At 64.9% G+C, this 69,271-nt stretch overlaps 1 protein-coding gene across 1 annotated transcript; it reads right to left on the bottom strand.

The window, feature by feature from the left end:
- Positions 1–10,669: 10,669 nt before the first annotated feature.
- On the bottom strand, positions 10,670–63,558 carry ZNF516 (zinc finger protein 516). The gene is given in 5 exon segments (XM_054693987.1): positions 10,670–11,191; positions 16,787–17,548; positions 17,551–18,174; positions 35,428–37,359; positions 63,505–63,558. Coding segments are annotated over 4 exon segments (3,162 nt in total). The 5' UTR covers positions 37,187–37,359; positions 63,505–63,558; the 3' UTR covers positions 10,670–11,174.
- Positions 63,559–69,271: the final 5,713 nt, after the last annotated feature.

Genomic DNA, 69,271 nt, shown 5'->3' with positions numbered 1-69,271 from the left:
CGGGAAGAAGTTGCTGGCCCGAGTAACGGCCCAGAAAGAAGAAAGAAGGAAACAGCAGCAGAGCAGGCAGGGCGGGGGCGGCCCTCGGGCACCGGAGCCCAGCAGTGGCCCCCAGGCGGCCGTGAGGACCTGGAAGGCAGCTCAGGGCCCCGGCTCCGCGCAGCCCGGGCCAGCTTGGCTCAGCCGCGATGCGGGACCCAGCCCCGCCGCCACCACGGGGCCTTCCGGAGCCTTCCCCCGGCGCACGTGAAAGGGGAGGGTGGCTGGGGGTGCGGGACACGGGACCTGGACACGTCCCTGGGGTGGGGCCGCCCACCGCCTGGGGCTCTGCACCTGCGCGGGCCAGGGCAAGGGGCGGTGGGGCTCAGGGCCCGCCTGGAAGACCCCCGAGGCCGGGTGGGGGCAGGCGCGCTGGGAGGCAGGCAGGGCCCAGCTCCGGGCGGCTCCAGACCCCGCGTGGCTCATCAGATTGAGGCCATTTCCATGTCACGTCCCGAGTGAAGAGTGTCGCTTTCATTAACCTCGTCTCTGTGCCCAAGTCAAGTCAATTGAGAGCAGGCAGGAGTGATGGCGCTTTCTCCAGACCAGATTACTGGAAGTTCCCACTTTTTTCCCACATCATTTGCCGGTGTTGGTGTTGCTGCCAAGACCGACCTATAAAAGGGTCATTTTTCAAACGCGCGAGGGTGGGACGGCGCGACAGAGGCCTCGGTCTTCCTGCCGCGCTGGCCAAGACGGGCGGGAGATCACGCACAAGCGGGCACGGCGTGGGGGTGACCTCGGGCCCCAAGCCGAGGCACCACTGGGTGGCGCTCCTGGCTGCCGTGGAGTCCAGGGGAGAGCACCCAGCACCCCCATGTCCCGTCCCGGGCAGGGCAGGCTGGAGAGACACCACCGGGCAGCACAGGCGTCTCCAGCCTCGTGCCCAGGGGTCGGCGCGGAGCCGCTGGGCACTCGGTCAGCATGGTCGGGGCAGGTCCCCGAAGAGCACCCGGGGCCCTCAGCTGTGACAGCAGGAAAGGAGAAAGCTGTGTCCTGGAGGTGCCCTGGGGGGCTCTGGGAGCCCAGGGGTTTTGGGGGGCCTTGGGGGCCCTGGAGTTGCAGGTGCAGTGCAGCCCAGTGGAGGAGAAGGGCTGTGGTCGTGGAAGACACCAAAGAGGCGGAGGCTTGAGGCTCCGTGCACCTGCCACCAAGCAGGCCTCTTCACCCCACGCTCAGGGCTGCCCGGAAAGCCCTCAGGAGCAGGAGGGCTGTTCAGAGGGTGCCTGTGACTGGCTGGAGGTCAGGGGGTCGGGCTGGAGGTCAGGGGCCGGGCTGGGGAGCCAAGTGGAGCTGCTATGGCGGTGACTGCATCAGCGCATAGGTCAGCGAGCCGAAGCCACTCTCAGTATTCTGGGCATGACGTGGGTCATCACTGAGGCCCACACAGTGTCGGGGGCTGGTGGGTAAACTCTGGGGCAGGACTGGGTGTTCCTTGGGATGCCCTCGAAGCCATGGCAGCACGGCATCTCGCGGGAAGGGGTGGCTCTCTCAGGCGCACTGAGCTGAGCACGCCCAGCGTCCACCTCTACCCCTGCCTCTGCGGGCCCCTCCTCCGAGGACGCGGGGCCCTGAGCCCTCAGGATGCCTGTCCCTGCCATTGAGTACCTGGAGGACGCAGGTGGGGGCAGGGCGCTGTCTCCTGTGGGCCCTGGGAGGGAGCAGCGCCCGTGGGGCTGACAACAGAAAGCCCAGCCCAGCCCAGCGGCCAGGGAAGGAGGCGCATTGGCCAAGCCCCAGCGCCTGCCTGTGCCCCAGCTCACGCCAGCGCACACGCTGGCTGCAGGTGGTACAAGGGTCGGCGCAGGGGCCGCCCGGAGGGAAGCAAACTCTCTAACATGGCGCAGGGCTGAAGACCGACAGGAACCCCACGGGTGACTTGCCGCTGCGGGGCCTGGGCAGTATGAATTCATATTCCTTGCATCCCTTTTGAATGAGCAGATAGAGCGCCCAGGAGGATGCCTCTCCCCTCTCCTGTGCTAATGTTCACCTCCTGTTTTCCCTTTTTCTGTGAAAATGGCTGCCCAACACCCTGAGCACTGCAGAGACATCATTTCTCTCTTACATTCTCATTTACTGATTTTTTGAGTTTTCAAAGCGTGAAAGGCAGTTAGACTCACGCACTTGTTGCAGGGATGTTGCTGTATTCCACAGGCATGTCCAGGACAGCAGTCGCACGTGAGCACTGGGCTGGCGGTGAGGCCGGCTGCCCACTCACTCTGTCCTGAGTGACTGCTGTCTCCCCGGATGCCCTTGGGCCCTCTCTTTACCGCCGTCTTCCGGAAGGCTGCTCGGGACACTGCGTTCACCGTGCACATCTACCGTCTTCTTATTTTTGAAAACCAAGGTGACATTTATTTATTTCTTGGCACGTCCTCACTTTCCAATCCTGCTAAGGTCACCCACAGCGATCTCATCTGCAACTGGTTTCCACGTCTGCACACAGCACTCATGCGATACAGGACATTGCGATGAATTTCAAAATCTTGGAAACACCGCCACAATTTCATGTCCCCACCTCCCTCCTCCCACCTTCCCTCTCTCCCCCGGCTCACCTTCCCTCTCACCCTTCCTCAGAATGCCAGTCACATGAGGCATGCGGTCCAGGCACGCGCCCCGCCCTTGAGAAGCAGCCCCAGTTCACAGCTCCTGGCAACACAATCTAGAAGCTACCGAGAAACAGCGTGTGGTGCCAGGCCCCAGAGGTGCTGGCCACGCATCCCTCTGCCAGGCTGGTGTCCAGTGAGAAGCCATGGAGTGACCTTATGAGCTCATCATCACACTGGCTCACGCAGAGAGTTCACAGGTCTCTGCTCTGCGGCCTTGCACCAAGCAGAGGCATCTCTGTTCCCTAAAGTAGGACCTGGAAACCCCCAAGGACAGCTCTGCCGAGAGCTGGCTGACATGGCCTCTATCAGCGAATGCTTCCTAATAATAGTGCAGGTTTAAATTCGTGTTCCCCAAGCAAACCTGTCTGAAGGGGCTCCTTAATTTGGTTAATTACAAGTCAGTGGAGACCCAGCCGAGGGCCTCACTTCTGTGGGCTGCTGGGAAGCAAAGGCAGCGGAGCCTGAGCTCCATCTCCCCACTGCACCCGAGCCCCGCCCCCCATGGGCCCAGGCAGGTCTCCATAAAGGCGCAAGGTCCCATCTGGACTGTGTGCCTTGATCTCCTGGCAGCATTTAATGCATTCGAAGCTCCCCCCACCCCGCAGCTCCCTGCCCCCTCCTGTACCCCGCCGGTGCACTCTTCACCCCAGGAGCTCCAGCGCCTCTGGATCCTGGGAACTCCTTTATTTTGATTTTTCCCTTAGAGAGCTCCTGTCTTTTCCTGACTTTAGCCATGAATAACTAACCACACACAAGTCTTTCCTTTCCATCATACCCCTCCCCAAATCTTAAATCTCTGTTTCTGTTTTGTTTATTTTTGGAAGCTTTGATCTACACGTGAAGAGGATGATGGTGATGGTGATAAGGGGGTGGTGATGATGGTGATAAGGGGGTGGTGATGGCAGGACACTGCTGCCGGTGGAGGGAGTCACGACGGTACCAGGGACTGATGGCAGAAACGGCGTGGCTCAGGTGAGGTGATAATGGTGGTGGTGACTGTCAGCAGGTGAGACACAGGTGTAAACTACTCGAGAGGAGATGGTCACTCTTGAGGTAATTTGAAGAGAGAAGGAGACGCGCCCACTCTAAGAAACGTGCAGGTCCCTGAAAGATGAAAACTAAACAATGAGCCTCCATTTTAACCGGACACTTGAATTCCAAGAGCTGGGGAGGCGCAGCGAGGCCGGCTGTGCCCAGGCCGATCCCCCGGACGCGGCGGCGCCTGCGGGAAACCCGCTCTGCAGCCCGGGCCAGGCCGGCCGCCCGCGGCGCCAGGCGGGTGCGGGTTTCGGGGCGGCACCGCGCGGGGAGCCGGGCAGTGAGGGGAGGGCCCCCCGTGGGCCGCGAGGGGTCCCCCGTGGGCGGCGTGGGCGCCCCGGGGCGCGGAGGCCCTCAGGGGCGCAGGGCGCGGAGCCGGCGAGGACGCCCCGGGGCGCAGCGCCTCGAGAGCTGCTGACCGGAGCCGGAAACGGAGGTTCAGACGCGTCAGAGGAGCCGTTTTCCAGTGAGACACGGCGGGGCGCCCGCGAAGTCGCCTGCGCGGGGCGGCCGCCCGCTCCTCGGGAGGGCGGGGCGCGGGCGGGGTCGGGCGGGGTCGGGCGGGGCGCGGCCCCCGCCCCCTTCGCCGCCCCGCACCGGGAAGGCCTCCCGCTCCGCGCCGGGGGCGGCCCCAGCGCCTCTTCGCGGGCGGGCGGGTGTGTCCGCTGGCCGCGGCCTGGCCCCCCGGAGGCCGGCCCGGGGGACCCCCAGGATGCCCCCGCCTGGACGAGCAGGGCAGCGGCCCCGGGCGGACGCAGACCGCGCGCGCCGCCCCGCACCCCTCCCGCGCCCCGGCGGCCGGGCGCCCCCGCGGGGATCCCCAGGAGCCGCCGCCGCCCGCCCGAGCCTCGTGCGCGGCCCCGCGCTGCCACCTAGCGGCGGAGGGCGGGGGGCGCGGGGCGGGGGGCGCGGGGCGCGGGGCGGGGCCCCGCTCCAGGGGCGCTGTGGGTGACGGGAGGGGCCCCGCCCCGCGCCAGGGGAGCCCCGACCGTCCCGGAGCCGCGTCGGGGGGCGGGGGGCGCGGGGGGCGCCGAGCCAGGCCGCGGGGCTGCTGAGACCCCCGACGCCCCGGGCTGCCCGGCGCCCCGCTCGGGCGCAGCCCCGCCTGGCCCGGCCCGTTTCTGCGCGCGGGCCCGGGACGGGCGCCGGCCCTGGAGGCGAATCCCGGCCCCGAGCCTGGAAGGGCGGCCCGGCCGCGCCCGCCGCGCCCCGAGCCGCCCTCCCTGCGCCCGCTCGCCTCCAGGAAGGTGCTCGGGGTCGCGCCCCTGCGGACCCCGAGACCCGAGCCGCCCCGCTGGCTGCTCCGGTGCGGGCCGGGGGCTGAGCGGCCGCGCCCCGCCGCCCCCCAGGCCGGGCACAGGCCGAATGGAACAGGGAAAGCTCGTGCTTTCCTGTCAACTGAGTCATGGAAAGTTCCCGATTCACGAATGCGGTGCAGTTAAAAGGAAGCCGGGGCCGCCCCGGGGGCGCAGGCGGGTGAGCGCAGGCTGTGAGGCTGCCGCAGCCTCTGCAGCGCCGGTTCGATCCCCGCCGGCCCTGGAGCTACCCACATGGCGCGCAGACCTCTCCTGCCGCCCGCTGCTCCCCTCAGCAGTGTACCTCGGTCCTTCTGCCTGCTCTGCCCCCCGCTCTGGCTCTGGTGAATCCTCTCACCCTCCCGCGCTTCTGACTGTACCCCAGTTCTTGTATAAATAAATCTTTAAAAAAAAAAAAAAAGGCAAGCCGGTGCCTGAGACGCGGCTCCCACCTTTCCTGGCAGTGCAGGGAGTAGACGGCGCCTGCACTGGACGAGACCGCGGCCCCATGTGCGTGGGACCCTTGGGTTCACAAAATGCAGCCCCTTCCTTTGCACACTGACGCCAGGAGGAGACAGGAGAGTCAGGGGTGCACAGGAGCCGTGTCCACTCAAGCAGTAAACCCCAGGCCCAGGGGCGGGGGTGCTCGGAGTGGGGCTCTCCATGTCCTCCTTAGTAAAAACTGGGGGCAGGCATGGTAACCTCAGGCTCGCTCTTCTCCGTGCCCCCCAGGCGCTGAGCTGCGCTGGCCTGCTGCCAGGTTCCTGCAGACGCCCAACCCGAGGGCCCCCTGGCCATGGGCATTGCTGGCGGTCAGGAGGCCAGACCCCTGTTGGGCAGCAAAGAACAGGCTCCCCCGGCTGCTCCCACCAACTCTGCTGAGCTCCTGAAGATCCGCCCTCTAACGTGACCTCGGGAGCCCCGAGGGTCCAGGGGGCCTGCACTTCAGCTGTTTGCCTACAGTGGGATGGGGGGGGGGGCGGAGTAGGTCCTGACGCAGTGAGTCCTCAGTGCCTCACAGGGCACCTCTAAGACCCCGCGGGGGGGGGGGCACCCCCTGAAGCGAAGCGAGACTGGTGTCCAGCCCCTCCAGTGATGCTGGGGTCCCAGGGCACGCCCCCTTATACCGCAGGAGTGGAGCGGCATCCTGTCTAAACAGCGGCTTGCCACCTTCATTTAAAAATACTTTAGGGGCCTCCCTGGTGACGCAAGGGGTTGAGGTGCAGCCTATGAGGCTGTCGGCAGCCTCTGCAGCACAAGTTTGATCCCCAGCCAGGGAGCTACCCACACGGCCCGGCAGACCTCTCCTGTCTCCCCGCTGCTCCCCTCAGCAGTGGATTTCAGTCACTCCGCCTGTTCTGCTCCCCACTCTGTCTCTGGTGAATCTTCTCACCCCCTGCACCTCTGGCCTGTGCCCAGTCTTGTGTGCATAAATAAATAAATCTTATAAATACATACATACACAAATACATCAACAAATAAAAAGACTTTATTGCTACAAAATGCCGATCGTCCTGGGGCCCAGCGACGGCCCGGGCTGGCTGGCGGGGCTGTGCACACGGAGCGCCCGTCGCGCGGCCCGGCCCGGCGTGCGCCGCGGGGCGCGGCCTGCGGTGCCGGCCAGACCCGAGACCCGAGCGCGACGCGTCGGCCTCCGGCCCGGCCCGGCTCCCAGCGCTGCCCGGCCGCCCGCACGCGCGCAGCGGCGACTCGGGAGGGTCAGCGCGGGTCGGGACGGCTGGGCCGGGCTCGGGGTCCGTCCACGCGTCAGCTGCGGGCCGCGGCCTCGAGTGCGCCCCTTCCCGGCAGGCGCCTCCCGCCAGAAGCGCCCCAGGAGGAAACGGAGCCCCGGCCCACCTCCCTCCCGCCGCCCCCCGGCCTGGCCTGCAGCCGGCCCAGTGAGGACCTCGGGCCTGTCTCCTGGGGGGCGCCCGGCCGGGCGGGGGCTCCAGGCCCACCCCGGCTCCCCCTCTGCGCCGCGAGCCGCATCCAGCGCGCCCCCCGCCCCGTCCTGCGGCCAGCCGAGCTGCGTTTTACTGGAAAACACCCGGACGTGGCGCTGTTAGGGCGCGCCCGTCCCCCGCGCGTCGGCGCCCACGCCCCCCGGCCTGCCCAGGGGTGTGCGCGTCCCTCGGCACAGGCCGCGCCCGGCCTGGCTGCCACCCGGGAGGGCGGCGCTGGGCCCGCGGGTGCAGGGGGGGGTCACCTTCCAATTTAGAGCGTCCTGGGCCCCACAAGGACTGGAAAGGGGTTCAGAGCCCCGGCACCCCCTCAGATGGGCGGCTCCGGCCTCACCCAAAACGCCCTGCGGGAGCGAGAGCCGGCGGGCTGCTCGCACTCAGCCAGCGAGGAGGACAGGCCCGGCCGGCGGGGCAGCCACCTTCCCACGCGGGAAAAAGCTCGGACAAATGTCAAGAACGGCAAGATGTCCTTTATTGATTTCAAGTCCAATAGAATATGTTTTATCTAAATATTTTTATCACACAGCTGAAACATTGAATTCTTTTTCAGAAATAGTTAAATACATCAATCTAGTTACAAATTCTAATATAAAGAGTACAAAATATAATGTTATAAATTGTATTTTTAAAAAAGAAATACAAATTCTATGGTCTTTTTGCATTTTACGGCCTCAGAGTATAATTAGCAAAGTTGGTGAAGAATGAACGTCCGGCCTCGGCGGCTCCGGCTCCGGCACCGCCCATGTCCCGCCCAGGAGGTTTCTCTCTCTTTTCTTGTTTTGCGCGGTGAGTAAAACATTCAGTGACGAGATTTCCCCAAAGTCAGAAGCAGTGCAACCACCGCCGCCTCTGCAGACTCGTGAGTGTTTTGCAAGCAGAAGTTCTACAAACGGAGCCTTCCTTGTTGTCCATCGCAAAACCTTTGGGGTGGGGGCGAGCGCGGGGGTCATTTGTCTTGTTTCAGGGCAGGAGTGGTGCGGAGGGTTATCTGCCCGTGGAAACCCTGCGGGACCCTGCCGTCAGGACCCTGCTGGACAGGCACCCATGGCGCCCCCCTTCTGGAGATGGCACCCCCTACAGCCAGCTCCCCTGGAGTAGGACGGACCCCTTCCTGCTTACGGGGAAAGGGACCCACCTGAGTCACTGAGAGGTTTGCTCCAGGCTCCACCCCAAAGGCAGCGAGTCACCACATGGCGCTGGCCGAGCCTTAGGCCGAGGCCTGCAGAGCCCTTCCAGTGACGGCAGCGGGGCCGGAGGGCTGGCCCTGAGCAAGCCAAGGGCCGGGGTGCAGCCCCTGGGCCTGCCGACGCCTTTGCAGTAAACCAGCGTTGTTCTTGGTTTAAAGAGGAAATAAGCCAATGTGAGGGAGCCGCTCAAAGCATTCAGCACTTTTCCAAAGCACAGAAGGCAAAGCCCAGCGGGCTGGGCCATGAGCCCTGCCAGCTGCCCGGTGCCTCCTGGGCCTCCTGGGGACCCGGTGGGGGCCGGGGCGGCCGCCGCCCAGACAAGGTGCTGCAGACCGCTCCAAGCTACTACACGTTCATTCTTCAAGTTAAGGAATATGAGTGAATAACCTGAAAGATCCGTATAAGCTCATTACCTGTGTGTTATGTGAATCCAACAAGGAGAAAGAGCCGCGAGCGGGAGGAGGGGCGGGGCGGAGGGGCAGATGCTGGGGTTGGGGGGCAGCAGGGCGGGGACCGAGAAGCTGCGGTGCAGACGACCGAACCCTTTATTGTCTGAGCTACATGAGACAGCAACACTGCAGGACTCCGGTCAGGACACAGGGACAGCAGGGCGGTAGAGGTAGTAGAGACTGCGCGACGGCCAGAGGCGACGTACAGGACAGATCACGTGGAGATTATCCGAAATTATATGGAAAAAAGCAAATCAAAACATACTGGCTAAATAAATAAGAAAATACAAATCATATTAAATACTATGGTCGAACTGACATAAATGCATTAACAAACCAATACAATACTGATGCTCCGTGGAGCGGCCACAGCGGGGGGGGGTCTCGGGGGGCCCCGGTCTGCTCACTGAGCACCCTGACCCTTCAGCACTTCCTCCTCTAACCTGACTGGGGGCAGGCCCTGCCGGGCCGGCGCACCCCGACCAGAAACACCTCGCGGCTGGAGTGCCCGCGGGCTGCGGGAGGCGCCCCGGCCGGGAAGAAGGGACACGCCACCTCTGTGTCACTTTGGGTACAGAATTGCTTTTAATAACTAAAACGCAGAGCGACGGAAGGGACGGGATCGCCAGCCCCTCTGTGACCCTGAACTGTGCGTTCACTTTCGGCCAAGAAAATAAAAGTCAGGAAATGCAGAAATGAGGACGAGGGGACACCCGCGAAACGCTCGCACGCGAGTCCGCCAGGCGTCCTGGTGTCGTGGGAAGCAGAGGACTGTGTGTCTGTGCCGGCGCCAGACGACGCCACAGAAGACTCAAGTGCACCCATGAACAGGATCTGGGGGACATCGAGTCACACCCAGGACGGGCCATCCTGCCACAAATCCAGTGCAAGAGTATCGGGGAAACAAGTCAGAAGTGATACGTAGACACACATGCACGTGCACACGTGTACAGACGCGGATAGGTGCGGGTACGTATGAGCCGGCAAGTTACACTGCCTCGTCCGGGGGCTGCAAGGGCCTGTGCACCGTCAAGTAATTCCCACTCAGTAACAACCAGACATCAACTAACAACAATGATAATAATATAATTCAACAAATCATTAGAACAGGGGAACCAGCTGTAGGGGTGGGGGGTGTTTAAACAAGTCTTTGTATCAGAAGCCCGTTTTCTACAAAAACTGCACTATTCCAATTCTATATTAAGTAAACTGTCGCTCTCACCGGTATTAAAGGTTAGGATAATTTCTGTACATGTAAAATTATTGCTTTTTTTGAAAAATATATTTCGCATGCTCGTTGAATCCATTTCCTGCCTTTACAAAATTTCACAATTAAAAAAAAAAAAACCTAGTAAAGCTTTTGCAAAAAATTTCACAGAAGGTTTTCATTCAAGGCAGCAGTAACTTTCGATAATGCATAAAATCATATGTGCAAAACTCTGAAACTCTCAGAAAGACCAGCCCACAGGTCACGGCACCGGGAGAAGCAGGCTTCCGGCTGCGGAACCGTCTCCACACGAGACCGTGCGGTGTCCAGCCCCGGCGCCGGCCCTCCACCCCACCGCAGACTTGCATTTGCGTGACCGAGGAAGAGGTATATCGAGCCCCCGCCCACGGCCTGGTGGCCACCGGCTCTGGGGACAGAGGCCCCGCGGAGGGCACCAGCCCGGGCAGAGGAGAGACTGCTCGCGGGGGCCCGGGGGCGATGGAGCAAGGGCAGGGCGCGCGACTGTGCCAGAGCACCGGCGTCGGGTGTCTAGGCCCGCGCGCCTGCTCCGGGACTCTTCTGCGTGGCTACCACGCCCGTTGGGGTGGGCTAGTGACCTGCTAGGACGCGCGTCTCCCGGGGTGGGCAGTTCGCGGGATGCCCCGGAGCTCCCTGCCGCAGAGAGGCCCTGAGAGTAAACAAGGAGGCCGCTTGCGAGTGCTCGGCCGGCGCATCCCGTGTGTCCTCTGCGGCGCTTCAGCACCCACGCCAGCGCAAGGGGTGCGTGGGCCGCGCGGCGGCCCCAAGGGCGCACCAGGGAGGCCAGGGCCGGGCCCTCCGAGCCGCGCCCGGGGCCGCCCTCCTCCCCTGCATCGCTGCGCTACATGCCCAGGAGCCCCGGGAGGCCGCGGCTGCACCCACCCCGCTGCCCCGTCTGTCCCGGCGTGGCGCCGTCCGGCCAGGGCGGCCGCTACAGTGCTTAGCTTCTCCACTCCGCCCTTCCACACACGTGGCTTTTTCCAGTGTCTCAAACTCTTCTTGAACAAAGCAGATGCCTCGTGCCCGTCCTGTGCCAGAACCGCTGTTTATTATGGAAAACACAGGCCGCGGGCGAGCACGGCCACGCGCACAGACTCTCTGTGCGACTCCAGAGAGAAGCGTCTTCGTGAGTTTAAACGCGTGCCCAGGAGAGGCTCCTCCCTCCGGCTCCCACCCCCGCCCGGCTCGGAGTGCAGGGCGGGCGGGAGTGCTCCCCGCGGCGGTCCTCCTCGGGTCGGGTCCGGCGGGGGCGGAGGGATGGCGTGAGGGGCCGGCTGCCCGGGCGCTGGGGTCCGGTGGAGACGACTTCAGGGTCCCTTTCTGAGAGGCACTGTCTGGACGGCGTCCGCGTTAGAACGGTCTCTCCCCTGGACGAGAAAGGGAGAGAAGCACAGAGAAGCTCATTTCTGCCTTTCGGTTTCCAAAGACGCTTTCGTGTTTTCTCACCCACCCCCAAGAGCACAGGCAGCGGCCTCGGGAGCGGGCCCTGGGCCGGCCCAGGCTTGGGGCTCTGGGCCCGCAGGGACTCGGGCCCTGCCTGCACCAGCGCCACCGCCCCCCACCCCCGAGCAGGCCGGTGTCGCGCTGGAGAAGACGCTAAGCTGGCGAGCTGGGGGGAGGCTGAGAAAGGCAAGTCCCTGGGGCAGAGCCACGTACAAGAGGACGCCAGCTCCACAGCAAGGCTGCGCCCAGCGCCTTGCCGACAACAAGGGGCACTGCCCTCGCGGCCAGTCAGAGCTGCACTGGCCTCGCCTGGATTCTGAGCGCGCGGGGCAGGGGCGGGCAGGTGCAGCGGAGGGAGAGTGAACGTGGGCGAGAGTGAACGTGGGCCTGCGGCCGCGCCTTCCCGGGGACGCGTTGGAAGCGTCGCTGTCTGACTACAAGGCTTGTAATCTGGAGACAAAATGGGCGAGACTCATCTTAGCTGTGCCGACCTGCAGCTGCCGTCCCGGCGGGCCGACGGAGCGGACGTGCTTGTGCAGACGCAGCCCCTCTGTGCCCCAGATTCCAGCCCAGCCACTGGGAGCCGGAGGAGGACGGGCCGGGATGTGGGGATCGCGTCCTCCCCCCACCCCGCTCACGTTTCAGGAAAGGCCCTATGTGGCTGACCGTGCCGCGGACACCTGCGGCATCAGAGCCCGGGCAGTGGCGGCGCGGGCCGCGGGCAGGCAGACCAAGCGCCATCCAGACGGCGAGTCTCAGGCAGCAAATCAGGGCAGACATTTTGCATTTTGCACAGGATTTGGGGCTCAGGTTCCTGGGGAGCAGGTTTTAGAGACGCTGGAGGAAGGGTCAGGGCCTCTGTCCATGAAGAGAGAAGCAGGCGCTCCCCGCCTGGTGCTGGCGCTGCGGAGGGCATCGGGACGGCGACTCCTCAGACCCCGTCCCAGGTATTTCCCCGGGGGCCCTCCCTGGGGACCCGCCTCGGGACTGGACAGAGCACACCCCCAGCCAGAGCAGCAGGAGGTGGCCGCTCCCACCAAAAGCCTAAAGTTCTAAACTGCAGGAGTCAAAAAGCCTGTGACTCTCGGAAAGACAACAAAACCCGAGTAGCCGGGTCGGCCTCCCCCGCAGGGCCTGCAGCTGAGGTCAGCGGGTTCACGTGAGTCGCGCCTGTCTTGTCCTCAGCCCGTAAACCCGGCAGGTCAGACAGCGACGCCTCATCCATAAAGCCAGAGCACAGCCGCCCGGCATCTTGTTACCACCGCAAGGACATGTCCCCAGCGCCGCTCTAGGACAGCGGCTTCTCTTCCCGACTCACGGGCCAGCGGATTATCAGGCTTCACGGCCGCCCCACGGGATTTCAAGGAACGAGTGAAGCGTCCAAGAAGGCAGGCGAGGGGGGTGCGGCTACGAGGAAGGGCTCGCGGCCACAGAGGAGGTGGACGTGAAATGTGGAGCGGACAAGTTGTTTTCTTGCTCTACAGAGAAAGCGTCGTCAGGAAGAGCAGAGCCGCTAGAAAACGTGCCTTTTCTTTCCTGCAGCTGTGGGAACCCAGGGCTGGCAGCGCTGCGTGAAGAAGTATTTTCTTCATTTTGCATTTCCGCGTCCCGGGGTCACTGCCCTCTGGGCCCTCTGCGTTTACGCCGCCCCTTTCTCCTCTGTGAGGAGGGGGTGTCGTCCCCGGGGCTCGAGGGCACCCACGCCGAGGCCTCCATCCCCGGGGAGACCCCAGTCTCAAGTGGGCGCCCGCCCCGGGAGTTCACACACGCCCACGACTCACACGCCCCCCGCCAGCCGCAGCAGGCCCGGCCCGCGGCCATGCCGGGACGTCACCAGGGGCCGCCGGGCCGCCGCGCCATGAGTTGCACTTGGAGAAACAGGTAATGCATTTTAAGATGTTTGCTTTCAAGAACAAGAGACTGCTGAGAGACGAGCTGGATTTTGAGGTCTGATCTGTGATGCTGAGGGCGGAAAAATGCAGCGTGAGGGGTGCACCCGCGCGCCCCAGCACCGACCCGTCGCCTGCACAGACACCCAGAGCCACGGACAAGACAGCGAGGCTGCCTCCGTCTTCCCGGGTCCTGCCACTCTCATCCATGGCACGGCGTCTCCAGCTCGACTATTTTAAAATAACACTTTGAATAACAGAAAATAAACTATTCATCGTGGCCTTTACGTTTGGGCTAGGAATCCAAACAAATCACGACACCAGGTTTCAAATTTCAGCAAAAGTTGGTCCCGTCTTTTAGATTCGGGGGGGCGGGGGTCCTCTGGTTCTAACTTCTTTCCTAACGTTTAACCAGTTAACAGAAGAAACGGAGCCCCACACACCCCTGCCAGCTCCCCTCTAGCCAGCATGGTCAGAACGCCCCTATTTCAGCGTGTTATTTTCAAACGAATTTCTTCTAACGATGCACGACACCGACGCAGAGCAAATGGAGCTAACCCACGACAAAGGGTGTCCGGCGGCAGGCGCCCTCGACTCCCGCGCCTCCGCTCCTTCGGGCGCCGAGTCACCGCCCCGCCGACAGGCGTGACCGACAAGCAGCCCCGAGGCTGGACACCCTCGCCAGGGAAGAGGCGCCCCGGGAGGACGCCGCCCTACCTCCGGGCCAAACCCCACCGGACAGCAGGTCCCGCGGACACGAGCACCAGCCCCCGCGGAAACCCTCAGCCAGCCGGGCCTCTGAGGCCAGCCACTCCTTGAGGCGCTCGGCCCTGGCAGGCAGAGCCTGTGTCAGTCTAGAAAGAGCCACTCTGGGGCTCGCACGGAGGCCAGCGGCCACCCGTACCCTGCAGCTGAGGGAGACCCGCGGGGCGCGGCGTTGCGGAGGGGCCGTTAGACGCACGCGGTGTGTGGCGGGGCGATCGCGGGCGAGGCTCTGGGCTCGTGCTGGTCAGCCGCTGCTGACTCCTGCGGAGGAGGCGCCAGCACCCAGCGTGCGCCGAGAAACCCCGACAGAGACCGCAGCACGGCCCCGCGCACGGCCCTTCCCAGCGCAGCCCCTGCAGGGCGGGCGGTCGCACGGGCGACCTGCAGAGCCGCCCCCCGCCCCCAACAGAGCTGGTCACCGGCCTCTGGCCTCTGGCATCTGCCCACGGAGGATGCGCCCCTCACGCGTCTGCTGGCGCGCCTGCCCTCCCCCGCTGGGGTCTCCAGCTAGCCCCAAACCGACAAACCGAGCGCCCACACCAGCCCAAGCCAAGCACCATGTGGCAGACCTGGGGTTACTATCGTCTTGCTTTCTGACAAGCAGCGAGACTCAGAGGCCCTGCCCATCCCCTGTCCCGTCACAGTGGACACAGCCCCATCAACCACAGCTGTGGCGTCTCCCCTGGGGCACCCCTGCAGCTCTGCCTCCCTGCCAACCTCAGGCCCCACCGGCTCCCAGGGCTGCAGGTGACACCTCCAGAGGTCACCCAGCCAGCGGGTCCCATCCAAACAGGCCCCTTCCTACGAGCCAGAGAGGCCTGTCTGGGCAGAAGGAACCCTGTGAGGCTCAGGTCTGCACCCACCACGGAGCCGGGAGCAGCGGTGCATGGCGGGCACACAATGACCAGCACAGCCACGGCGGCCAGCGATGGTCAGCACCCGATGAGAAGGGGGCCAGGGGCAGCAGAGGATGCCTCGGCTTGCTCGGGGGCCCCAAAGTCAGGACCAGCAGGCAAATGGTGGACATGCATTAGAGAGAGGGGGTGAGGGCCAGGGCAGCCTTCCCCACCCAAGCCCCAAGCTGCGTTGCCATCGAGGCTGGAGACAGGCTCTTCCCTAGCTCAGGAGTGTGGTCCTAAAATGCATGCACATGCGGGTGTGGCCCAGAGCCCCGGGACTGCCCCAGAGCCCGTCAGGGCAGCACACCCAGGCCTGCCACAGGCGGCCGCCAAGCCTGTCAGCAGCTGTGGGGAGCAGCCACACCATGTGTGTCATGGTGGCCGAGACGGTTCACATTTGACCTCGCTCCGAAAAACAAAATCCTGAGGCCCATTTAAAAGCAAGGGAAGGATCCTTAAGTTGAAGGCCACTGTGCCCCTCCAGTACTGCGACCCGCAGCTCCAGGACCTTAACTCAAACACTCCTGCTCTTCGGGGGAGAAAAGCCCTGGCAGCGCAGGCCGCGGGCAGCGCCAGGGCCTCTGAGGCGTGGCCTCAGCACCCCTGTGGGCCGGCAGGTGGGGTGTGTCCTGCAGGCCAAGGGTCACTCAACACCAACATGGACAGGAGCCCCAGGCCCAGCACAGCCTGGCCTCCAGGGCAAGGGGTGCAGGGGCACTGACTGCTGACCAGGCACCTCTGTCCTCAGCTGCTCTGCTTTCAGGCCCAAGGAAACACAAGGTGAAGGAGTTTCATGAAACATGAAGGGCCCACAGGCTCCGGCCACTCCCCAGCACATCCTCTGCCCGGCAGGCAACAGCCACCTGGCTGCATGGTTCCCAGGGCTGCCACCGGAGGCGCGGCGGCTCCGGAGCCTGCAGCAGCATGCCCACCATGTCCCCTGTGCCCGGCAGGACGCCTCTGCCTCCCAGAGAACAAGAGGGTTAATACGTGAGCTCTTACCAGTACTCGAGCACAAAGCTCGCAAAACCCTCAGGGCGCCCAGGCACCGTCACCCCAAGATCACAAGGCCAAGAGGCAGGACGCAGGGGTCAGGAAGGGGCCCGGAGGCAAGAGTGCCGGGTGGCAGCACACCTGGTCATCCTGTTTGGCATCATCTGTCCATCCTGAACTGAGCATGCGCCCAGGCCCAGGCAGTTCCCGAACGCCCCAGAGCCACAGGAGAAAACCAGGCACCCGGCATGACCCACCAGCCCGCGTGGCCCACGTAGCCCGGCCTCCCCACGGAGGACTCAGGGGTCTCCCGGGCGATGGGAGTTTCTGCCACACCCCCAGAAGTGCCCCGACTTCCTCAGAATTTTAGGGGCTGGAGCTCCAGCGTTATCTTAAAGGGACACCTGCTTCCGGCATGCGCGTCTCTCCGGAGGGTAGGGCCCCCAGCCAGCGCCCCGTCGCTGTTTGTCTGCTCTCTCGATAGGAGAAACGTCGCTTCCCGGGACACCTGGGGTCAAGGGAAAGCCTCCCGCGTCTCTACTCCAGAGCAAGCTGCCCGGGACGCCGCCGGCACCTGCGGGCACCGCAGGCGCTGCAACCCCGCCCGCGAGCAGCAGGAGGGCGGGCGCCGGGAAGGCCCTGGCCCCCGCACACCCCCTCCACGAGGCTCTGCCCCCTCTCGCTGGCACACGGCAGGTCTTTTCAGTGCTGGGTGTAGGCATAAGCCCATCACCTCCGGCGAACACCCTTGTCCTTCCAGAGACAAGGCTCGACGATCAGGGTTCTCTAGAGGCACCACGAGGCACCTGCTCTCTGCTCGCGGTGCAGGGGCAGGTGCGAGGCCCTGGCCCAGCGCCCCCAGGCGGTCACAGGGAGCGGTTAGGGGCGGCTGCCCAGACACGCGGCGCACGGCGGCAGCGACCGGTGAGCAGCGGTCCCGCGGGGCCCGCCAGGGCCTGCACGCGCGGCTTACCTCTGTGCTCCAGGGCAGGGCCGCTGGCCCCCCAGCTCTGGTAGAGGGTGGCAAAGTCCTTTGGAATGTAAGTCTTAAAGATATTGAGGATGTCCAGGCGCTTCTCGTGGCCCTCGGCCGCCGGCTCCTGCGCGGCGGTGTGCAGCACCGGCTGGGGCTGCGCGGAGCCCTTCCCCCGGGAGCCCGCCCCGCAGCTGGCCGGCGGCCGCAGCTCCTGGCCCGTCTTAGAGGGGGGCTCCCGGGGAGGTAGAGGGGGACCCCCGTTGCCTTTTACATGTGGCTGACCCTGAGGCTGAGGGCTGAATTTGGCTTTCAGGGGGTCCGGGGCACTGTGCTTATGCGAGGGCCCGTGGCCGGCCCCTGCAGGGGCGACGATGTACTTCTCCCCCGGCCTGCTGCTGGCCGGGGGCTGGGAGCCAGCCCGCGCGATGACAGTGGGCGTGGGGGCCGCACCTCTGCCGAAGCTGCCACCCGCCACGGACCCCGGCCTGGGGCTGGCCTCGGGCTTGGGTTTGGAGGGGGGCAGCTCGGGGCCAGGGCTGGGTCTGGTCTGCCGGGGACCGTCAGGGCCGGCCACCCAGAGTGCACAGGCCGCCCCAAGTTGGCCCTCCTTGCTCTTAGGCATGCCAGCGGCCTTCGTGGTCACGGCCGGGGCCGAGGCGCTGCCCTTGGGCCCCGGCGCCCCGCCCGGCACCTGCGTGCGGGTGAACCGGGCGATGGGCAGGGGCTGGCACTCTTTGCCCCCGAGGGCCGGTGGGGGCCAGTGCGCCCGCTCCGAGCGAGGAAAACCAAGCTGTTCCTGATGCTCCTGTGGCCGTCGGGCAGGGTCCACGGCGGGGCCGCCGAGGCACAGCTGACCCGGTGCCACACGCGCTCGTGCATCCAGAGCACCTCGGGGTAGCGGGTCTTGTGGCTGCAGTAAGGGCATGGGTGGACGGCCAGGGCAGCCTGCAGCGAGGAGGCCAGCTCCTTGTGGCTGGGCGCGTCCCGGGTGGACCTCTCGCTCAGGTCCAGCGGGGTCAGATCTGGGGCAGGCACCTTTCTTCCTCCCCCAGGAGGATCCTTATTGTGCAAATCAGACGATTTCTCTTTCAGGGGGGTGGCCTGGCCCTCTGAGGAGAGTTGCAGGCCAGCTCCTTCCAGAAAAGTCTGATGGGACCTGGCAGGGGCGTCAGCGGGGGCCTCTGGCCTGGGGGGCAGCACGGGCGTCCTCGGGTCTTTAGGGAACCTGGGCAGCTCGGGTCTCCGGGAGGCGTCTCTGCCGCCGCTCTCCAGTGCGGGCGCCGTCTCGGGCAGGGTGCCTCCCGGCGTGGGGCACGAGTCTCCGTTGCAGAGCGCAGCCGGCGCCCCCTCTTCCGAAACACGGTGGTGGCAGAGTGGCTGTCCCCCTGGAGGATGCAAAAGGCGAGACGTGAAGTTATCATTTCTCGTCAGAACAACAGACAGGACAGAGCACGACCAAGCGGCCGCGCCGGCACTCGGCAGGGACAGGGTGCGGGCAGCCCCAGCCGCTCTCAAAGCCCGTGGAGCGCGGCCAGGCCAAGGGCAGCGGCGGACATGGCCCTGGCGGACTGGCCACCCTGGTGTGAGTGGCGCGGGCCAGCAGGAGTGCCCACACAGGACCCCATGCAGGCCGCCTGCCGCAGGCCAGACCCTGCCCGCCGAGCCCCTCTGACTCTGAGCCAGATTCCAAGCCCCAACCTGACCCAGAGCCGCCTGGGAGGACGGGCTGGCACGCGCCCCTTCCAGGAAGGCTGCACAGAGGCTCTGGAGCACCCTCAGCGAGAACCTGACCCGGCCTCAGGCAGGACCCCCAGAGCAGGCCAGCCCCAGCCCAGCACGGCCCGGGCTCTGCAGAACCTCTTTGGAGTCAGAGTCGGACCAGACCACACTCGGACTCGACAAGGCTCAAAGGAACCCAGCACAGTCCACACCACGGCCTGGGGTTTACTTCCATCTCCAAGTCACAGGGTAGGGTTTGGTGAGAGTCCCCGGACACCTCACACCCTCCGACGTGGAACAGGCCAGCCGCCGCCACCCAACACCCCCGCAGGCATCCCCGCGGCTCGGACCGAGCGCTCTGGACAAAGGCCGGGCGGGTCTCGGGGAGGCGGCCTCACGGTCGGGCGTCCCGGGGAATGCCGGCCTCTGTCTGCACGGCTGCGCCAGCGCGTCCGGGTGCAGCCTGGGGCATGAGGCTTCGGGATTCTGCTCAGGACGAGGAGCGTCGTAAGGAGCTTTGGATGTGAAGCCGCAAACTTCGGAAAATCACAGCCACAGCAGCTGCAGCTACACAAGCTCTGAGTGTCTGCGCGGAGCCAAGGAGCTGCTGGGACAGCGGGGCGGGCGCGACCTGCCAGCCGCCTTCCCGGGAAGAGGGAACAGAGCAGGGACGAGGGGACAAGCCTGGCTTCCAGAGAAGGACGCCGGTGACCCGCGGCTGCAGGAGGGAGGGGACCGCCCCACGGCGCCGGGCAGAGCGGGGAGCCCCTCTCACTTCCCGGTCACCTGGGGTCAGACATGGCTTCCCCAGAGCCAAGGCAGACGGGCCGGGAGAGGCTGGGAGCGCCAGGCCCACGGCCGGAGAGGGGGCTCGCGCCCACGGCAGCAGGCGGCCTGAGAGCCGCACCACGAGGAGGATCAGGACGTCTGGGTGACGAGGAACCGGCAGCACGAACGACGCGTTTGCAGATCCTCACACACGAGCGCGACTCTCCTCGCGGCCCGCGCTCGGCCTCCGCGCTGGACAGAGCCTCGGCTCTGATGCGGGTAGCTGGGCTGCTAGGACGAGTGACTGGCAAAACGGCGACTTACTTTTGTTAAAAGAAAAATAAGTAAATATCCTACACGAGAGGCGACGTCTTGACTGCTGCAGAAGCACTTCCAAGTTAAACGCGGGGTTTCTACCTGAACAAACGAGCCACCTACAGGAGAAAAAGCGTCAGGTTTAAGCACCGGAGGAACATTTTTCAAAAAACTCTTTACTGCTCAAGGGCAAAGTCAACATCTTAAAGGCTCGCCTGACGCCTCCGTCACCGGGGGTTCGGGGAAAGGCGGTCTGCCCCCCTCGAGAACTCACCCCCGGCGGTCCCGGGGCTCAGCCGTGACCACCGCCCCGGGCGGTGTTTCTGGACCGAGTCCCGCCTGCCTCGGGGACGGGGCGGGCAGCGGCGGCCGCCCCGGCCCTGCCCGAGCCCGAGAGCGCGCGTCGCGTCTCCGTGGGGAAACCCGGGCGAGGCAGAAATTGGAAAACTCGTTCAAGGGGACCACGCGGCCCGGCCTGAGGGAGGCGGGACGCCCGTCGCACCGGGGCAGCGGCCACCGCGGGGCAGGGCCTCGCGCGCCTGGGGGGGGCGCGGGGGGCGCGGGGGCGGCGCCTCGGCCCGGGGCGGCGGGGGCGGCCGCGACCACGCACAGCCGGGCTCTCGCGTGTCTGGAAACACGAGCCCCAGTCCCGTGTGTTCACACAAACACGCCGCTCGCGAAGAGCGAACCAAGAAGCCGGGGCGGAGCCGGCCCAGCCCGCGCGGTCACTCGCGTCCGGCCGGAGGAGGGAGGCCCGGGGTCGGGCGCCGCGCGCCGCGCCGCCACCAGGTGGCGCCCGCCCCGCCTCGGCCGCGAGGGCCGCCCGCCCGCCCGCCCGCCCGGCGGAGCCCAGGGGAGCCCAGGGGAGCCCGGCGGAGCCCAGGGGAGCCCAGGGGAGCCCGGCGGAGCCCAGGGGAGCCCAGGGGAGCCCGGCGGAGCCCAGGGGAGCCCGGCGGAGCCCAGGCGCGGCCCGCGGACCCCGGAGCACCCGCCTGGCTTCGAGCCCCGGCGGCGCCCGCGTCCCTGAGGCGCCCCGCGGGGCGGGCACCGCCGCTGAAGCGCCCCCAGGTCTGGGCTCGTGGACGCCCGGGGGCGCGGGGGCGCGGCGGGGAACAGCACCCGGGCGCGGCGGCTCTGCTCCTGGACGCTGGGGGCCCCCCCGCGCCGCAGCGCCCCGAACCCCCCGCCTGCCGGTCCCGTGTCCGGCGCTGTCCGCGAGGCTCCGGGAGTCCTCGGGCGCGGCGCCCGTCCAGGCTGCAGCCCCGCCGGCTCTGCGCGCCCGGCTGACCGGCTGCCGGCGGCGACACCCGTGGGGCACAGGGGCCGGGCGCGGGGGCCGGGGCAGCGCGCTGGGCGCTGGGGAGCCCGGCTGCCCCCGCTCGCCGGCCCCGGAGGCCGCCGCACCCTGGCGGGCACCCGGCCGGCACCTGCCCTCCGAGCCCCGGGCGCGGGCGGCAGCCGAGGGCACCGACGGCAGCAGGGAGCGGACGCCGCGCGGGACCGGCCAGCAGGGGACACGCCCGCCGCGGGTGCCCGCCACGGCCTCCACAAGCAGCAGCGCCCGCTCCCCGCGGAGGAGGGTCCTGGGGGCCGGCGGGGCCCGGGCTCCGCGCCCCGAGACGCCACGTCCACGCAGCCGGGGCCGCGCCGGCCACGAGGCGCGGGGGCGGAGGCCGGAGGCTCCCCCCGCCCGCAAGAGCAAGAACGCGCCAAACGGCGCCTCAAGGCTGCCCGGGGGCCCGGGGGCGCCCCGCACGAGGCGTGGCCACTGGCGCCCCCCAACTCCCCCCTACTCCCCCCCCCCCCGCCTCCACCTGCCGGGGAGCCCGCGGCTCCTCCCAGGCGCGCAGTGGGCGGGACGCGCCTTCACAGGCAGGGGGCGTCTCCGGAAAGGGGGTGTCACGGGCAGGGGGCGTCCGGGGCAGGGGGCGTCACGGGGGGTGTCACGGGGCAGGGGGCGTCCCGGGACAGGGGGCGTCATGGGGGGTGTCACGGGGAAGGGGGCGTCCCGGGCAGCGGCGTCCGGGGCAGGGGGAGCTCGGAGCCCCCGGGGCGCCCTCACTGCTCGGCTGTGGACTCCCCGGCCGCGGCCTCGAGGAGAGTCCGCGCGCTCAGCTTCGCCCCTCGCCTCCGCCCGGGTGCCAGCGCGGCACGGGAAGCCTCGCCCGCCCGCCCGGGGCTCCCCGGAAAGCCTGTGGCTCCCCGTCTCGGCGCCACGCGCGCCCCGTGACCGCCGGCCCCTGAGCCCGCGGGGGAGAAGCTGTCGGCGGCGTCAGGGGCGGCCATCAGGCTCCGCTGCGGGACTCGGGGGGCAGGCTCCGGGGCGCAGGCCCGCGGGGGGCGCCCCCCCAGCCCCAGGAAGGCGCCTCCCCGCGCAGGTGGGCGCAGGGGCGAGGGCGCACGGGGCAGCTGGTCCGGGGGCGCCCGCCCTGGGCGGACCCGCGAGGGCGACCTGGCCCCGGGGCCTCTGGGCAGTGACCGGCCGGCGAGTCCCGGGGGCGCGCGGAGCCGCGGGCGAGGCGCGCACACGCGCGCACTGGGGGGGGGGGGCGCGAGCCGGCGGGGAGGGCGGGGCCCCCAGGGCCGGGGCCGCCTTGTGCCCACGGCCCCCGCCCGCGCCGTCAGCGCCCCCGGTTCAAACGAGGGCCTCGTGGCCCGGCCGGCCGCGGGACGGGAGAGCAGCGCACGGGCGCCCAGCGGCCATCGCCCCGCGCGGGGACCAGGGCCCGGGGGGCTCCGCGCTCTGCGAAGCCTAGTCCAGGGGGCCCGTCGCCCCCCCGCCACCTCGGGGGTTCCCGGGGACCCCAAGTTACCCTTGGCAACGAGACTGACGGCGAAACCGGAAGTGACGCAGCCCGGCGGCCCCGTCGGCCCCGACGGCACCGCGTCAAGGTTCGGAAGAGCAGCGCCCCGGCGGCCGGCGCCGTCTGTCCTGCGGCCCCGTCTGTCCTGCGGCCCGCGGTCACCTCCTCGCCGGCCACTCAGCGCCGCGGCCCCGACCCCGCGCCCTGACCCGGGAGGGCAGCCGGGCCGCGGCGGCGCGCGCCAGACGGCCACTCCCGGCGCCCGCGGGGCCCCTCGCCCGCACGCACGCGGCACACGCAGCCACACTCACGCCCGTCCCCGAGAGGCGGGCTGCTTGGGGTGGCGGGACCGCGGGGCCCCGCGGCCGAGCAGTGCTGACCCCGCGCCCGGGCGCGCTCCTGCCCACGGCCACTGCGGAGTCCAGGCTGCAGCACACGGAGGGCACCGTCCTCTGGGAGGAGACCGCGTGCGTGCGCCTGTGCGTGTGCGCCGTGTGTGTGTGTGTGTGCGCGCGCGCGCGCGCAGGCCCACCTGGAACAGCTAAACGCAACTCACACCCTCGGAGGGCCCGGCAGCAGGTCTGAGGCGCTGAGCAAGGCCGTGGAAACACAGGCCCGCGCCTCCCCTGCCTGCGCACGGCCTCCTGCACATCCCGGCACAGGCACCACGAAGAAAAGGTGACTGCAGGAATCGCAACGCTGCTCACTCAGAGCCTGGGAAATGCAAGAGTCATCCAGGAGTCCCCAGGAGTCCCCAGGACACCCCCAAACCCAGCACAGAAGACCCCCAGAGAGCAGAGTCCAGACCTGGGGGCCTCGCCTCACGCACGTGGGGGGTCACATCACACAGCACAGCTGTCTCCAGGATAAAGGGGCCCGCTGGCTAACAGGACACCCGGCCGTGTCCGTGCAAGCTCACCCATACCCCAAGACACGGCGTCTGCGCTGCAGCGGTCCACATGGACCCCGTCGGCACCAGCTGCGGGGTCAGCACCCGGCCCAGGCAGTCTGGGGCTTGCCGCTGTGACCTCCCGGCAACACCCCGCTTCTGTCTCGGCTGTTGATGGCAATTCTGCCCCAGGGGATGGCGGCAACGTGTGGAGACAGCGTGGGGCAGCTGCTGGGCCTGGGGACAGCTGCTGTCCCGAGGGAGAGCAGGGGCACGGGGACGCGGCCGGCGCCGACACACAGGCTGAGGCTGGTCCGGGCACAGCTCGCTCCAACTCAGCTGCAGCCCCAGCACACGGCAGACAGGACCAGGAGGGGCCGGGGAGGCAGCCCCGGGAGCCTGGGAGCAGGAGGAGGAGCTGAGGCCTCCACGAGCAAGACCAGGCAGAGAAGGGTCGCAGGTGGGGGCCCCTGGCCGCTGCACCCGCCTACCTCCCGACGCCCCCCTGCTGTGCGCCTACAGTGGTTCTGCTCACAGCCGGCTTAAGGCCACAGTGAAGCATTCATGAGCCCAGACACCCCCAGACATCAGCCCGCAGGGCTCTGATGAAACGCCCCGTGTTCACTGGAGACTCAGAAGGCAGCTCAGGGCGAATGTGAGGGTGCCCAGGGTACGCCCTGCCAGGCGCCCGCGGATGACAGCCTGTCACAAACGCAGACAACCCCAGCGTCTGGAATCCCATCCAGCGGCCCCCCCAGACACGCTGGGGACGGGCAGGTCCTCGGGATAAGCAGCTTCCAGCCCACGGGACAGCGCCCACGTCCCAGTGCAGCCCCTCGCCGTTGCACCCGCAGACCAGCACCTGCTCCCACCCGCGTCCCTGGCCATGCGTCCACCGCACAAGGCCCACCCTCCCTCATAGCCCCGGGCTGAGGGAGGACACCAGGCCACGCTGTTCTTGGTCTCAGGGGGCCAGAGGGTGGGACGGGCACGCGCTGCCAGGAACACGTGTCCTCGCCTGTGACTCAGAGGCCGACCTCCGTGCTGCCCCCAGGGACGCGCGCCTGCCAGACCCTCCTGCGCTCCTCGTGCTGCGTCCACACGGGGATGAGCCCTGGACCGGGGACACGGCAGCCCGCAGACAGCCCAGGGACCCGAGAAAGTAAGTGCTGCGCCCTCAGCCAGCCCGAAAGCACCAGCGTCTGTGCTCCGGGGTCGCGCGTGTAAGGCGCCCACGGCCCATGCGGGAGCTGGGAACCTACACAGGTGTGTGACCCACAGGTGACCTGCCCTCGCCCATGACATTGTCTCCTGGATAAAAACCACTGGCTTCCATCTGGCAGCTCTTTGCTGCACACAGCGGCCTCTTCTGACGTGTGGCGCAGCACCCCGTGGAGGGAAACGCCTCCCCCACGCCGCTGTCCTGCTGCTCCCAGACGCAAGAGGAGAGGCCCCGGCGGGTGGCCACTGTCACCCTGGCTCTGCAGGAGGCGCCGACGCCTGGCAATGCGGCTCACCTCGGCCTCTGAAGAGGAGCTGTTCCAATAGTCGGGGCAGAAGAGCGGGCACCTGCTAGCCTGAAGGCCGCCAGTCCGAGTTACTAAGGAGCAAAGTCTCTGGGCCGGTGGGATAAATGATGCATCGTTAAATTACAAACCACCTGTTGGTAAACGGAATGTCTCGATAAAACACATTTTTAATTTTTTGTTTCCCAACATACTGTTTCACCAGCAGGAGAGCTCCCGCGGACCGCTCTCCCGATCGCGGGCAGAGCAGACTGAACTGAGGCGTGAAAAGCAGGAAAAGGAAACTGTCTCTCGGATTCGCCCTACAAATGAGGAAAGCACTAAGGTGGAGGGGAACATGCTTCAGAAGTAACTGCGTTGTAGACATAATTTCTCTTTCCTCTTCGGAAATCTCCAACACGGCAAGGGGGGCGCGCCGAGGCGATCTCAGGCGGTGCAGCGGGACACTAGAGTGGGGGGAATCCTCCGAAGCCGCCCTCTGTACAAATCTTTAGGCAAAGCAGGACTAATTCACTCTTGTAATTGGTTGTTTTCCTGATGGGACGAGACAAATGTCTCTGGAAACCCCGGAGAGGCCTACACTCTGCGAAGGCCACGCGCGCCACGCAGGGACCCGACTGGTGCTGGGAACGCGTCTGCCTCACACACAGAGGCCGGGCTGGGGCCCAGCGGAAGCGGCCAGTGCAGAAGAGATGGTTGAATGCACTGAATGCAGCAGACTGCATGCAGAGGAAGGAAACAGGTCTTCTCCCAGGCCAGCAGGGGAGGACCCCAGGCCCCACGTTCTGCAGAGAGGGGCTGCCCGCTGGGATGGCTGGACCCTCCACCCATCACAGCCGCACGGCCGGCAGGACAGCACTGGCAGGTGGCCCGCTGGCCCACGGGCATTGGCCGATGCCAGGCCCTTCGGCTGATGCATCCAGGCTTACCTCAAAGTAGCACCAGGTTCCAGAGCCTTCCGTTTCAAGTGCGGACCGATCTCTGAATACAAACTTGACGTGACTTTGCAGATCCGTTAGGCTGGAGGCAGTGGGAGGCTGATACTGTTTCCTTTGCGAATCTATAGCTAATACCCGAGCCATCCTTTGATGGGTCAAAGCCAGGAAGGCCAATGGCCAGGTGACTTGTAACAGGCACCAAGCCTCTGCCCACCCTCCCTGCTCCGCCCAGCATCGAGTAATCAAAGGACGAGTGTTGGGCCTCCCCGGTGGCGCAGCGGTTGAGCGCTGGGTTGCAAAGCTGCCCGCAGCCTCTGCTGCGCCGGTTCGATCCCCGGCTGCTGGGCAAGGGTCCCACATGGCGCGCAGACCTCTCCTGCCGCCCGCTGCTCCCCTCAGCAGTGTCCTTCGGTCCTTCTGCCTGCTCTGCTCCCCGCTCTGGCTCTGGTGAATTCTCTCACCCTCCCGCGCTTCTGACTGCCCAGTACTTGTATAAATAAATAAATAAATAAATCTTTAAAAAAAAAAAAAAAAAAAAAGGACCAGTGTTGGGGTTACAGCTGAGTGTCAACACTTATTGGTGCAAACTTGAGTCCTGAGATTTCCCACCCACCTATTGAGACAAGGTCTGATGAAGGATTACCAAGCCTTCAGCTGCCCATTAAGAAGGCCAGGGCATGGTATCACAGGTGAGCTTACTATTTCAAGTCGGTGGGGCAAGACTGAAGATTGAAGAAATTAATGTTGGGAAAACTAGGTAGCAACACGGAAAACAAATTTAAAAATCTCACAGAAAACATGAATGGATTAATGCAATGTGGAATAAAGCAAATGGAATAAAGCAACAAATTTATTCAATGAAAATATTTTAATAAGGTTGGAATATCTTTCTAAATTGCGTATAAAATATAAAAACCATAATTAAAAATGTAATTTCTATAAGACGACTTCATAAAGTAAAAAGCCCAAGGGAAAAGTAGGAGCAAGAATCTAAACTAAGCATAATGGATGTCCTCTCCATCATATGTAAAGGGTTCTTATAAGAAAAGGACTAGCAAGAAATTATTAAATGTGCAAAGTGGATATAAATTATGCAATGTAAGTGGTCAGCTTAAAAATATGCTAACTCTCACAGAAACCAGAAGAAAGGAAATTAAAGCAATAAAAATACTTTTTTTATTGCAGAGGCAACTCTAGAAAAATGCACAGCGCCCAGAATCGCTGAAGCTCAGGAGGATGGCCGTGCCCACCGCTACTGCGGGGAAGACACCACAACCGCGTGGTGGGACCCAGTGAAATGCAAGCTGCATCCCCAGAGTCTCTGCCACTCGAGGACTCAGCAGTGAGGCCCGCCAGGTGCCCTCCCAGCCCCGCTGCTGCACACCTGCCGCAGTGCTCTGGGCTGGAACCCTGGAAACACTGTGCACACCCACCCCAGGCAGAACGTTCTGGTCACGTCCCACTTCTCAGCAGCTCCCGAGCGAGGCGACGCCAGGAGGACACAGTGTGTGTGGACAGAGCAGGCGGGAGCCCCACAAGCAGAACGACCCCATTACGCGCAGGGAGGAAGACCTCCGTGCGCCCACAGCTGTGCGGCCAGGGTGGCGGGGGCGGCGGCGGGGGGCAGACAGAGGGGCTGCCCTCAAGTGTGTGTGCACGGCCTGGGCACCCCAGGTGTCCGGGAGGACTTTCTCAGCACCAACGGCGTCCTGTGCCCACGGGCAGGTGCCGCACGGCTGCCTCCCGCTCTCCCCTCCGCCTCCTCCTCACTGCCTGGGGAGGAGCGCCTGGGGCAGTGAGCAGCCCCAAGGCAAGAAGATGGGGGTCACGGTCCCTCACCTGGTCAGAGAGATCTGCTCCCCCGTGAGGGCATCAGAAGGAGCTGAGAGGTGACCCCCCCACACTCAGCCAGGAGGGGGCCGGGTGCCCTGGAGGCAGGTGGAGGGTGGGCAAAGGCAACCCCACGGCTGTGCCTTCTGGCCCTCCTGTGGCCAGCGGCCTTGGGCCGGGGTCCTCTCTGACTCGGGCCTGGGAAGGCATCCAACCCGGGTGCCTCTGCTGCCTCCTGGCCAGGACCCATTGCTGGGCTATGCCCTGTCCCTCGCTCCCCTCTGCCTGTCTGAAGGGAAGAGGCACGGGAGCGCAGAGAGGCCACAAAACCTGGGGAGAGGAGGCCCTGGCCATGCGGCACTGGGGAGGAGGGGGAGCAAACGTGAGGAGGCCGAGGTGCCAGCGTCCCTCTGGCCGGACCCCGGCTCACAGCCTGGCAGGCTCCGACAACATCTAGCAACACCTCAGCAACACCCCACGGTCCCGCTTCCCAGTCAGCCAAAGGACAAAACCAGGAATTTCTGACCCGTGGGGGAGGAAGCACCCAGGGCGGCGGGTGAAGGCAGCACCGGCCTGCTGGCCCCGCCCATGCCCAAGCTGGACCCTGCTGGTGGCTTCTGAGTGCGGCTGCGGGCTCCTGAGCAGCCGTCACCATGGAAACCGCAGGCTCCTGTCCCGCTGCCAGCGCCCTCCTCAGTGCTTCCCAAACACCAAGTCAGCACTGAGAGCCTCTCCCCCAGCCCGAGGGCAGGTGCTCTGCTTGTCACCTCTGGGTGCTGACGCTCCTCTAACCACCAGATGACTCACTGGAGATGATTCAGCTTGTGGGAGCGGACGCCACTGTCACCCTCACAGCTCTGCCCCAGCAGACCATCATTTTGAAAGAGCAGCACCTGCTAGTCCTTGAAAGTTACCATTTCAGTCCTCCACGGTGGCGCAGGGGCTAAAAACAGAGCTATCAACCTATTGGCAGCCACAGCAGCACGAGTTCAATCCCCGGCCAGGGAGCTACCCACATGGCGCGCAGACCTCTCCTGTCTCCCCCTGCTCCCCTCAGCAGTGGATTTCAGTGGATCTGCCTGTTCTGCTCCCCACTCTGTCTCTGGTGAGTCCTCTCACCCCACCCCCTTGGCCTACACCCCAGCTCATGTGCAGAAATAAATAAATCTTTTTAAAAAATTAAAATTTCAACCCATCCCACTCCTACCAATTTCCAGTCTCATCCCAAAATAATCTGCACAGATGATGTCATGAATCAAATCACATAGTGATCAATATTTCAAAAACAAGGTTTAAATCCAAGGAACTTTGACACTAGAAGGGGGCTGGACGCCCGGCCATGCCCAGCGCCAAGACCAGCGCTCCCCGTGCTCCCGCCACGCTCGGGAGCAGCCTCCGGCTTCCGCAGCAGGAGGGACCTGCCTCGCTGGTTCTGGAGGGAGCTGCCTTTGTCCAGGGCCTCAGACATTGGGGGCCGCGTCCACATAATTTTCTATAGGAAAACTCACGTTGAGAGGACCCTGGACTATCACCTTAAATGTTACATTGCCATCACCCATTAGGTTACTAAACGGAGACAGGGATCCTGTTAAGCGGCCTCGGAACGCAGCAGTCAGAGCTAGAAGACAGAGCGTGAGCAACACTCAGGCCCGGCACGTTTTCACAGAACACTCGTGGCAGCTGTCGGCCCAGCGTCTCACTGGCCGCCTTTGCACACGACACAGGAGGCCAGGCGTGTGCACCGTGGTGTGAGGACACCGAAAAGGAACCAAGAAGACTGGGGTGACAGAGGCGCCCCTCCCCACCCCCCGGTTTTGCAAGGTTTGTGAAATACAGATGTGAACCACAGCCCATATTAATATGCAAAGATGGATGCACCTGGCGCATGCAGACCTGGGGCCTATCAGCAACCCTCGAAGCCTTCACGGACACTGGCCCAGAGGAGGCCCCGCAGACAGGAAATGAAGGAACAACGAAAAGCAAGCTGGGGCGCAAATGAAAGATGAAGACCCAGGGCTGAGGCACACACATCAGCAACAAACACACGTCTCAAGCGAAACCAAAGTGCTTCAAAAAAGAGGGTCCAGACTCACCAAACAAGTCCTGTCCCCACTGCAGGCAGGCGACCAGGACAACGCATGTCACCAGCAGCCCAGCAAGCCAGTGACCAGTCGGAACCAGGACGACGGGGGTGCTGGGGTCAGGTGAGTCTGCTCGGAGCTCGCGGCGTGAGGGCAGCGCGAGGCTCAGCACACGGGAACAGCACATGGGACATGCACCTGCGGCCTCCAGCAGCTGACTCAAGGACCGGGGCCAAGGTCACAGGAGGAACCACTGCTGGCGTGGTTTCTGCACCATCACAGGGCCAGGCCGAGGGCTCCATCCAGGTCCCCCAACACGGGCTGGGCCTGAGCCTCTGAGAGCCCCCACTGGGCTGTGCCACCAGCCTGCCAGGGGATAGGGCACGGGGCCAAATGTCACGCTCTGGTCTCTGACCCTGCACTGCAGCAGGGCCAGGCAGGCCCACCCAGGGCCCACACGGGCTCCAGGGCCTGTCCTCGGCCTCGGAGCGTGCAGGCCATCACGCCGGGGCCCCCCTGGAAGGAGCAGGTGCCAGGACAGCCTGAGCCTCCGCTGCCCGGGAGCCTGGGAGGCCTGGGGACAGTGGCCGCAGGGCTTCGTCCTCAGCGTGAGGTGCCGCCTGGTTCTACCCCCACCCCGCCTGCACCAGAATGGGGCGCACAGGCCCCGGGTCAAGGGACCTCCCAAGACCGTAGGGTCAGGAAAGGTCATTTCCCAGAATGCTGAGCCCACACTGGGCTCCTCAAGAAGTGCAAACTCTGCCCTCCCTGGAAGGCACGATCTGCACCCGCTCACCCTCATCCTCCACGCAGAAGCGCACAGGACACACAGAGACTCGCCCCTGTGCCGCCGCCGGCCGCGCGGGCACACAGCCCGGCCACCACCTGCCCCAGGGCGGCCCCGCTCGCCACGCCCACCGAGCGTGCCTGCACACGGCCTGTGGCGTTGGGGCAAGTCCGGAGGGGCCACGCTCCCGCCCGCAGGACAGGGGCCCAAAGGAGCGACACACCGGCCCGGCTGCACGCGGGGGAGGAGCGGCTCCACCAGCCCGCGGGGACCCCGCAGAGTCCACCTGGGGTGTGACACAAAGAGGAAGGGGCTGAAACCGCTGTCGTGCGGAGGTGAACACAGCGGCCTCCTCCAGCCTCCGACCCGCGCCCCATCTGCCTCGGGGGACACTCTCGGAGGTGGTCACAGCGGCCACGCCAGGAGAGCTGGCCTCCGCGGTCTCCTCAAAGAGGCCTAATTGCACACATGGGCCTGAAGCCCGGGCCGGGCGTGACCCCCAGGGCCACCACCCTCGCCCCCGAGAGGCAACCCAGGGTCCTTCCCAGGTGGGACTGGACGCCACAGAGCAGTTCTGTTGCCATTCTGCCGTGCACGGGACGCCCACGGGGGTCAGGCCACCGGGATGGGCCAGGACAACCCCACGTGGGCGTCTCGGCCCCACGGGCAGCAGCGCCAGGCGGAGAGGGAGGAGTCAGCGGAGCCTCCCCCACCATGCAGTCCTCTGCGACCACCCATGGCTTTGGGCGAACGAGAGCTAGCCGGTGCCTCAGTTTCCTCGCTGATAAAACACAGGGGCAGCCAAACACCTCTCCGCTCCCCGCCACCTCGACAACCCAGACTGTCCAGTGTCGCGGGCAGAGAAGCACGCGTCTACCCAGGCGCAGTTCCGGGCCGTGCCCACGCGCAGTCAGTCCACCCCGGCGGCCGGGGTGTGGCGGCCGCTCCGGCAAATACCGTGTCTGAGGGCCTGGGATACCGCCAGCCCATGAGCACAGCCTCAGGTGGGCCGCCCCAGACGCAGACGCACAGCGGGTCCAGGTGCGAAGCCTCTGCCCACGCGGCTTGGGGCCAGCTCTGCTCCAAGAGGTGCCAAGACCGCGGGGTACCAGGTTGCCTGGTGAGCGCACCCCAGTCCTGCGGTGCAAACGAGGATCTGTGAGCATCCCCCTCCTACTCCAGTTATTCCCACCAAGTGGACGCAGCGGGGTCTGGGACAGTCTGGAACCACCGAGAGCTGCCGCGGCTCAGGTTTTCAAGCCCCCAGCAGGCACTGTCCGGACGCCCCTGCACTTAGCCCCCAGGCCAAGCAGCCTTCTCCCCGGGGGCACCCTGAGCTGCTGCCTGGGTCAGGGGCCCACGCCGGGGGAGCACCGGGCCTGCGGGCAGCGTCCTTGCGTCTCCCCATGACCAGCAGCCCATGCAGGTGAGACACGCGGCCTTGCCAAGCCCCATGTGCCCAGGGGGAGGCGCCCGCGCAGGACCAAGGGGGGGGGGCGCCCCTCCCCGCTCACGTTTACTTCCAGCAAGTCCTCCCGCTCCCATATAATAGGGGCCCCCCGCCCCCCACCCCAGCAGCCCAGGCCATAGGAGGGGCGCCATCTGATTGGCCCATTTTTGTTGTTCAATAAACAGCCAAACACTTGCAATGTCGAACAGCATCACCTAAAACTTGGGTTTTCCTATCAACAGAGTTGCGGAGCGTGGTCAGAGTCAGAGCCCAACAGATGGATCCCGTGCCCTGGGAGAGCCGGGCTGGGCGCGCAGGCGGCTGGCAGGAAGGGCAGCTGCCCCAGCTCTGCAGGGCGCTCAGGCCGGCCGCACCTAGGTGGGCCCTCCACGCCTCGCGGCTCCTTGGCACACAGTCCTCGCTGGCAAGACCCATGTCGTCCTCTCCCGGGAAGGCTCTCTCAGCGCCCGACTCCGTGGGCCTTTGGAATGCGGGTCTCCATGAACCCAAGTGCGCCTTCCCCACTGCTGATCCAGGTGGGCACCGGAAGCTCCGTGTTTCCCCAGGAAGTTTCCCCAGTCTCAGTTCCAGATCAAAAGTCTTAACTTGCGCTGGCGCCTGCCTCCTCGTCGGTCACATCACCTTCTCGAGCGAGGTCTTGGCCCTGCTGGCAACGCGCTCTGACCCCCGCCGTGTGCCCTCTGCCCTGGGCGATCCCAGGGGGTGAGGCGGCCCTGGCCAGGGTCTCCACAAAATAAAGGCGCCAGGACTTGCAGCTCTCCAAAGGGGCGGGAGGCGACACCGCTGAGAAACGTTTCTGGAAACAATTTCTTTCGATGACTCTAGTAATGAAAATTATTTCTAGATCCGAATCAGCAAATCCATTCCTGCATGGATTTTTTTGTCCAGCCAAAAAAATCTTTGGGTAAAACAGGGGCTTGCAGGACAGCCAGAGAAACCTGAGCTCGGGTCCCAGCTGCGCCACCAGAGCAGACGGCATGGTCACAGCGCGGCGGGCGTCTGCCTCTCTCGGCCTCCACGTGCCTAGCCAGCCGTGCCGGGGCCACTCCACGAGAAATTCAAGTCCCTCGGAGGCTGAAAGAGCCAGCAGGAAAGGCGGGACAGGCCAGCTGCTCCCGGGGCTGTCTGGACATTTTAGCCAAAAGCCACGGCGCGCTACGGATCACAACAGAGAACTCAGAACAGCGTGCGCTTCTCCAGACGGCGGCCTGGATGCCGTCGCTGGGTCTGCAGAGGAGCCTGGGGTGTGGACAGACGCCCCAGCCTGGTCTCTCCCCAGGAAACTGGGGAAACAACCCCCTGCTCCGTGCCCTGCAGGCCGGGCTGAGGAGGGAGCCGCCCTGGGGCAGCCCCGAGTGCGGGGCAAGTGGGAGCTGCGCTCTGTGCCGCCCTGTGGGCTCCGCTTCTCTGGGCTCCCGACGGCTTCGAGACTCTGGTCATTCTGTGGTCAGCGCGTTGGACTCAACCGTGCCAGACGATCTCGTGATAAAATCATCTGAAGCGGCAAATCTCTCAGGGAGACGTGACCACGCAGAGGAAGCCTGTGTCCCTCGCAAGCACAGGTGCTGCCGGTGAAGCTGGGGGAGGGAAACCGCGCCCTCGTTTACAGCGAGACCCACGCGCGGTTCCGGCATCTTGAGCTCTGAGTCCTCCGCACGCCACCGCCAAGGTGAGGCAAGGCCCTGAGCGCTTTCAAACACGGAAGATTTATCTTCAAAGGAAAAACAGACCCGGGGCTGAGCTAGTGTTCTGCCTCCCACGTGAAAGGCAGCTGTGGCGCTGGCGTGGGGCAGCAAAGCTACAGCTGTGGCTTTTTAAAAAAAGAAAAAGCAAGAATCATTTTCAGAAGCACTGCCCGGGGGCCACACTCGAATGCACCGGACTTGCCACAGCAGACTGTCCACGGCACCGGGACGCACCTCGACCGTGCGCGCCGACTGTCTGCTCTCCTGCCCCCCCTCGGCGCGGGGCCCAGCCCGGGCTCGGGGGCGGCCCCCCGGCGGTCACCCACTTCCGGCCGCGGCCGCGCGTGCGGGTGGCCGTCCGTCCGTGGGGTCAGGGGACAACCGTTCTCTACATTTTTTATTGACTCAACACACACTTGAGCGGAACAGACAGACGCGCACATCAGACACGGCGTCAGCCTTTAATAACTCAGCTCCGCTCCGCAGCCTCGGCGAAATCTCTAATGAGGAAGAAAGGACAGATTCGTGTTTGTTCTGAAGAACTGCACGGGGGGTTCTCGCCGCAGAAGGGAAGCAGCCCGGAGGAGCACTGGGCTCCGTCATTCTCCCTCTTCCAGGTGAGAGCAACACCCACGAGCCAGTTTCCACGGAGAGGGAAACGGACGCTGATAAAGGCGCACGTTGTGCCACTGCAACAGCACCTTCTCCTCGAAAAATTACCCCAAACCAAAAATGACGGAGAAAATATCAAAATGTCTCAAATGTATAAAAAGTAGAAAAAGGATGAAAACAAAGTTGGCCAAGCACCTTTAAATATTTACATAGCTGCGATTTGGAAAGCAATCTGTTCCAATTAGCCGCGTCGAAACCCCCAGGGCGGCTGGATCCAAGGAGATTAATTATAACCGCACACCAAGCCCAAGCGTCTCTCCTCGGCTCGCTGGCACAGGAGGGAGCAGAAGGGAGCGTGCATGCCGCCAATCTCCTCTCGTGTGTGCGCGCGCGCAGGCGAGCGGCGCATATGTGGGGTGGGGTTTGTTGTGTTCTCCTGTGTGTGCACCCATGTCTGTGTGTGCATGCCTGTGCGTGCAGGATGATGAGAACCAGTCCACATGGCACGTGACCGGAGGGGCCGACCTCACAGAGGTCCGTCGTGGGCTCATGCTGGGACCAGCAACTCGAGAAACCACAGGTGTCTGTTTACGAAACGCCCCGGGCCTGTGGCCACCAGGAGCAGAAGAGGCGCCAACAGCACGTGTGTGTGCCACAGCTGACATGCACGTACACAAGGGGTGCACAACTCCACAGGGCCGCCTGGGGCCGCCTGGGTGAGCCCCAACTTCCTGGGGTGGGACTACCTTGGGAAACCCTGGCCTGAGGATGACACACCACGTGGAGGTGACTAGGCCTGAGCTACCCAGCCTAGGGCGCCCGAGCACAAGCTATGTAGGCGCAGGGTTATCAGCCGTAGAGCTACCTGGGTCTGAGCTACCTGGCCGCAGGGCTACTGGGCCAGGGCCCCACGCCCATGGATTACCTGGGTGCCAACCTACTGGCTCTGGTGCTCCCGGAGCCCTGACTGCATGGGGCTGGGCTGCCTGGGCACAAGGCCACCCGGGCAGGGCCTGAGCCTTTAACTACCTGGGCATGGGGTACCTGGACGAGAGCTACCCCAGCACAAGGTTTCCTGGGTGCAGGGCTCCCTGGAGGGCCTGAGCCACCCAGCTTCAGCTTCAGGGGTACTGGGCCTGGGCCACCCCGGCTCAAGAACACCCGGAGTACCGGGCACGGGGCCACCTGAGCCCCGCCGGGCGCCAGTGCTCACCTGGTGCAGGGTCGGCCACGCCCTCCTCTCCGCTCTCCTCCGCGGCCTCATCGGCCAGGCCAGAGCCTGGGGAGTCGGCGGCCGCACAGGCCGAGCCCGGGCTGCTGGGCTGCGAGGCCGAGTCGCCCTCGCTGAGGGAGCCGCCCCGTGCGCGGGCGGCGCGGTCCCCGGGGCTGTGGCGCTCCAGGTCGCGGCGTGCGCGGCGGTGCACACGCGAGTGCAGCACCATCTGATGGTAGGTGCGGAAGATCTTGCCGCACTCGAAGCACTCGGACGACTTGCCGTGGCCGGCGGGCGCGGTGGCACGGCGGCTGGGGCGCGCCGACGGCCGGGGCTCCAGCGGCCCGGGCGCCAGGTCCCCGGGGGCGCCCGCCCTCTTGCGCGGGGGCCCCGGTGTGCCCGGCTCCGGCTCACGCTTGCGCTTCTCCTGGGTCACCAGTATGTACTCGCGCCGCTCCTTGTCAAAGGCCACGTCCCCGGCCAGCGCCTCGTCCCAGGCGCCGTACTTGAGGTACTCGGCCGGCTCGGCCACCTTGCCCCGCGTGGCCAGCTGCCAGGCCTGGTAGCTGCTGACCGGGTCCAGCTCGGCCACCCGCAGGCCGGCCTGACTGTGGGCAGGCACCGCCCCCGCCGGCCGCAGGTTCAGGCACTGGAGGAAGAGCTGCTGCGAGTCGGGGGCACCACCCTCGGCGCTCCGCGTGCCCCCCGCGCCCGGCGCCCGCGTCCGGCTGGCCTCCACGCGGCGGTGGATGGCGTTGTGGGCGTTCAAGCTGTCCAGGTTTGTAAACAGGTTCCCGCACTTGGTGCAGACTTCGTAGAGCGACAGGCCGGCCACGATGGTCTCCTCCTGCACCACGTTGTTGATGGTGGCGATGGGGTCCAGCTCGCTCCGCGGCTTGTTCTTGCTGCCCAGCCGCGGGCCGTGCGCCTTCATGTGGTTCTTCAGGAACCAGGGCTCCTTGAACCTGCGGCCGCAGATGTGGCAGCCGTGGTCGAAGGAGCCGCGGTGCTTCTTCATGTGGGCCTTGAGGAACCAGGTCTGGCTGAAGGCCTGGCCGCACACCTCACACGGGAACTCGCCGGGCGGCAGCTCGGGCTTGCCGTTCTCCACGCCCGGCTCGGCGCCGGGGGGGCCCTGCGCCGTGATGTGGTCCTTCTCGATGTGGCTCAGCAGCGACTCCTCCCTGAGCGTCACGTAGCTGCACAGCCGGCAGGCGAAGGGCTTGTGCGCCTGCTGCACGTGCCGCTCCAGCTCCTGCTTGCGCGGGAACTTGCTCTTGCAGAAGGAGCAGGGGGCCAGCGCCGCCTTGCCCTCCTCCGGGGCGCCCTCGGCCTCCTTCTTGCTGCTCCTCAGCAGGATCTTGCTGCCGTCCAGCGGCGCGGCCCCGTTCAGGATCTGGTTGCAGGCAGACGTGCTCTTGGTGGGGCTGGCGCAGCCATCCAGGCCCTCGGCCGCACGCGTCTCCCCCGCCTCCGGCTCGTGGCCCTGGGTCAGCGTCCCCGTGCGGTGGCTGCGGATGTGGATCTTCAGGTTGCCCTTCTGGGAAGCCCGGTGGTCGCAGTAGGGGCACTTGTAGGGCTTCTCCCCCGTGTGCTTGCGCATGTGCTGGGACAGCGAGCTCTGGAAGGGGAAGCTTTTCCCACAGATGCAGCAGCTGTGGCTCAGGGCCCTGTCCCCGTCCATGTCGGGGCTCCGGCCGGCCCGGGGGGGGCTGGGACCCCTCCGCAGCTCCACCTCTGCCTCCCGGTGGCGGTCCATGTCCAGGACGCAGGCTCGCCCGGCGAGGGCGGGCGCGGCTCTCGGTCACACAGGCCGGCCGGGGCCGCGTCTTATCTCTCCATTTTCAGAGGAGCCGTTGGCTTCGGCGGCAGAGGCCTGGGGCGGGGCCGCGTGGCTCCTACCTGGAGAGCATGGCTTCCGGCGGTGAGCACCTGAAACGGAGAAGACAGCAAGCTTAGGAAGGCAGCAGCCGCACCCCAGGCCCCCGTGTCCGCAGACCGAGACGGCGCGCCTCCCCAAAACTCATCAATCCAGTCCAATTTACAGAACAGGCTCCCGCCCAAATCCAAGCAGATGTGCCAACAGCTGCTTTCCTTTAAGAAGCCAACACTTAAACAATTATTACCATCGTCGTGTGCTGAATCATTAAAATAAATCACAGTAAGTGAGTGTGCACCAAAATAATTTTTCATCAAACAGATACCAAATCTTTTTTTTTTTTAAGATTTATCTATTTATACAAGAACTGGGGTACAGGACAGAGGTGCGGGAGGGTGAGAGGATTCACCAGAGACAGAGCAGGGGACAGAACAGGCAGACTGACGAAACACACCGCTGAAGGGAGCAGCGGGGAGACAGGGGAGGTCTGCCACACGATGTGGGTATCTCGCCGGCCGGCTGGGAATCAAACCCGCACTGCAGAGGCTGCGGACAGCTTCACAGCGCTGTGCTCAACCCGCCGCGCCACCGGGCAGGCCCCAGATACCAAATCTTTAAGGAACAATGATGAAGAGAGAGTTGAAAACAGTGTGAGACCTGGATTCCAGGACAAGGTGGCACCAGAAACTGAGACCAGACAGGGCGGGGGAGACCAGGAAGGCAGGCACCGGCGCATGGCAGGGATGAGGGTGCGCTGTCGTGCGTGTTGAGGCAGCGCTGTCACTGCAGCAGGCAGACGATCCAGCCCAAGGGAAGCCACGGCACACAGAAGCAGGACGCAGCGCCCCGGTGGCTCTGCCGTGAGCTGGCCACTGCAGGACTGGGCGGCGCTGTGCCACTGGGCACTTCTAGACCACTTCAAGAGCAAGGCCGGGCTGGCTCTGCCGGCCACCTCTTATGTAAACTTTAAACTGCAGCCTTAGGATGCCCATCCCGACCTGGCCCTGAGTCTCGGCACCCTAAACTCCGCTGCACGGCTGAGGCCCCCACCCTGGCCTGGAAGGCCAGCTTCCCACAGGGCCTCCCCGGGGGACAGCAGGGACACTGTGTCCTCACTCGCTGACAGGCCACCACCCAGTGCTCCTCCAGCCCAGGGCAGTTCACACCCTGCAAGGCGCAGCGGGTGCAGCACCGCGAGCCATCCACGTTGGCACCAAAGCCCACCTGACCCAGCCCACCAGGCGGCCCCAGGCAGGGCACCAAGAGCAGCAGGTGCAGCACACGGGGATTCCCTCCCGACTGCGGCAGGCGTAAGACACAGCCCCAGAGCCAACCTGAAAGGGCATGAGAGCCCGTCTTCAGGGCAGGGCTGTGAGGGCTGAAAGGGTGGGGAGCCCACGTCGGCTTCCGATGTCGGCTCCCCGGGGACCCCTGGGACGGGTCTAATGATCCTTCTCAGCCCGAAACAGAACTAACAGCGCTAAAGCTTCTGAGGCCCAGGTCTCCTGCGGGGGAGGCTCCTGCCTCCTCGGGCGGCTCTTCTGGCACCAGCCGACAGCCTCGGCACCAGCCATGCACGCTCGCGCGCGCAACACACCAGCAACACAGGCTCGCACCCTCACACCAGCGGCAGCTGGCGCGTCTGGCCTTGAAGCAGCAATGCCAGTGGCCGGCCCGCCTGCTGGGTGCTGTCCACCCGGCCGCTGTGTCCTCACAGGCAGCCAGACAAGCACTTGACAACAGAGCAGGTGGAAGGTGCCCCCGGGGGTCAGGAGGCTGAGCCAGCCACTTCCTGCCCCGCTTGACAGAGGGCGCAGACGCCAGCCACACAGCCTCTGGGAAGGCGGCATGGCCCCTCCCCCAGGGACCCCGCCAAGGGGGGTGACCCAGAATTCGGCTGGCCCTGAACAACCTGCTCTGACCTGCAGGGACACGTCTACGCACGTTTTCTTCAATGGATTTATCTGTCAGTAAGTAAGCGTGCATCAGGTCAGTGCACGTTCTCCCCCTCGTGGGTGGCTCCACGTTTCCTTTTCCCGGGCTCGCTGCCGCCGGAACCCAGCGCGTCAGGAACGGAACACCAGACCGTGCCCACCGGCGGCCGGTTACGGCAGAGTCGGCGGCAGGCTGCCCCGAGCCTCGCCAGAGGGGACTCAGGAGTCACACGCACGCGTCCGACTACATGGGGGTGGCCCTCCCCACACCGTCACAGCCCAGCTGTATGTTCACGCCTTCTGCTGAGGAAGCCCGTGCTGCGAGCGTCCCCAGTCGGAGAAGCAGCTTCTGCGAAGAGGCGGGAGTGGCCTGCACAGCTGCCCGGGAGTGTTCCCGCTCCAGGTGCAACACACCTGCCCCCGCAGGGCATGGTGGTGAGGCGAGGGGGCGCCCGAAGAGGGACCCCCAAGTCAGTGTGCAAACCCGGCGGCCTCTCTGAGGCCTGGCCCTGGCCGCGCGCGGGGGCTCCGCCCCGCTGCCTCGGTCTCGGCACCGTCTGGATTCCTGGATGTTGTCACGGTGGTTTTACGAGGTCAGCACATGGCGATCACCCTCCATGCCAGGGCTTCGTCCATCCCCCCAAAAATGTTACATTTGATCGAAAAAAGTGTGACACTTACACTGATACTAAAGTTAGTGGCCTAATCTGGGTCCAGAAATCTAACTGGCCCAAAGAATCATCCAGAAGTAAGTTTATAGGAAAAAACACAGAAACACTGGAAATTGGTGGCTCCGAGGACATTCGCAGACTCCAGCTGCCACCACAGCCCTCCGGGCCCAGCCGGTTGGGGGCCTTAGAGCACGGGCCTCGGGGGCCGCTTCCAGCCTGGGCGGCGTCTTCCCTGCAGGCCGGGGCCAGGCCAGGTGCAGGCCGGTGCGTGAGCGCAGCCCCACCCACAGCCCAGCGCCAGGCCTGCTGCACGGACACCCCCTTCTCACTGGGGAGCCTGGGAATGTCCCGCCGTCTAGTGGCAGCGTGGATGCTTAGATGGACGCTTAGAGATGCTGGAGGGTAAGTAAAGTGTCAGGCTTTTCTGCCCTCCCTCCATTAGGACTGAGGATGGATCCCTGCGGTCCTGCACGCACGCCTGATGGCGGCACCTGGAGCGGGGTGTGGCGGACGTAGGTGGGCGCACCTGGGCTAAGACCGGGCTTATAAGGGCGGCGTCACAGGGACGCCAGCAGAGCAAAAGGAGCAGAGAAACGGAGGCCACGAGAACGCCGGAGAGCCCAGGAAAAGCGAAGATACACCAGTCCAAGAGTGAGTGCGTCCTGGGGGTGGATGCGGTGTGTGGCTTGTGGCCAAGACCACAGCCAGAGAAGGCCGGGAAGCCTGACGGCTCCTGGCGTGTGATGGCAGGTGCCTGAGTGGTTCCCCCCTCGCATGAGCAGCGCCGTCGGCAGCAGAAGTGGTGGCTCATCTGCTGGTGCCAATCGTCGTCTTTTGCCACTAGGTTGGTGCCCTGCCTTGGACTTATTTGTGTTCTGTTGTATTTTGTTACATTCAGTTGTAGTTCATTTACTTTTGTGGGCGGCGGCTGCAGAATTCATATCCTGAGAGAAACACGTATATAAAATTGTATGTAACTTGTATATAGACTGTAGCAGAAAACCCTGAGAGGGTAGACTGGAGGGTAAGTAAAGTATCAGGCTTTTCTGCCCTCGGCCATCAGGATGGATGATGGACCCCTGAGGGCCTGAATGCACGCCTGATGGCGGGCACCTGTTTTAGGGTGTGGGCATGTGTAAGTGGGTACACCTGGGCTGAGGCTGGGCCTATAAGGGCGGCGTCACGGGGACACCAGCAGAGCAGAAACCAGAAAGAGTGGAACAGAGAAGCAGAGGCCACGAGAAACGCCGGAGAGCCCAGAAGAGCAAAGACTCGCCGGGGACTGGGAGGCCTGCCGGCCCCCCGTACCCCTCCCTACCTCTCCCTACCTGCCGTGTACCTGGTAAATCCCAATAAAACCCTGCAAAAGCCACCGAGGGCTCCAGGACTCCTTTACCCTTCTGCTTGGGTCATAGAGATCCTGCTCCGGCCCTCCCTGCCACTACAGACGCCGATTCCCCAGCACCAACCCTCACCTAAGACCGGACCTGCCGCCAGACACCTCAAAACTCGAGGACAGCGTCTTCATTCCTTACTCGGGCACAAGAAATTAGCTTCAAAGCCCCCCCTGAAGCCAACGGGCCTGCGGCTCTCGGGAAGCCAGGCCGCCACGCCCTGCCCGCAGCGAGCAGCCCTCACTCGGGCCCTGCCTCCTCTGCCAGCCCAGCCCTGCAGACACAGGCCATGCACGGCCGCCAAGCCCTGTGAGCGCAGCAGGCCACGTGTCCTTGGGAATCAGAGCCTCTGGAGGGGACGAGGACATGGAGAGCTGGAAAGACGTTTCACGGGACGGGCGACCTGGGCCCAGATGTGGTCACGGCATGGTCGTGCCAGCGCCAGGGCCTCCTGGACTTTCCTGCAAACCTTTAAAAAAAACAAAAAATCAAAAGGGATCCACTGCGCCTGGCTGCCCTCAGTGGCCAAACCTGCAGGTCTTTGCGATCACTGTCTGGCTGGAGGCCGACTCTGCTAAGACAGCGCCTCGAGGCTTTTGCCAAGAAGAGCAAGTTCTGGCCTCAGAACTTCCAACTTCAAACCCTGCACCCCAGGCGGCACCCCACTTTGGAGGCACGTGAAGGGGAGATAACGGCACCCACCCCACTGAGGGGTGGTCACAGTGCCCAGCGCAACCAGGCCAGGGGCACCCTTGCCAAAAGCCCCAGCAGGGACAGGTATCCCGTCCATGTGCAGGCCCCTAGTGGGGCAGGTCCCCCAAACATGGCAGGGGACACAGTCACACTGCTCGGCCCCTTCCAACCACACACCGCCCAGCACCGGCTGCTGCAGCTCTGCTCTCACCAACCGCGGCCCCAGCCCAGCGGGACCAGCACAGGAGGGCACAGAACGGCTCAGCAACATGACCGCACGGCCCGGCTGGGCAGGACAGGCGTCTAGGGGGTGCAGGCGCCTCAGCAGTGAGCAGGGAAAGCACAGCCATGCGGGAGCGTTTGCCCAGAGCAAGCCACAGTCCTGGATCACAAAGCCCAGGCTCTGACCGGGAATTTTCCAGACAAGACTGTCATTTAGTTGTTTATGCACAGAACAACTGATTGCGGTTTTTTTTCTGATTAGGGTTTTTTAAAAGATTTCCATGGATCTGCGTGCGTGGGTGTGCGTGGGTGTGCGTGGCTGTGCTGGGTGTGTCTCTAGAGCTGTCATGAATAGTTTGAGACGACTTGTTTAAAAAAAAGCCTTTCCTACTTTCAAAATACTTTCATTTGGAAAAAAAAATACCTAGGCAATCCAGACACATTTATTACAAACGGGAAAAAACTTCTTATTCAAGAAAGCAGAAGCGTGTGCTCATCCATAAAATGACCTCCACCGAGGCGGGGCGGGAGTCTGGAGAGAACGCACGGGAAGCCCTGGAAGGAAACTAGGGAGCGCAACTCTTCCACAGTAACGTGACCCCAGAGCGCCCGCCTGAACGCACACCGGCGAGGCGGCGCCCAGCCAGGGGCCCACGGACACGGCTGGCAGGCTGGCGTGCGGGGGACCCGGGGAGACCCGGGCTGCCGTCCACTCGGCACATGGGCCTGGCGCGCAGGCGTGTCCAGTACGCAGGTCTGTCTGGCACACAGTCTGTCTGTCTGCCTGTCTGGCACACAGTCTGTCCCCGCCAAGGGCGGGTTTGTTCTCCGCAGACAATGCGAGGGCTTCGCCGTCACACAGCAGCTGTACGCGCCGTGAATAAAATACATCATTAACATCCTGCGCTTATCTGCTGCGAGACAAGCAGCCTATTCTCCCAGCAACGGGGAGCAGTTCCTCTCCCCACTCGCCAGCCTGCCCGGACCAACAATTCTGGGCTCACAGTGCCCAGGCCAGGCCGGGCTGCCCATGAAGGGACATATTCACGGCAGGGCCTGAGACCCTGATGGCCAGGCCGCAGGCCGTGGGCTCCAACCAATCAATAATCCATTATGGGCACACTGCACGTCCACTCGGAGAAGAGAAATGAGTCAGAGGTGCCCAGAACCAGGGAAGCCACCAGAACCCCGGGGCAGGAAGGAGCCACCGCTGGGCCAGGCCCCTGGGAGTAGCCCAGGGCAGACCCAGCTCCCACCAAGTACCAGCTTTCAAGGTAAGTCCCACCTCAGAGCCCAAGTCCATTTTCCTAAAGGAAGGTGACCTTGAAGTTATTGATGCCCGCAGATGAATCACGGCCAGTGCACAAGTGGGGAGGCGTCCGTAGGTTTGCGAGGCAGCCTGGGTGAGCGCACCCCAAGTCAGGCTTCCGCCCCAGACCCGGGCCACAGCCACAGGGGCCAAGACCGGATGCCCTGGGGTGTTCTGCAAGCCACTCCTGTCACCAGGCTCTCACGTGTCTGCCAGACACCCCAGTAAGTGTCCAGCTCAGCAGGGGAGAGGAAGAAGGCACACGGGGACGCCTACTGACCTAAAGCTCATGCACCATTTTTCCAAAAGAAAACACAGGTGCATGTCGATGGCCATGCTGCCTCTCCGGGCTTCCACTGCCACAGAAGGACAGTGGTGGAGCCTGACGCCGGGCGTGGAGCGGATGGAGCAGCACTGCCACTACATTCAGAAAGTCCTCCCGTAACTGAGGATGTGGGGGCGCTCACCCCCCACCCCCCACTAATCCCATGTCCTGGGAGTCCCGAGCACTCCTGCAGACTGAGAAACGCCATCGCGTGAGAGAGCAGGGGCTTCCCCGTCACGGGACACCGGCTCCCCGCTGGTCCTCTGTCTGCTCCCCAAGATCAGCGCACGTTGCAGCCCCCTCCAAGCTCCTGCCACATCGATGACCAAGTGGTGACTGTATCAGCAATGCAGTCTTAAAAAAGTAAACTTCACAAAACTGAAAGGAAAAAATAATGCCCCAGGAGCCGAGCCTGGCTGCAGACACAGCGGCCGTCCAGCCCCGTCCGGCGGAGCCAGCTCCGTGGCCAGCCCCCTTCCTGCTCGAGGCCTGTGGGCTGGGCCCAGCCAGTTCCCCTCCAGCCCCACCACAGAGGCCGGGTGGGGATGTCCCGGAGGCTTTCCCAGCTCCAGGAGACACAGTAGCATCTCCCACCCCACACCCAGGCCCGCAAAGCCAGCATCTCGGGAAACGCCCAGACACTGAGCTTGCAGGTGGCGGAGAGCGGAGGGTGGGCGCGCCCGAGGCCCGAGACCGGTTCCGGGGGAGTGGACTCCAGCGGCTTGTGCGTCTGGGCTGAGCCCAAACTCAAAACCCCAGCTCAGAAGCTGATGCGCAGTGCTTCACTGTTCCTAGAAATCACAAATCACCAGCGTGAAAGCAGCGGCCCCGTCAGAAGCCCGCACCACGGAGACACAGCCCCGCCTCCAGGCAGACCTCCCGGAACCTCTACCAGCTGGCTGCAGAACACAGTTTAGCTGGAATCTGTCTCCACGAGGAGCTTGTATTTTATTCCATGTGATCCACCAGCAATGGCCACCTCTCCCCATAGCACCGGGCGGCCCTGCTGCCGCCTCTCCCGAAGCCAGCCCTGCTCCCTGCGCGGCGGGTGGCAGGAGCCCGCGAGCCCTTGGACCTCTGGGACCCAGACGCCCGCCACCGAGTGGAAGCCGGATCTGCCCCAAGAACACAGACATGACTGCGCACTCAGGGGCGAGTGTTATCCCCCCAAGGCGACACAGTCAGCGTCAGTCCCCTGAACCCCTTCATCAAGAGCACACGCTGAGTTGGGCCTCCCCGGTGGCGCAGCGGTTGAGCGCTGGGTTGCGAAGCTGCCCGCGGCCTCTGTGGTGCCGGTTCAATCCCCGGCTGCTCCCCGGCCACAGGAGGAGGGTCCCACATGGCGCGCAGACCTCTCCTGCCGCCCGCTGCTCCCCTCAGCAGTGTCCTTCGGTCCTTCTGCCTGCTCTGCTCCCCGCTCTGGCTCTGGTGAATTCTCTCACCCTCCCGCGCTTCTGACTGTACCCAGTGCTTGTATAAACAAAACAAACAAAGAAACAAACAAATAAATAAAAACATGCCTCTATAAAAAAAAAGCACACGCTGGGGTGGGGGCGCCTCACTAACCAAGTTTACTGAATTCTAAGCAACTGCTGACATTTTCTATAAAACCACACCCTGGGCTGAGTGTCCCGGGAGGTGAGCTGAAAGGCAAAGCTATCACGGCTGTTTGCTGCTACACCAGCGTCAATCGAGGCTTCAAGAACAGCAAAATCACAGGCGGGCAAATCCCCCCCCCCACCCTGCGCGAACCCCAGCAGGTGTGAAGAGCAGCAGCCTGCACCCCCAGGGCGTGGGGCTGCTCCCCCCACACACCACCTCCCCCAGGAGGCCCTCAGGGCTGCCCCCACAAGCAGGGCTGGGGAGCCTGAGATGACCCCCGCTGGCCCCGTCTCGCCTGCCTGTCTAGAAATGCACTTTCAAGCGCACTCAACACCACCTCGCCGCCCAGTCCACGCTTTCCAGCCACAGGACCATCCATCCTTCCCTCGCCAGGGATGTACGAGAAGACACCAGCTTGACCCCCATGATAAAGGAACTGTTCTCAGCTGAGGCAGCAGAACCCGCAGCTCACGCACCCTCAGGCGGTGCAGGGCACAGAGAAAGGCTCCAAGCCCCAGAGCCTGGCCCCTGCCTCTGGCCACGCAGGCGCCACGCGGCACACCTCGAGCTCCGAGCCCCTCGACTGCCCTCCTGGGCCCTGGGGCAAAGCTGTGGGACTGGAAATGTGGCACACAGTGGCAGCCAGGCTGAGTGACTCGGGGACAGTCCCGCCATGGGGAGCAGCGCTGCAGGCCACACCTGCATTCCAACACCAAGACCCCGGGGGTGACCCCCCCAGGCCCTCCGCTGGTGCTCGTCAGGTCTGTGCTGAAGCTGCAGGGTGGGGCGGGCATGCCCTGGGAGGGGAGGTCAGCACAGCTCACTCCAGCCCTCGTATCTGCCTTGAGGCCCTTGCAGCGCTGGCTCCTGCGTCAGACCAGTCAGTGCCGGTGGGCCAGAGCCGCGCCAGGCGGGTGGAGGGGCCCAGGGCCCACACTCAGCCCTGCAGGCAGAGACAGGGGCAGTCCTGTGTCTCAGGGCTGTGCCATCACACGGGGGCCACTCCACTTCAAGGAAAAGACTCAGAGACTGGGGTTTCCTCCAACAAAGCCGCCCACACCCCGGTTCTGGTGTGAGGGCCCCCGGGAGACTCGCTGTTCAGCATGACGGGTCACCTGGGCGGGCGTCTAGGTTGCAGAGCTTGAGGGAGACCAGCCTGGAGAGGGCGCAAATGGGACCCCCGCGTCCAGGGCCCAGGGAGACCCAGGCTGGACTGAGGGCACACAGGGCCCATGAGGGCCCCAAGGCCGCGCAGCCTCCACTGAGCACCGGGAGACGGCCGCAGCGGGAGCAAGTGGCCCCTGAAGCGGCAGCCGGCTGGACCCCACCGGACACCTCTTTCCGTCCGCAGCACCTTGGGGAAATAACAGCAGGCAAAGGGTCGCATCTTCCCTCCAGCGCGCCCACACGGCCACGCCTAGCGCCAAGGCGGCGGCCCTGAGCGGAGCCCCAGCAGGCGCGGCGGCTGCAGGCCAGACGTCTGCCTGAGAGCGCCTGCTCGTCTCAGGGGCACTGGCTCTCCCGGTCTAAGCACAGCCCAGCAGCTGCAGCCCAGAGCCCGGGACGGGGGACGGGGCCGGGGCCACCACTCACAGGTGTGCCGGTCGCCAGGCGGGACGCCAGCAGGCCCAGGAGAAATGCCAATTGTAAGGTAAGGTAAAAACCGGCCAGGCTTCCCTGCCCTCCCGCCACCAGGATGGATGGTGGCCCCTGCGGTCCTGAATGCACACCTGGTGGCGCACCTGGGCTGAGACTGGGCTCATAAGGGCGGCGCCACGGGGACGCCAGCAGAGCAACAGAACGCAAGAGAGGCCACGAGAGAAGGCCGGAGAGCCCAGAGAGAGTGAAGACTCGCTGGGGGCTCCCAGCCCCCCGGCACCCCTGCCTGCCGTGTACCCGGTAAATCCCAACAAAAGCCTGCAAAAGCCACCGAGGGCTCCAGGACCCCTTCATCGTCTGCTCCACCGCAGAGAGCCTGCCCCGTGCCCTCCTGCCGCTGCACCGATGAGAGCGCACGGGATGGGCCAGGCCTCCCGTCCTCCCACCCAGGGCTGGGCCCTCCCCGGCGCGCAGCCCCTCTGCGTCTCAGCACGCCCTCCGCCCGCAGTCACTGGATGCCCAGGAGTGAGCCCGCTGCGGAGGCTGTGGGCGCCCGGGCACAGGGTGCTGTTCGTCCCCGCAGGCGGCGCTGGCCACAGCCACACCGTCCACAGCAGCAGGAGGCAGGGCGCACCACGTGTGGAGAGAGGTGACCTCTGTGACCGGCCAGCCACATGCTAGGGACAGCACGCAGGGCCGCTGCGGCCGGGGCTTCTGCCCGCTCTCACCCCCAGGGCTCCTCGCGCCACCTGCACCATGACCCTGGTTTCAAGAGGCTGAGTGTCCCCATCGTCACCACCCCGGGCGCCGGCACCCGCGAGGGCCCATCCGGGGGCTTCCAGGGCACGCTTGGCCTCCCACAAACAGGACGCGTCCTGAGCACAACGGAACATCGGGGCGGACGTGGTGACACTGGCCATCAGCCAAATGCGACAGGCCTGGACCCTCGAGATGAGCGCTTGGGGGGTGGCTCCGGGCAGCCGGCCACTCTGCCCCAGCCAGGAACAAGGCGGCTGCGGGGCTCTGTCCCACTTCTCTCTTCTGTAATAAACCCCCTGGCCACGAAGCACACGCAGAAGCTGCCCAGTCACATCTCAGCCAGAGAGCTCTGGGCTGGTGCGCCAGGGGCCTCCTGGGCGCAGCGCCCCCGGGGGAATCTCTACAGCAACGAGGCTGCAGCGACCCAGGTCACTTCCCAGACCGCAGGCCCCAGGGACGCCACTGTCTCCCGGCTCACGAGGAGGCTTTACTCCTTTGCTTTTCTGGAAGGAACGGCAGGCGGGGATCAGCTCATACGGCACACTGACCCTGCCATCAGGGATAGCTCCACGGGGCCCCCACAGCCAGGCGGAGGCCCCACTTCTATGGTCACCGTCACCACGACCAGGTCACCAGGGCAGCCGCTCGGGGACCCCGCCTGGCGCTCGGGTGACCTGGGGCCTCCTCCCCACCGAGGGGCTCCCAGGGCTGGCTCAAGCACACCAGGGACAGCCCTGGACAGCCCGGGGTGGGCGCACCTGGATGGGCAGTAATGAAGTTTGGGGGAGACCCTGGCCGCCACAGGTTCTGCAGTTATCAGATGTTCGCTCCTCAGAATGTTCTGGGGAATGTCTTGCCATCTCCCCTTCCAAGCAGAGTAAGAAAACGCGCGTGAGGGCCCCGGGCGGCCCCTGGTCCAGGCCGCATTCAGCAGACCCTCGGGCTTCCCTCTTCTGCCCCCAAACCCAAGCTCAGCGGCAGACACGCGCAGTGGAGATGGCAGGAGCCAACCCGACTCGGGGCGCACAGGAGAGATCTGGGTGGGAGTCCGAGGCCAGCGCCAGCTAATGACTCAGCGGTGAACAGGTGCTCCCCAGAGTCCACAGGGCCAGGCCGGCCAGCAGCGGCACTCACCTGGGCACCCTCCCCACAGAGGCAGGTGCAGCCCAAAGGTACGTCTTCTGCCTCCCACCAAAGGCTCCTCCTCCGACATAAAAGCGAGGGGCCCCTCGTCCACCCTTTTTGCATCACGGTATCTTTCAGGTTGAAATACAACTTTTGCCTTGGCCTCTACCTTTGCCCTCAAAGCGCCATATCACAGAGGACCTGTCCCCCCACCGCAGAGCAGGCCTGGCCCCCTGCTCAGGTGGTTTCAACATTTCGAGCTCAGACCGCCACCCCCACGCAAATCCAAATCCCACCGTTTCCCAACTTGATCAAGGGAAACCCACAGCCACCGAGCGCGGCGCGGGCCTGCCGCACATCTCCTTATAAGGGCTACAGCCCGGCCTGAGGAGAGAGCAGGGCCCGTGGCCGGGGCGCTCCGCTCCGCGGGGAGACCCCGGCCTGCCCCGTCCTGCTCCCAGGCACGCCCCTCAGCCCAATGCTCTCCCTGGGCAGCACCCCGGGTGGGGGGGGGGGGGGGCACCCGCCCTGCCATGGAGCTGGGAGGTGGCAGCCGGCAGTGACGACTCCACTCGTGACTGCTGGCGGCTCCCCCAGGGCAGAGCAGCTTCTGCCAGCTGGAGACACAGCCCCGGGGGACCAGCAGCAGCAGCAGCAGCAGCAGCAGCAGCAGGCGCAGAGAGCGTCTTCTTACTCATATGCAAACTAGCGTCCTCAGATCGCGGCTTTCCCAGTGATGAAACGAAAGTGCTCGCCCACCAGCTCGGCCGCAGCTCTGCTGACGCGGCTCTTTCAGGAAAGTTCTTGAAGAGCCGTGTTCCCGGACACGCTCAGACCCGGTCCCGGCGGACAGGGGGTGGCGGGAGGCTCCGCGGCCGAGAGTCTGTTCACGGCTCCCTCCTCGCCCCCACACCTGTGAACATCCCCACTGCGCCAGGAAGGGGGCCCCGAAGCTGCAGTTTCCAGCTGAGCCCCGGGAGGCAGGGGCTGTTCTAGCTGAACCAAATTCAGCCGTCCTGGGATCGTGAGCTGCAGACAGGACCCCTGCGTGGGCCCCTCTGGGGGCGCGGACCCCTCCCCCGGGACAGGCAGAACCCCACGGCCTCTCAGAGGGCCTGTCATCAAAACTTGGCATTAATTACATTTTAAAGAAAAGGTTGCTATTAGTTTAAAATAGTAACTGACGCACACGCACCAGGGCCTCCCCGGGACACGATCCAGTGGAAGCCGCACCCCTCCGTGTGCGCCGCGGCTGCCCGCTCCCCAACACGTCCCAGCAGCGAAAAGCGTGGCAAGGCCACGGCCCAGAGCTATGCCCGACTCCTGCGGGGGCCGCGCTTCCCCCTTCACGCTCCTCGGAGAGCCGCACTCCTCTCCCCGGGGCGGGGGCTTTCTACGACAGCGACAGCATCAGGAAAGGCCGCAGGGCCCTGCGGGAGTGGAGGGTCCCAGCAAGCGCTCGCGGCGCAGCCCACGCTCTCCCCGGCACGGAATCAGCCAGAGACCCGCTCCCCGTTCCCAGCCCCGCGGCAGGGGCGAGGGCTTTCCCTTCAATGTGCGAGGAAATCAAATGAAATGGCTGGGCTCACCCAGGGGAGGACACTCGCTTTCCAAACAAAAGAGGACCCTAGTCTCCCAGCCAAGTACTGCACATATATTAAAAATGTAAGTTAGTGCTGGGATTAAACAGAGACATCATTTTATAACTTTCTCTCCGTTCATTCGCCAGCCCTGGAATCCAAACGGTAAGTCACACCCAGCTCAGAAAATCCGCCCGAGCTCCGTGCGCCTCTCGGCAGCTGTTCACCAGCTGTGACCCCACGGCAGCGCGGGCCTCAGCCACACGCTCACAGAGCGCCCCGACAGCAAACGTCACATGACGTGTACTCGGCCGCCATAAAAAGGCAAAAGGAACATTTCAGAGGCTTTAAGAGCCACCTCCCTTAAAAGCCCCGACATGGACTGTGAGTGACGCCTCGAGCATCTCCAGGTAAATAAACTCACGTGAAAACTGCACCGGCCGTGTCCATCCGGACCGGGAGCCACCCCAGGTGAAGGTGACCGCTTCACGTCGGAGAGCCTCCCCCAGAACCGTAAAATGTTTTCAAAATCTCTCCTCCCCGCGAGCAGCCCGCTCCACGGCCGCCTGCGGAACAGCCCGGGTGCCGGTGCAGTGACACGCGGGCCCCGGAGCTTGCGGGACGGCCAGCTTAAGCAAGTCCAAAAAGAGGTGGTTTTTCTATTTTTCCAACTTTTAACTTCGCTCTGGAATAAGTCAAAGTTGTAAGAATGTTCGTACATAGAGCGAGCCCCACAAAGGCTCGATTTCTGCCCAACACAAATAAGCTTGAACAGAGTTTCTCTTCTTGCACTAACCGCTCGAGAAATTCCAAGTCCAGCTATTTTAGATGCAGCGCTGGGCTGGCACGCGGGGCGGAACCAGGCAGCCCTTTCATAAACCCGAGCTGGAAACCCAGGCCTCCCCGACCGGGCTGCCACGGGAGCCCGGCTCTGCCCTCGCTGGTTCATTCTGAGAATGTTAATCCGTTTCAATTTTTGTTCAGACATTTCACAAGCACCCCAGGCGGGAGCAGCGAGCCTGATGACCCGTTAAGGACTCCTTGTCTGTGCTTTTCTATAAAGCCTGCCTACTGCAAGGCTTCCCTGCCCTTGAAAATGCTCCCCTAAAGCTCCACAAACCGGACTTTTAAAACTCCTTCTCCAGCCCTTTCTCCTTCCGACGCAGTTTCCTTTCTTTAAAAACACTTTTGTAACCGATTCATTGAACGACACCTTTCAGACGCTTTATTCTGCCCACATCAAAGATGTGATTCACGTGCAGCAATCCTCCCAACTTACCGCAAAATAAGAAACAGGGAGAGACACTATTGCTATCAGAAGTTTCAAACTGTAATTTGGAAAGTCTGCACGGGCTCCATCGGTCAGGACCGGCAGCACCACCTCACCCTGCCCCGCGCTTGAAGGAAGGAGCTGCTCCCTGAGCCCGGGGAGAAGGCAGGGCTGGGCTGCGACACCCGCCTCGCGGGGAGCGGGTCCAGGGTGGGCCCTTGGCGTGCGGCTTCCTCCTATTCTCCGCAACCGGCCCCTTTGGTGGCGACTTCTCCCATCTGTGACGCGAGTGTTTTCTGGAGGGCAGATGGAAGGGTGCCGCAGCCCCACACCTCCCCAGTGCGTGTGCCTGGTATCCTGGAGGCCCAGACCACTCAGCAGCCCCAGGACGCAAGTCAGGGGCCTCACTGCACAGCGTGCTCTAACAACAGGAGATGACCGGCCGGCGTGCCCAGAGTCACCAAGGCCAAGGTCCAGCAGTACCCAGCGCACACAGCCTGCCTGAGGCAGGACCAGCCGCCCCTCACCAGGGAGACACTGCACTGCCTCCTGGCCTCTAACCCCCAGCCCCCCACCACTGAGGGCCTCAACACACACCCCCCCCAGCCCTCCACAGGCCCGTCCTGACCCTCCCTCCACCGCCTACCAAACCCAGATGCCACCTGCCTCCAGGGCCTCACCTCCCCATGTGGCTGATGGTCCCTGGTCTCCCGACCCACATCCACTGAGCCAGCCCAAGACAGCCTCCAGAGTAGCCCTGCCTCGGTCTCCCACCACCAGGCGGCCCCTGCAGGCATCTACTCAGGCCTGGGGAGGCCTCCATGATGCCCAGTGCCTTCCCCGAGTCACCATCATGACTGGGTACCCTCTTGGCCTCTCCGACATCCCTCTCGGTCACCTGCTGCCCCTCCCCGTACACTCACACACCCCTGCACACACAGCCCAGGTATGCACAGGTGTGCCCGCACCCCCAGCTCCAGCAACACCAGCTTCGTCTGCTCTGGCACTGACCATCTGCACCAGTGGCTGGTGTCCAGCACCCCCACCCAGGGAGCACCAACCCCGGCCACCAGGACCCACATCCTCACCCACACGGCCCTATAGCCCATGGGGTGGATGGCCATCCGGACTCAGGCGCCCTGAGGACACACAGGCAGGGAAAGTCAATGTGAGCCCACGAGGTGGTGCGCGCACCTGCGGCAGACCACAAGCGCGTGCAGAGCCGGCTCCCCACAGACACCGGTGTGCGACACGCCTGCAGGAGCATGTGCCGCGAGGGTCAGACTAGCACTGAGCACGGAGGAACACGGCGGGGGGCTGGGGGTGGCAGACACGCGTCCCCCCACCCTCCGGAGAGGAGCACGTGGTATTCCTACTGGGCTGGCAGAGTGAGAAACAGGTTTAAGCAAAAGAAACACATTAGGGGGCTGAAAACGTGGCGACCCCCGCAGCCTTGCTGATGTTGGCAATGAGGGGAGACGGCGTGTCAAGGGAAGGAGGGCACAGGAGCAGGAGACGCTGTTTTTGACAATTAAGAGAAGGAATCAGTCTGTGCCTGCAACAAACATAAATGGAATAAACTTATTTACCAAAGAGTCCCGAGCCGCCCAAGCAGGCAAACGCAACTTTACTGACAGTCAAATTCACGTTTCGAAGGCACCAGACTGCACCAAAGTCATTTTATGATTATTCCGGGCAAAGAAAAAAACCACTCAGAGGATAAACGGCCTAAGCTTTTAAGTCAACACAGAAGAAAACGCAGGGGCGGGAGGCAGGGGCGGGAGGCGAGGCTCCCAACCTGCAGGCTCGGGAGGCCTCAATAGCAGGGGCAGAGCCGAGCTCAAAAGTAAGGCTCGTGGAGTAATTAAGTGTGAGACGGAGCTGAGCAGGACAGAGCCGAGCAGGGCTCCTGGCGAGATGAGAGGCCCGAGGAGCCGCAGCCCGCCTGCCTCGCTGTGAGACGAGGATTAACAGCAAAGCAAGCTCCACACCTGGAGGACGCCGGGCCCTCCGCAACCACCGCAAACTCTCCAGAAACCACGAGACGTCAAGACACGGTGGCCACTGTCATCATCAGAACGACAGAAAACATGTCAATGGGGCCTTCGATTAAAAATGCGACAGGGCAGAATTAACATGCGTCCCTCCGCACTTCAAGAAGCTGAAAGTAAATGGGGAGGAAAGAAAAAAAGAGTAAAATTGATCAATATGAACAGTCACAGGTCCCTGATGGCCTGATGGGCGGGGCAGGTCCGGTAAACTCAAGGAGGGGTAGGTCAATCGATCACCTAAAGACGAAAAATTAAGAGAAAATGACATTTGTCAAAAGTCTAGGCTGGTAAAGCTGATAGTGTGGCTGGAAACAATGACTGATTTTCAAGTAAAATATCAACGTCCAAAATTTACTCAGAAATGGACCGAAAAACTAACCAGTCCCATCGTGGGGGAGAATTCCAAAGAGCTGCTAACCCCCTTCCTTCATCCACCCAATGGGGGCAAATGCACTCCCCCCACACACCTTCGAAAACAGCTCAAACGTCTCCAAACGTTCCTGAGCAGAGAGGATGTCGGCAGAAGACAAGGACAGAAACGCAATAACCAAGACACGTGTCCTGGCAGAACGTCCTCACGCAGCAGCTCCGGGAGCCGCCAACCCCACACAGCTGGGGGGGGGGGGATGCAGGCCACCAGGGAGCAGCGCTCGCTGGCCACGCGGGGACAGGACACAGGGAGCCCATATGTGCACCGCGGGCCCTGCCACCTGCGTAAGACGAAAAGCTGTGACGTTACTTGAAACCCGAGTTGCAGGAAAACGTCGCTTACCAGGGCCCCACGTCAGCCTCTGCACGTCTGTGTTGTTAAAAATATTAATACATACATTAAGCACATACATTTATTTTTGAAGGATTTGTTTATTTATGCATGCAAGAGCTGGGGTGCAGGCCAGAGGTATGGGGGGGTGAGAGGACTCCCCAGAGACAGAGTGGGGAACAGAACAAGCGGATCCACTGAAATCCACGTGGCTGGGCAGGAACCGCACCCCGAGCCCCCAGATGGATGGCCCGTGCGGAGCCGGCTCCGGGGCTTTAAACCACTTGCAAGACGCGGGCCCTGGCGAGTCCGCCTGGCTGAGGACGGAGGTTTGCACGACTCTCCCAGCATCCTCGGCGGACAGGTTCACAGCAGGCCTGACCCGAGGCGCCCACCCCCAGTGCAGTCCGCGGCCCGACCAGCGCGCCAGCGCCCCTCAGCGCAGCCAAACAAGGGAGCAGACTTGGCTGCCCACCTGAGCGCCGGCCGAGCTTGTCCTTGAGAGGCTGCAGAGCGCACAAGCAGGCCGCAAACCCTCCCAGCCTGTCCCGACACCCCTAACATCAGTGTTTCTGTGACTGATAAGGCAAAAGTGAAGCTGGACCCCAGGCAAAACCATGGACTCGCTGACCTGAACATTGGGATCACCAGCAGGAGCTCACCCAGCCCCGGGACGAGGGAACACCTTGAAATGTAGCAAAGCCAGAAAACCAAAGGGAGCCGCCATCCCGAGACCCCGGCGTCCGCGCTGCCAACCCGCACAGCGCAGGTCCTGCCACCGGCTGGCCGGCCCCTCCCTCCCACCTGCTTCCAACACCTTCCCCGACACTCCCCCCCGGTTCCTCTGGGCTCCCCGTCTCCCAGGGGCAGTCACTGCAAACGCTGCCACGCTGATGCAGGCGAGAGCCACCCGCCCCCGCGCCCAGAGAACCACCCTGGGGAGAGGCCTTGCTCTGAGCCCTGCTGGTCTCCTTCCCGGCCAGTGCTTTCTGGACCGTTCCACCGTTCCTGTTACCCATTTGGGGGTAAATCTTCATTTGTATTATTATTAGATTTAAATGACCTACTTAGGAAGGCCTGATGAGGTGCATTTGTTCCAGATACACTCTGCAGACGCAATGCGGGCCGCCCGCGGGCTTCCTGAGCGCTGCCCAGAGCCGGGCCTGGGGCCTTGACGCCAAGTGCGGCCGCCTCCCTGGCAGCCCCACCGCCCTGGGCGGCCAGGAGCAGGTGCACAGTTCCTCAATGGGCACAAAGGAGGGGCTGCCAGCCCAGAGCCTCGGGGAAACAGCCTCTTCTCCAGGGGAACACCACTGATGCTGACCACACGGGACAGTGAGCCCCGCCGGGTTCCACGCCAGGCGGGCCCGAGCAAGGCGGCCATCCCAGCTTTTCACGTGTGAGGGCAACAAATGAAACCGGTTGGGACTTCACAGGTGAGAGGAACGCCCATCGAGCCACACCGGGCCACGATTAACTTCTTTCTACAATAAACTGACAGCTGCCTCAAACGTGCACAAAGGAGCAATCACCAGAGCCCTCCCCGGCTCCCAAGGGGATGGGGAGCGTGGCCAGACCGAGGCAGAGGACACACACGTTCTCCCACCGTCCTGGCCTCCACCGAGAGCGACACATCATTCAGAGCCACGCAGCAGAACAGCGGATGCCGCGCTCCAGCCCCGGGCGCGTGGGATGCGGGTCTCGGGGAGTTCTGGACTCGTGACTCCCAGAGTGTCTGAGCAGGGACTAGGCTGGGAGAGCCTGGACACCAGGCGCTGTCGCGCCCACAGTCACCAGCCTCGGAATGACACAGTCGAAATGGTCGGCAAAGAATCAATGCAAGCCACCGCGATGTTCCTCGTTTTCTGAAATTCTAGGTCAAGGAGGCTTTTTAATCTGTTAACGTCATCAGCTGCGTGAAGGGCCTGGCTCCGCAGCTGCCTGCATTGCCCCCCGCTTTCTCTCCCTTAGGATGGGGCGTCCGCCACCCACAGATGCAGCGCAGGCATGCAGAGGCCCCTCACAGGCCCAAGTCACCACCGGCGGCCGCTGCGGGGCGTTCGAGGCCACCCCCGCCGCCTACTCTGCCGGGTGGGAACGGCTGCACCGTCTGAGCGGCCCGTGGGATTGCACGCAAAGCGCACGCATTTGCGAATGTGTTGGCTTCGTTTCACGCAAAGTTGAGTCACAGCCACAGAAAAGGGCCCCCAAAGCCCAAAATACTTCCTCTCCAGCCCGTCCCAGACGAAATCTGCCGTCTGCCCCAGAGTCGTGAAGACACAGACCCCGGCCCCGAGGCTGGGAGGGGACTCAGCAGACCCTCCTCAGCGCACCCGGTCAGGAGCCCAGCCGGCCAGCAGGGCCAGCGCGGGAGAGGTGAGGACGGCCGCAACCAACAGTGATGCTGCCCCAGGTGGCTCAGCCCAAGACCCAATCACCTCTGGGAGCCTGGACGGTGGCAGGGAGGGCACACACCAGGGCTGGTATCCACACCTGCCGTGCGGACACGCTGGCTGCTCACCGAGGGGGTCTCGGCAGCTGGGGGGGGTGGGCGGGGCTAAGGTGGCTGCCACCCTCATGAGCCCCACAAATTCCCCAGGAATGAGGGGCAGGACGTGCCTTGGCCAGTGGGCATACCCCTCCAGGCGCAGGTGGAATAAGACACACCCCCCCCAACCCTCCCTCTGCAGACGGGCTGAGGCTCCGTCCTGACCCAGCCCCCTCTGGACAGAGGCCACCCACCCCCTCGTGGAGCCAACGAGGGACAGGTCACCTAGTGCCTCTGCCAGCGCCACAGCCCCGGCCGGGACGCCGCACGCAATGCTGGGCCGCTCGCCCGCCCCCCCACAGGCACGTCCACAGCAGCCGCGCGGCATCTCCCGCAGAAACACCCCAAACTGAGTCACCCCCTTTGCAAGCCGATTCCACAGATCTTAGAAATGGGTGACTGTGAGGAAAATGCACTTTCTCCATTTCCAACCCTGGCAGCCCAGGAGGCGGCAGGGCCACGATGGCCCTGCTCTGTCACAGGGGGCCTCGGCCACTTTCAACCCCCACCCCCGGCCCCAGGCCCCCCAGGCCCCCAAGCCGACACAGCGGCAGCAGGACATTCTCGCCGGGACCGCGCTGGCCGCCCGTGAGCCCGTGACGCGGCCCGGGCACCGCCCTCCTCCTCACCGCTGATTTCAAAAAGTGCGACGGCGCCTTGAGTCGAGGAGCCGCGTGTGCACCTGTGCTGGTGTGACCCCGAGGGGCAGCTCATCGCATTCACGGTCACCCGGTGACGGCCACGCTGACCTGCCGGGAACACAGTTGTGGACATGAACAATAGTTTCTCAAACCGGCATAAAAACACGCTCGCCACGTCACTGATGATGTCACCACAGAGCAGGCGTCTCCGCAAGCAGCGTCTGCGCGCCCCGGCCTGGTGTGCGAGCGCCACGTGGACGAGGCTCCCCCAGTCCGCTCCGTCCCCAAACAGGGGAAGCCGTGCGGTCACAGCTCACGAGAGCGGGGCCGGGAGACGCCGAGCCCCGCACGGCTCCCGCCACGCGTCACGTCGGGCAGAGGCAGGGCTTCCGGGCACCCGCGGGCACACCACTGAGGCCGGGCACGAGACGCTTCCCTGGTGCATTAGGGTCTTGCTAACCCCAAAACGCAGAAACAACATGTGCAAATTAAACAAATCCTTAAGTGAAAACATCCCAGCCCAGCCTCGGCTCATTCCGGAACAGCCCCACGCAAGGTGAACCTCTGAAGTCAGTCCCCCGCCACCCCAGCCCGCTCCACTGATGCAGCCACCCGTTAAATAAAGCAGCAACTGAATCTCGAGGGATTACAGCACAGATTTTCACCTCTAGGTTCAATCGGGGGAATAGCCAGGCGCTCGACCACGGCCTGCTTTCTCAGAGCCCCAGCCTCACCCGATTTGCAACGAGGAGTTTTAACTATCTGCTTGGGCAACCCCGAATTCAGTCACCCCTCACGTCTCACGGCTGCCCACCGCGATGTCCACTGGGCAGGCTGCTGAAGCAACGGCCGCCTCTGAACACGACTTGCAATGCTCCCTCGCTGCTCTGAATTGCAAAGAACATTCCCGAATGCTGAAATAAATCAGTGCCCGGCAGCTCCGCGGCACAGGTTAAATGGAGCCATATGGCCCCGCAGACACATGTTGCCCTTTCCTGAAACAAAGGACAAAAATTCCTAAACAAACATCCTTTCCTTTCACAGGGAGGAGCTGGAGAGGGAAGTCGCTCGCGTTACTAAATAATGCTGAAAAGTAAGTTTTTGATTCCTCCCCAGCAAGAACAAATGACAGAGTCTGAACAGGGAACCTCCATTTCTCAGCCTCCCTGTGCCGGTGTCCTGAAAGCCAACACCGCATGTCAGGCGACACTCGTCCTTCCTAAACGAGCAGGAAAATAACAGGCCAGCTGGAGCCAGCACAAGGCGCTGACATCAGCAATTCCCGGGGGTGCCAGAAACGGGAGAGACAGTCCACCTTCTTCGGGCAGAATGAAACCCCAGATGAACTCCGTCTTGAACAGAAAAGAGGCGAATGTCTCATCCTACCTCACTGCTCCCGGGAGGAGCTGTCTTATGTGTACGGTTATGTACATTCCTCCATTCGGAGACCAACTCGTGCCAATTACTGCCCCCGAAAAAAAAAAGCAAAAAGAAAATACAGCGACACACCCGCCAAGCAAAACAGAAAGAGAAAGGAAGCGCCCAGAAAGAGCAGGCACATCGCAGCCAGACAGCACGACGGAGCTGAGCCCCGTGCGCTCACTTTTCAAATGATTTCTTTTTTCCGAGTCTACGGGGTGGTGTTTTACTCATTGCTCTGCAAGTATTTACATGTTTGCGTTCTAAAAACAGTTGTATTTCTAATTACTTCTGCTTTGTCGTTTCCAGCACCATTCAAAGAGTAAACGCCCAACCTTTTTGGGAAACCTACTTTCAAGGAACGCGGAGCCGCAGCCTGACCCTCCTCCACAGCCCCGGGGACGCGGGCACAGGGCGGGATGGGGCGGCCCAGCCGGGGGGAGCTTCAGCTGTTGCCATCACGTGCGCCAGATGCGAGGGACAGAGCCAGCAGGACGGACAGTTGCAACTGCTAATTTTTACCAGTCCCTCTGAAACACACTCGCTGTTCCCTGACGGCGAAATTTCAAATGGAGCCGAGCAGTCAGGGCGCCGATGGCTGTGCCCTCTCTGCGGCTATTTAAGTCCTGGCCCCTAAAAATAGCTCTCCTTTGAAGAAAACTCATTTTAAAATAAGATGCTTTTTAAAGAACTCGATGAGACGTTTTAAATTCACAGTGGACGCTTCTCTTTATCCCTGCCATGAGGTTAATTTTATTAATAAAGTGCTCATATACGTCAACGCTTGATGTGGCTCTTTTCTTACAATGGGTCTGGACAGTCCGCTGCCGCTCCTGAAAACTCGCAGGTATTCACAGCTAGAGTCCTTGAAAAAGAGGATCCCCCACCCGTCACCCCCTCCTCTGGTAGCAGAAGCGGGTAGGGGGCCAGCACAACGCAGGCCAGGCAGAGGCCATCCTCCAGCAAAGACGCCCCCTCCCCCCCCACAAGCTGGCCCGCGGGAGCCCCCAAGGCCTGAACCTCCAACGCTGCAGCCCTCTGGCCACAGGGCGGGGAGGGGCCCAAGAGCGGCAGCCTCCACGGAGGAGCAGGAATGGAGCACCGGATCATGGCCACCACCCGTCAGAACGGCTCCAAAGCAGGACGAGAGGGGCCACAGCCGCTCCGCAGCCCCCACAAGCGGAAGGGCAGCCCAGCTCTCCACCTGCCGGCGTGCTCATCCTGCCACCCAGCTCTGGGGCACACAGGGTTGGCTCGCCCACACCTGATCAGAGGGACTCGCACCCCGAGGCTGCAGCCCCAAATAGGCACATCCCAGGGACACTCGATCCCCCCCCCCCAAGCCGGCAAGCGTCTAAGACTGAAGTCAGTGACACAGTGGGACCTTCGAGACTCCTGGACGCTATGGGCCAGGGGGCCAGCCAGCCCCGCGCCAGGCGAGCAAGACAGCGGCCACACTGGCCACGAGATGAAGCTCACAGACTCCCCCAGGCTCCGGAACTGCTGGGGCGCGGGGAGAAGACAGCAAAGAGATGCCCTCAACTTTTCAAAGAACTCTCCCGGCGGTCAGAGCCGCTTCATCCCCACGCTCAGCGTAAACACAGCGCGAGGGCTCTGCTCAGAGGCCGCGTCCCTCCACCCTCGACACGCGTGGCGCAGGCGCACCTCCAAGAGATGCGACTCCTTCCACCTTCTCCCATCAGCCCACCCTCCGGCGCCGCCTCTCACCAGCAAAGTTCAGATGGTGCAGTTACATGTGCCCGGCACAGGGGCCTCCCTGGTGGCTCAAGGGGTTAGGCTCCACGCTGTGAGGCAATCCGCAGCCTCTGCAGCATGAGTTCGATCCCCAGCCGGCCAGGGAGCTACCCACACGGCGCAGCAGACCTCTCCTGTCTCCCCGCTGCTCCCCTCAGGTGTGTGTTTCAGTCAATCCACCTGTTCTGCTCCCCACTCTGTCCCTGGTGAATCCTCTCACCCCCCACACCTCTGCTTGTACCCCAGATCTTGTGTGCACAAATGGATAAATCTTTAAAAAAAAATAAATGTGCCCAGCAGACACCAATGAAAAAGCTGTTTCGCACATTTAACAGAGAAGCTTTATTCTGCTGGCCACCGAGTCAGGGCAGACGCAAAAGGCCACTTTTAATTATATGATTAACACATACCCTTGCTCTTAAGTTGAAAGTGGAATAAAACCAAAACAGTCTAACATCTGAACATATAAAGCAGCGTGTTCTAAAAGGAAAGCCACAGGTTGGAACACGCTCCTTCCTGCCGAAGGGAATCAGCTTATATTTCAGTTTCCTATTTCCATGGCCGAAGGTGTAGCGCGGCTGCAGCTCCAGGCACGGCCTCCAGCCAGGCTTCCAGCCGCTCCCACAGAACTCTTTTCAAGAGCTCTTCTGACAAACACTGAATAAGACCGACACGTATTCTGGAAAATGAGTAAATAAAAATCCACTACACCCCAATAAACAGAGCACTGGGTTTTCAAGAACAATCCATGACCAGACACTACGTGAATTCCGAGGTCACGTTCTCCTTTCCCCCCGGGGTGAGACTGGAAACCATCCGCTAGAGCAGGGCTCGTGTGGAAACACTTCCAAGAAGCCACCTTGTCTCTTAAACATCGCTGTCACTGAGCAACTGTCACCCCCCCCCCCCCGCTCAGTCTCACCCCGAGGAGCAGAGGCGGCCCATGGAATGAAAACAGTGAACTTGGGGACGCGAAGACAGAGGCTGCAGCCGGGCGACCTGTTTTCATGAACATGTCACATCCCGGGGCGCAGCGCCGTCTTGGGCTAGCACCCCCCACCGCTAGACCTGTGAGGCTGAGGTCCCAGGAGAAGCTGCCGCTCCAGCGACGCCGCTTGCAAGGTGCGTGGCAGGTGACAGTGGGATCAGCAAGGCCCGGCACGCTGTTCCCGGGCCAGGGGCGAATCCAGCCACACCCCCAGAGCGCGCCCGCGCCCTGCCCAGGGCTGGAGGAAGAGGCGCCCGCGGGAAGCAGCTCCCAGGCAGCTCCTCGCTGCTCGGGGAACTTGGCCTTGGAACCTGCCTTGCCTGTCCTCCCTTCCGGAGCAGCCCACCTGCTGGACAGCATCAGACCGCCTCCCTCCCGGCGGGTGCTCCAGTGTCTCAACACATTCAAATAAGTGAAAGAAAACAAAATCTCACCCATAGACTGAGGAAAGCACTAGGCGGGACACCCCTGCACCCTAAGGCGAACCCCGTGGGTCCAGCGCCCCGGCTCCCGGAGCGGCTCTCCCAGAGCCCATCCAAGATGGCCCTGCAGGCCCTGAAACCCGAGCCGCCCTCCCACCGGGGCAGGCCTCCCCGGGGTGGGGGCCCATCCTGCGGGGCACGAGGCCCGTCTGTGCAAACACAGCAGGGGCACCTGGACGCCACAATCAGGGAATGCGGGGACAGGGAAGGACCAGACCATGATAAACGGCCCTCCCCGGGCCGGGCGGTACGGAGTGCCCGGCACCGAGGGGTGCCCATCACCGAGAGGTGCCCATCACCGAGGGGTGCCCGGCACCGAGGGGTGCCCATCACCGAGGGGTGCCCATCACCGAGGGGTGCCCGGCACCAGGCGCGTCCCGAGGCCGCGTTCCTGGGACGCTCCAGCCACGCCGACGGGGCAGCTTGAAAAACACCCCGAGACGCTCCTGAGGGAGGGGACGGCTACGTGACGGTGCCCACCCCCCGCCGCCGGGGTGGGACCCCAATCTTTACATCATCCTCACTCCGGCCGGCCCTGGGCGAGGTGGGGAGCCCCACGCCCGCGGAGCCCGCCGCCCAGGGGCCTTTGTGGCCTGTGCCGGGTGGGCGCGGGCGCGGCGCGGGTCCGGAGCCCCGGCCTTTGTTGCGCAGTGGACACCGGCCAGGCCCGGCCCCCCAACCACCCCCCACCCCGCGCCCACGGCGGCCGTCCTCGCCCGGCAGGGGCCGCGCCCGCGGGGCACCCGGCAGCCCGGCCCGCGCCCCCGCGCCCGCCCCCGCGCCCCGCTGGCCCAGGTGTGGACTTACGTAACCGCGGGGGACCCCGCCTCCGCGCCCCACCTCCGCCGGCGCAAAGTGAAGTTTAAATAGAAACCGGTTACCTGCGCCGCTGGGCCCCGCGCCCCGGCCCCCGCCGCCCCCCGCGCCCCCCGCGCCCCGGCCCGGCCCCCGCCCCCCGCGCCCGGGCCCCGACTCCCGCGCCCCCCGCCCGCCCGCCCGCCGGCCCCCGGCCCCCGGCGCCCCATCCCCCGCCCGCCCGCGCCCGCGCCCCCCGCCCCGGCCCGCACGGACCCCGCCTTTGTTACAGTGCGAAGTTGGGCCGCGGGTCCGGCTCTTTCACTTCTTGGGTTACAGGCGGCGTGTGACGTCCGCGCGCATGACGGGGCGGGGGGCGGGGGCGCGGGCCAGCCCTCCCCCCAGGCCCGCCCCTCCCCCAGGCCCGCCCCCCAGGCCCGCCCCTCCCCCAGGCCCGCCCCCCAGGCCCGCCCCTCCCCCCCAGGCCCGGCCCTCCGCCCCCCCCCCCCCCCCCCCCCGCCCCCGCCCCCGCCCCCGCCCCGGGCGGGCAGGTGAGCTCCCCGGCGGCTCCGTGCGGGGCCTCCGTGCCCCAGCCCGGCCGCGGGGGCTCTGGCGCGGCGCGGGGGGTGGAGGTCGCGGGGCCGCCCCTGCACCCGCGGGGTGACCTCGGCGAGGCCGGGCACGCCCGCGCGGGGACGAGGCGGGGGCGGGGGCGGGGCCCCGCAGGTCTCCCCGCAGGTCTCCCCGCAGGTCTCCCCGCAGGAGCGCGTCTCCAGCACCCCCGGAGGCGCGCGGGCGCCCGACCCGGCGCCCCTGCCCGGACGGGCCGCGCCCCACGCCACGCTGCCCGCGGCGGCCGGGCCCGGGGGAGGCGCCGCGGCAGGGCTTCCACCGCCGCGGGCAGGTCGCGCCCCGGGCCTGCCCCTGGCGCGTGTCCCGGCCCGCCGCGTGGGAGGACCCGAGGACCCGGGCGGACGCGCGGCCCGGGGCGAGAGGCGCCAGCGCGGCCCCGGCCTCCTCCCCGCCCGCGCCCCCGGGGGCTCCCGGGGCCCCCCGCCGCCGCGTGCCCGGGGACGCGCGTGGGCGCGCGCACGTGCGCATCTGCCGCCGGGGCGCGGGCCGGGCGCGCGCGGGCGGACACTTGGGCGCGGGCGCGCGCGCGCCGGGCGCCGACCACCTCCGGGACGGGGCCGGCGCCGCGGATTGGCCGGCGCGGCCGCCACTCTCGGCCGGGGGCGGGGCGGCCCCGCGGGCGCTTCCTCTCCCGCCCGCCCGGACGACCCGCGGCGGCGCGGAAAGTTGGGCGTCCGGCCGGGGGCGCCCCCAGGCGCGCGCCGCCGCCCCCCGCGGGCGTCCTGTGCCTCCACCGTGGAGGGGGCGGCCCGCCGCCCCGGGGGCGCACGGGGAGCCCCGGCCGGGAGCGGGGTCCCCCGGAGGGGCGGGGCTGCCCGCGGCGCCCGGGGACGGGACCCGCCCCCGGCCCGAAGTCAGGGGCCGTCCGCGGCCGCGCGCCCCGACGCCGGCCGCACGTGCGCGCCGCGGCGGCCAGTTCCGCGGGGTGCGCGCCGGCGCCGCCCCCCGCGCTGCCCCACTGCGGGCCGGAGACGCAGGACCGAGTTCGAGACGTGAGTCCCGCGGTCCGTGTGTCCGTCCCGCCAGCCCCGCGCGCGGGGCCTCGAGAGCAGCGACTTCCCGGACGGCCTGGCGCCCCCCCCGCGCCGCCGCCCCCCGCGCCCCGCGCCGCCCCCGGCGCCCCCCGCGGGGACTTCGAGGACGCGCGGCGGGTCCGGCCTCGGCGCCCCGGGCTTGGATTTGCGTTTCAGATTCCACAGGTCCCCGCGCCGCGGGGCTGCGGCCACCACGGGCCCCCCCGGCTCCTGCGCATCTGGGGGAGTAAGGCGCAGCGCGGGCGGCGGGCGGGGCTTCCCGCGCCCAGGACGGGGCCGCCCCCCGCCGGTCCCCGCCCCCGGCCCCGGCGAACTCGTCCGCGCAAAGTTCCTTGAAACTTGACTCGGCGGCTGCACCCCGAGACCGACCGCCGCTCCCGGGCAGCTGGGTCTCCCGGCAACGGCCGGCAGCGCGTCTCCAGCACCCCCACCCCCCACGCGCCCCCCACGCCCCCGGGCTCTTACTGCCCCGGGTACGCGCAGGACCCCGCCGCCCCCGCCCCTCCGCGACCCCGGCCGGGGGGCGCCTCCGCGAGGAGCGCGGCGCCCGGAACCCCTCCCGGCCCTCCCCCTCCCCTCCCCTCCCCTCCCCTCCCCAGTCGCTGCGAGAACCCGCGCCCCCGCCCCCACCCCGCCCCAACTTCCCTCCGGGGCGCTCTCACTTCTCTCGGGCTCGGGCCGCTCGCTCGCGCCCGGCCGGCGGGCAGCGCCCGGGGAGGGGCGCGCGGGGGCCCCCTCCCCCACCACCCCGGCCCCCCGGCCCCAGGCCGCGCGCGGGGAGCCCGGGCTCGGCCCCCCCGGCGGCTCCTCGGGCCCCGCCGCGCTCCCCGGCCGTGGGCAGCCGGGCGCGGCCCGAAAGTGCGGCGCCTGCTCTTTGTCTCGCCGCGGCCGGAGAGCGCACCCCGCGCCCCCGCCCCGCGCCCGGCGAGGGTACAAAGCCGGCGCCTCCCCGCGGTGGAGCCGCGCCCGGGCGCCGCCTCGCCGCGAAGTTGCCTCTTCCCGCCCCGGCCGCTGCCCGCGGGGAGGCCCCGCCGGAGCCCCCCGGGCGCCCCCCGCGGCCCCGGCCCCCGCCCCGCGCCCCGCGGCGCGCCCCCGCGGACCCTACCTTGGCGGGGCGGCGGGCCGGAGGGGGACGCGCGCGCCCCGCGCCGCTGAAGGTGAAGCCGAGCGGCCGCGCCGCGGAGCCGAGCGCTGCAGAGGCCGACCGCGCCAGCTGCGCCCGGGCGCGGGGGACGCGCGAGGGCGCGCGGGCCCCGCCACGCGCCCGGCCCCCTCCCCGCGCCGCCCGCGCGCGCCCCGGACGCGCCCGGCCCGCGGGGACTCCGGCGCCGGCGGGGCTCGGGGGGCGGCGGGGCGGGGGCCGGGGCCCCGCGGCCGGGCTCGGGCCCGCGGCTTCCCCCGGCCCCGGAATGGTCTGCCCTGCAGGCAGCGCACACGCTCCACTATTGTCTCGTCGGCACAAAGTTCTGCCCCGCTGCGGGGCGGGTGCGGGGCCCGCGGCGACCCGGCGGGGACCTGCCCCGGCGCTGCGTCACGGCCCCCCGCGGCCGGCGCCCCTTCTCCTCCGCGCGGCCGCCGCGGCCCGGCCCGGCGCTCTACGCGCGCGCACCCCGCATCCAGGCGTGCGGCGCGCGGGACGCGGCCGGCCCACTCGGCACCTGGGCGCGGGCCTGGTCCGGTCCTCGCGTGTCCTTCCGGCGGCCCGCGGGCGCCCGGCGGCGGGGGGCGCCCCGACTTCCTGCTCGCGCGCGGGGGGCGCCGCGCCGGGCTCCGGGGACGGGGTCCCGCCTCGACCCCGGAGGGCCCCGGAGCGGCGTCAGCGCGGGGGTCCTGCTCGCCGGCGATTCCCAAACGCCGTTTCCACCGTTGACCTGCGAAAGTTGGACGCGAATTTCTGCGTGTCCGGCCCCCTCCCCGGCTGCGCGCGGGGGCGTCGCCCGCGGGGCCGGGCCGGGGCCGGGGCGGGAGACCCCGATCCGTCCGCCGGCGGGACTCGAGGGGGGCGTGGGCCGGGGCGCAGCGGAAGGGGGGCGGGGGAGGAGCCCCCGGCCGCGGTGACGTAGAGGAAGAGCCGGCCCGGGGCAGCGCCGGCGGCCCCCGCAGGCCCGCGCGGGCGTGGGGGCCGGGCCGGGCACGGCGGGTCGCCGAGCGCCCCGCGCCGCGTGCGCGCGGCCCCTCCGCGGGGGCCCTTCTGGGCGGCGGCGCGCTCGCTGCGGACGCAGCTGGGGCCTCCCCAACTCCTGGCATCCGCGCCGCCGAGCCTCCCGGGTTGCCGCGGAGGGCGGTGCTGCCTGCGGAGCCGGCGCCCAGCTGCGGGGCCTCCTGCGCGTGCCGGGGGCGCGGGGCGCGGGGCCGGGCCGCGGGCTGGGCCCGGGAGGCGAGAACCTTCTGGGAAGGATCCGCGCCGGCGACCTGTGGCTGCGCGAGGTTGACGACCCGCGCGGACTCGAGAGCGGGGCTGGCGGGACGGGACCGTTGTCGCTGGCGCCAGGGCGAGCGCCCGGCGGGCGGTGACCCTGAGCCCCCACCCAAGTCTGAGCCGCAGAAAAGCGTTAAAGGGCCCGAAATGCATTCCCGGGCCCCGTGAAAAGCACAGTCGGACCCCTCCGGGCTGCGGTGACACGGGTGGGCACGGCGCGCGCGCGGGCAGCGTCACGGGGGTGCGGATCCGCCCACAGAGACATGAAAATTTGAGTACTTGAATTTTTTTAATTGTACTGCTTTGGCGTGGATTTGAACGGGTGGTAAAGCCGCCCACCCACCGCCTCCCGGCTCTGCTTGGGACCGCAGCGGCCGCCTAATGACGCCCATGTGGCGGCGGTTGGCGAGCGAGATCAGCCTCGGGGGAGCGGAACTGGCAAAGCCCTCCAGGTGAAACTGGTTTTCATGGTTTTCCTCCTCTTCCTGGCTGCTCCTCGCCCGCGGGGCTTCGCTCGGGGCTGGCACAGGGAGGCTGTGCGTCTGACAGCTTCCCTTTCTCCCGGCGCCCCTTCCCTGCGCGCAGACCCTGGAGGGTAATTGGAGAGAGGGACAAGAGGGACCGGGGAAAGGGCAGCTTGTGGGCCAGCCCGGGCCTGCTGCTGTGACGGGACACCGCCCGCAGGAGAGCACTGCCGCCAGCTTACTCCAGAGGAAAATGGTGTGAAAATAAGAGATTCAGGAAGAATTCTCATACAGCTCTGATGACGTATTTAGCGTTGCCAAAATTTCAGCTGTTCAATACCTTCCAACGTCTGAAGTCGCCATTAAAGATGAAGGAAGCTGTTTCTGCCCAAATGCAAATCCCCGAACTCCCCCAGGAGAGGGGGTGTGATCGGGAGTGTCTTAGTGTCTTCGCCAATACTGGGGCGGAGAAAAGTCAGTGATGTGAAGGAAGTAGGGCTGAACACGTATTTGGCTATTTATGATTTTGTAATCGACAACAATGCCGGCTAATGAAACAGATGCGGGGGGAGACGCGTGTTTCCCTTGCTGCGTCTAATGAAGTATTGGCTCAGCGTTTGGGTCTCTCCTCCGCCCAGCCGAGGCTGATGGCGTGGAGCGGAGCCGTGTTCAATGCCTCGTCTGCATCACTCGGCCGGGATGGGGCTGGTGGACCCTTGGAGAGAAGGTTCTCAAGGGCCTCCATTAGCGAGGCGCACGCAGCAGGAAGACCCCAGAACAGGCCTTGACCGCCTGAGAGCTGGCGGCGCGGCCCTGGGAGCCCCAGCATGAAATCCAAGACAAACTGAAAAATGGCTATTAAATATGCATGCGCAAAAACTTAAGTGCACTCCTTGTTAGTAAATATTTAATGTTAATTCTATCTCTGTGTGAATTTATTAGGATTTTCTAAATTAGAGCTGGAAAGTAGAATGGCGAGACGCACCTGAATCAAGGGGTAACTCCCTGAGCTCTCCCGAATGCCCGGATCTCAGAGCGGCTCAGGAGAAGTCGGGCTTGACTGTCTCGGCGTCCCCAGCCCGAGCCGCACAGCTGCCCGGGGACTGTTGGGGTCAGGGACTGCTTCAAGCACAAATGGAAATGGGCTATGTAACCACGGGTGGTTTCAAAAATAAAACCCCAGGCCTAACCTTCCTAGCTGTTCTTTCCTGAAAGCCTTCGTTACCCAGAACTTGGAAGCTGGAGAGAGTACGCTGTCTTTAGGGGCAGAAATGGGGTGATCCACACGTGCTACCCCCTCAGACGGCAGAGCTGGCATGTATTTTAAACTGTCTCTACAATATGGCCTCGGGCTGCTCGAGTCTGAAGTTTACTAGCTGCATTTTTTTCTAATCTTGGTTTAGGAAACTACCCGGGTTCTGCTTCTTAATTTTCAGTCCTTTTGAGACACACACACAGGTGCCTCTCGTGGGATCCGGGCCCAGTGTCACCTG

The sequence above is a fragment of the Talpa occidentalis genome, unplaced genomic scaffold (genome assembly GCF_014898055.3).
Source record: "Talpa occidentalis isolate TD23 unplaced genomic scaffold, MPIMG_talOcc4v2.1 talOcc4.13, whole genome shotgun sequence".
NCBI lineage: Eukaryota > Metazoa > Chordata > Mammalia > Eulipotyphla > Talpidae > Talpa > Talpa occidentalis.
The sequence above is the reverse complement of the archived record's forward strand: the minus strand, read 5'-3'. Positions and strand labels throughout refer to the sequence as shown.